We start from the raw sequence: 65,622 nt of genomic DNA on the forward strand, positions 1-65,622 counted from the left end.
TGTTAATTAATTATATATACAGTATAATTATGTAGTAAAGAAACAACAACAATAAACAAGAAGTACAGGAGAAACAGAAGACGTGAGTAAGAATGTTACCCTGTTTCCCGAGCAAGCAAAAATGCTTTAAGATGATTCTTAAAGGTAGGAAATGAGGAAATAGAGGTGATGTTAACAGGAAGTGAGTGCTAGAAATAAATAGAAGAAAGATGAAAGGAGTTTCTGTAGGTGGTTGTTCTATAAGAAGGAATATGAAATGTATGAGACGCAGAAAGAATGCGGTCAGATCTCCTCAACAACGGATCAAGCAACGTGAAATTTTCACTCAAGTAAGAAGGGGAGCACATGTGAAGTATGCGAAACATTTGACAACCAAGAAAATATAGTCTTCTATTTTCAACTAAAAGCCATCTTAATTGGCGTCTATGCGGAGTAATATGTTCATCTCTCTTAAGATCAAAGATAAAGCGAATGCAACAATTGACAAGTCTTTGTAATAAGGTATTCAACTCTCCACTTAAACCATGATAGACTAAGCAGCAGTAATCAATGTGTGGCATAATTAGAGCTAATATCAGCCTTATCCTTAACCTCGTAGAAAGAGAATTTTTGTTAAACTTAAGTTTATGCAAAGAATAATGAACTTTTTGAGAGATGTGTAAAATGTGTTTCCTCCAAGACAGATTAGACGTAAAAATTACACCCAAATTCCTGGCATCATTAACAAAGGGTAAGGGTGTGTGGTTTACAATAATAGGTGGTAAGCAATGGAAGTCAATATCATTGACATAGGAATGACTACCAAAAATTAATACCTTTGATTTCGCAGGATTAAGTTTAAGACCATTCAAATTTGCATAGTCAAAAATAGCATTCGCATCTCTAGAAATCATTTCAAGACCATGGAGAATGTCAGCACGAGAACATTGGAGATATATTTGTATATCATCAGCAAAGAGCATATGATACACAAACGACAGAAAACCACCAATATCGTTAATATTCAGTGCAAACAGAAGAGGACCAAGTACAGAGCCTTGAGGGACACCGGACGATGAGAGAGGGAGAGAGAGGGAGAGAGAGGGAGAAAGAGGGAGAGAGAGGGAGAGATGGAGAGAGAGGGAGAGAGGGAGAGAGAGGGAGAGAGAGGGAGAGAGAGGGAGAGAGAGGGAGAGAGAGAGGGAGAGAGAAAGAGAGAGAGAGAGAGAGAGAGAGAGAGACTATTTGCGTGTCTTATTACATATGTCCTCCGGGGCGAAGCCCGGGTAACCAGCTAGTATAAATATATAAAAAAACAATTTTTAAGATGTTGTTTTTCAAATATTTAAAAAAACTTTTCAAATGTAAAAAAAATATTTATTCAAATCTTAAATTAACGTTTTTCAAACGTTAAAAAAACATTTTGGAACACGTTAAAATAGATGTTTTTGTAACATAAAAAAAAACATTTTCTCAAACGTTAAAATAAACATTTTCAAACATTAAAAAAATGTCTTTTTAAACGTAAAAATAAACGTTTTTTTGACATTAAAAAACCTTTCTTAAACGTTAAAATAAACGTTTTTAAACACTAAAAAAATGTCTTCTTAAACGTTAAAATAAACATTTTTTAAACATTAAAAAAATGTTTCTTTAAATGTTAAAATAAATGTTTTTTCAATGAAAAAAAGGTCTTAACCTATTATTTTTAACATTTTTAAAAATGGTTTCAAAAATGTTTTCCAAATGTTTTTAAAAATATTGCTGATTGGGCTAGCGTCCGAGAGGGAGGATCGACGTGAGGAGTCCGGTTCAGCGAGCGGAGCCCTTAAGAGATTCTCATTGGGACGCCATATTTGTTACTTTCATTTGAGGGTTCATATTTTTAGGGTTTATACCGTCATTTTTAAGGATTAACCATTAGTTGAAGGTTAACTATCACTTGAAGGTTAACCATCATCCAAAGAAAAACCCTTAAAGTTGGGTGTGATTTCGGACCGCCAATTAACCTTCAAATGATGGTTAACCTTCAATTGGCGGTCCGAAATCACATCCAACTTTAAGGGTTTTTCTATGGTGTTTTTTTAACGGTTAACACCAAAAGTTGAGTGTATTTTTTCATAAGAGAGGGGCTGGATTCTTGAATTTATTCGCAAGAGAAAGGTATGCGCAAATTCTACTCTTACAGAAAAGTTGCAAGTTGATCGCATGGCTTTTAGTTAATCAACTTGCAACTTTTCTATAAGAGCAGAATTTCCGCATACGTTTTTCTTGCGAATAAATTCAAGGATCCAGCCCCAGGTGCGTGCGCGCTGTGCCTTAAAAGCCTCATTAAGAACATATAAAGGTCTTATTTGAATTTAATTAAATTTAAATTAGATTTAGAACTTATTAAGAACATATAAAGGTCTTATTTGAATTTAACATATTAAGAACATATAAAAATCCTATTTGAATTTAATTAAATTTGAATAAATTTCACTACTTATTAATTTCATATATGGTTTCAATAAGATTAATATTTAAATTGAATATATTAGCTAATTAAATCCTTATTAAGCCAAATTAAATACGAATATTTTGATGATGAAATGATACTATAAGAAGTACGTATATATACTTTGTATACTACGAAACATACGTACGAGTATACTGCACGTCAATTAAGAATATACGACATGTATTCATATGTTCAAGATTTTTAATCGAAATGTATATCGGCATTTCTTCTTATATTCTTAATTAAGTTTTATATATAGAACAAATATGAGCCATATTAATGCAGTTATTCAGCATTAATTTGAATCAAATAAAATTTAAATGGAGATTTTATAAAGGTCCATATATAGAAGAGGTAAAAGAATTTTGCTACTTAGGATACATATTCCAAAGAAACGGCGGACAAGAAGCGCATATAAAGGAGAGAGTAAGAAAATCCACAGTAGCGATGAGGCAAGTATGGGGTATAGGAAAAAGAATTTTTGGAGGAGACTGGAGAAGAAGAATGAAACTCTTTGACTCGCTGGTGGCAAGTGTGGCGATGTATGGAGCAGAAATATGGGGATGGAAGGAAAGAAAGAGTATAGAAAGGATACAAGAGAGATTTATAAGATGGACATTAGCATTGGACTGGTGCACGCCCGGTTATATGATAAGAGAAGAAACTAAAAGAGTTATGATGAGAACAAAAGCGGCAAAAAGGGCAATGGCATATGAAGAAAAATTAGAAAACGGAGGGGGAAACGAAATAGCAAGAGCATGCTGGAAGGAAATAAAGAAAGACGTCAGAAAAGAAAAGTCAAAATGGGAAATAGAACGTAGAAAGTTTTACGAGTGTAGAGGATATGCAGCGGAAGAGATAGAAAAGAAGAGAGAAGAAGGATGGAGCAGTATAGAAGAGATAGAGCGCAGAGATAGAGATATACAAATACAGGAGATAGATGAAAGGGTAAAAGAGTCAAAGTACAATAGATGGTACAAAGAGATAGTGGAAATCGGAAGACCTGAGTATTTGGAAAGAAGAGGAAAGGAAAAATCGATGACAAGGATAGCAAGATTCAGACTAGGTAACGAGATGCGTAGCGGAAGACACTGGGAATCAGATGAAAAAAGAAGATGCAGAGTATGTGAAGCAGAGGAAGAAACCTGGGAACATACACCGGAGAGATGCGCGAGGGAGGAAAGTGATGACATGGGGGAAGGAATAGGGGAGAGAGTAAGAAAAATTTTAAATGGCAAGGGAGAGGGAGAGAGATGGATGGTGAAGTTGGAGGAAAGAAGAGAAACACGAAATGTAGAGACAAAAGACTGTTAAAGTAATAATATTCTATTTTGTTTGTTAATTATAAAGTTTATATGTATATATGTATGATTGTAACCCATTTCAAACCGAAAGGCAGAAATAAAGCATTCTAATTCTAAATTCTATTAAGATTCATATAAAGTTCATATTTAACTCTTTTCCGCGGGTTGTTACCGTTTTTCCGTGTATCTGATTAGCTGTCGAGTTTGCGCGGCGAGTTTCGCGATGCTGATGATGCAGTGAGCTGTGACGGATGATGACAGGATAACGGCTTGCATCTTGTGGGGTTAGTACGCGAGGTTAGTGGGATTATATATATATATATATATATATGTTTATGCACTTTATTTAAAAAAAAATTAATTACTACATTCTTCATTATATATATTTTTAAAAAACACAAAGTTAAAGAAGATATAGAGAAGAAAGTAAGGGAAAGTGGAAAGTTTTGTTAAAGAAAAAGTAAGGAGACAACAGAAAGATAAGGGTAGAAAGATAGAAAAAATTAGGTATAGAAGAGAGAACGAAAGAGAAGAGAAGAAGGAACGGTAAAGAGAAAGGTATATATTATAAAAATAGATATTTATTATATTACAAAAATATATCTATCATAATTATATATTTTAAAATTATAACCTTGGTTAAATAGAGTAGTAGAAATACAGTCTTATGGATATAATTAGATCATGTTAAATACTTATTTAATATAGTTATCAACTAAAATTTAAAAACTTACCTCGTGATTTAAATAAAAAAGTCTATCTAGCAGACAGCAGTTTGATGTAGGGGAGACCGGGGCTAAAACGTCTACGGGGTAAATACGTCTAATCAAATATCTCGGAACCTGTATATTGTGCGAACTCGCTTTTAACATTGTAAACGCTGCTTATAGTACCCATGTGACCAACGGAGTTTCGGCAGGTTACCTGCCGTGTTATGATTTTTACGAGGGCAAACGTGTTTTCGGAAGGTGAAAGTTACATTTTCTGCGCGTGGAAATTTTGTATATCTGCAATAATATTTGCTCTCCAAATCTCGAGGTACGTGATTATAAAGAGTAATGCATGCTGAACACGAATCCAGTGTAGTTTTTTCATTATCGTTGATGTCTAATATTTCGTGGGCGATCAAACCTGAAACTTGTGTTTGGGGCTAATCGGTCAGTAAGCAGTCCGGGTGCATTTCCAAGACATTTTCGGGCTCACTGCATATGAAATATGGATGAGACGGGAATTACAACCGTTCAGACACCGAATAGAGTCATCGGACGTCGAGGAGTAAAACAAGTCGGGCGAGTGACTTCTGCGGAAAGAGGAACCCTCGTAACTATTTTTTAATAATGTTTCGCATAAAAATTTTAAATAAATTTTTATATTTTTCTCTTAAAAAACAATTATTAAAATGTATCCTATTATTTTTTAGGATTAGATGTACGTATATGTATCGAAAATGCAGTGCAGACTGTTATACCCCGGCATTTTTGAGATTTCAATTTTTCCACCGTTGTCGTTTTTGCTCTATACTGGTTAAACAAAGCGACATAGACAAAAATTTCCTATATAAATTTTGTAGCTAACTCTTTACAGTGGTATACCACATTTAACTACAATTATTTATTTTGTTGTTAAAAATCGGCACCGAAAAAAAACGGACTGTTTAGCCCCGGTCTTCCCTACTTTTAGTTAAAATAAATACTCTGTATTTCTACTATTCTCTGCTTTAACCGAGATTATAATTCTAAAATATATAATTATGTGGAAGTAATAGGAGGATATAATTTACTAATTATTTTAAAAAATTCAGGAATACGTTTAATATGATCAAATTATATCCGTAAATGATCATTTTCTTACTTTATACCAACATCATAACATTTTAAATATTAATTATAAACAAACGGAACATGAGCGACAATTTTTTCTTCTCAAAACCTTTTTTACAACTCAAAATACACCAAATTTTAAATTTTTAGAAGGGTGGGGGCGTTATATTCAAGATTTACCCAAAAATATTTAAATTTATAAATTAGTTAATTTATGTCACATTTTTATATACTTTTAAAAATTTATGTGTTTTGTATCTCGTGCTTGGTACGAAAGTTAAAGAAAATAAAGAAGAGAGAAAGGAGAAGAGGAGAATTTTGTTGAATAGAAAGTGAAAAGACCACAGAAAAGTTATAGAAATAGAAAGAGAGAAAGATATAGAGATAGAAAAAGAAGAAAAAAAGAGACGAGAAGGAACAATAAAAAGAAAGGTATATATTATAAAAATATTTATTATATTACAAATATATTTAAATTTATATATTAGTTAACTTCTTTATATGTATATACTACCGCTCATTAATTTCCATATACACTCACAGATTCGTTGATTTCTCTGTAAAGGATGAACATCATGATACGTGTTTTGTACAGAAATAAATGCACTTGCTGTTATAAACATTTCACTTGTATGCATCGCATTTTTATATATTATTTATATAAAAATCCTTGAAAACTGTAGTTTTCGAAAAAACAGGGCTAACAGCCGGATAATGTCTGATCCCTGAAAATAAAGAAAATACACGCGCAAGGTCAGGTTAGATTACTTTGCGCGCGTATTTTCTTTATTCCAGGAATCAGACACTATCTGGCTGTTAGCCCAGTTTTTTCGAAAATTACAGTTTTCAAGGATTTTTATATAAATAATATATAAAAATACAATGCATGCAAGTGTTGAAAATGTTTATAACAGCAAATGCATTCATTTCTGTACAAAACACACGTATCATGTTCATCCTTTACAGAAAAATTAACAAATCTAGGGGTATATTGAAATTAATGAGCGGTAGTGTATACGTTTAAAAATTCATGTGTTTTATATCTCGTGCTTAAGGTACGAAAGTTATAGAAAATGAAGAGAAAAAGAAGAAGAGAAAAATTTGGTTGAATAGAAAGTGAGAAAATGACAGAAAGATAGAGATAGAAAAAGAGAAAGGTAGAGATAGAGAAGGAAGAAAGAAAAAAAAAGAAGAGAAGAAACAATGAAGGTATAGGGGAGACCGGGGCAAACTTGACACTAGGCTTTTTGCCGATTTAAATCTATCGTAGAAACTTGCCTTTTCTACTGTAAATGCGTCTTTATGTGCCAGTATTATCAACGGAATTTGGTAACATTCTGAGTTATGGTGTAATTTTTAGCGCGACATAAGCGTTTTTGATAGTAAAAGGTAATTTTTCTGATCTCTCAAAAATTTCTACTCTTTCATCGAGCTTTACTCTTGCGAATCTACCGGTAAGTGATTTTGATAGAAAATTCGATGCTTTATACGAATCCGATAATAGTTTTTGCATATTTTCAAAATTTTTATATTTTTGGAGTAACAAAAGTGAAAACGACATTCGGGGCGAAGTCGACACCACGCCGTTTTATCGGCTCCCAATAACAAACGATGCTTGTCATGCAGCTATATGGCCCATGACAAATGTGTGCGCACGTCTAATCGCGAATTTACTTGCATAAATTGTTTTTCAGACATGAGTTTAGATGAAAATAATTGAATGTTCAACAATTTTTGTTCTCATTATTTCCAATGATTGTTTTACTTAATTCCAAATTTTTGTACTTTCTAAATACACGATAAACAATGTATTAGTTTCAGACAATAAAAAATAAGTTCCAGATCAAACTGTGTCAATCAGGCAAAGTGTCGAGTTTGCCACGGCATTTTTCAATTTGAAAATTTGTCTTCACGTCACTTTTCCTTTCCTGGGGCAAAACTAAGCGACGTACAGCAAAATTTCCTTAAGCAATTTTATACCTGAAGGAACACTCTTTAAATGTGTACCATTAAATTTGCTTGAAAATTTTAATTAATTGTTGAAAATTGCCTATGAAAAAATCGTGTCGAGTTTGCCCCGGTTTCCCCTACAATATTATTAAAATATTTTTTAGTACATCTGCAGTATAACGCTAATCTCTCCGTTTTTTTTTTTTTAATTTTTGCTTCCTCATAGAAGAAGCTTTGTTTTCATAAACTTCGTATATGGACCTTTGATCGCATATAAAGCTAGGTCTAATCAACCGACTTTTAAAGTATTATATATGAAATAGGGATAGAAAAGACCGAAGAAAAAATTGTTTTTTTAGTTTTCGATGCCAATGTGTTCCTTATGTTCGAAAACGTTGGAAAATCGTAATTTTAAAAAATGTCCGTATGTTTGTATGTATGTGTGTGCCAAATTTATCGAAATTTCTATAACTCAAGAACTGATTAACCAAATTTTAAATAATTATATATGAAATAGGGATAGAAAAAACTGAAGAATATAATAGAATTAATAAAAATTGCTAATAATAAAGGGGTTACCGATTTCTGTTTTAAAAAACAGCCAAATTTACCAAAATTTCTATAACTCAAGAACTGATTAACCAAATTTTAAAGAATTATATGTGAAATAGGGGTAGAAAAACTGAAGAATGTAATAAAATTAATAAAAAATTGCTAATAATAAAGGGGTTACCGATTTCTGTTTAAAAAAATCTACGTGATTACTCTAATTTCCGCAAATTTTGAGATATCGAGCTTAATTTTTTTTTATAGATAGAGTATCATTAAAGGTAGGTTGGTGTTGAATTTAGCAAGGATCGGTGAAGGGATTACCGATTTCTGCTTAAAAAGTGTATAAGATGTATATGTAATTTTATAGAGTATCATTAAAATAAGGTTATTTTGAATTTGGCGAAGATCGATGCCTTCATCGATCTTCGCCAAAAGGAGTTACCGATTTCTATTCAAAAAGTTATATGTATAAGTTGTATATGTAATTTTATATAGAATATCATTAAAAGAAGGTTGGTATTTTGAATTTGGCGATAATCGGTAAAAGGGTTCTTTCTTTATAAAATTTTGAATTTTTTGAGGATCGGTGAAGAGGTTACCGATTTTTGTCTAAAAAGTGGACAAATTATACATGTAATCTTATATATAGAGTATCATTAAAGAAAGGTTGTTCTGAGTTTGGCGATGATCGGTGAAGAGATTACCGATTTCTGCTTAAAAAGTGTATAAGATGTACATGTAATTTTATATAGAGTATCATTAAAATAAAGTTGTTTTGAATTTTGCGAGGATCGGTGAAAGGGTTACCGATTTTTGTTTAAAAAATGTGTAAGTTATTTGATGGATAGAATATCATTTAAGGAAGGTATTGAATTTGGCGAGGAAAAGGGTTGTTTCTTTATAAAATTTTGAATTTTTTGAGAAATGTCCGTGGTTGCTCTAACTTCCGCCAATTTTGAGATATCAGGCTATTTATAATTCTATTACATTCTTCAGTCCTTTCTATCCCTATTTCATATATAATTCTTTAAGATTTGGTTGATTAGATCCAGCTTTATACGCGATTAAAGGTCCATATGCGAAGTCCATATTGGACCATGTAGCCTGAACTCCCAAAGTCAACATCGATTTGACATTGCGTCGATTGTAAAACCCCACTTGTGCTACTAAGCTCTATCAATTCATAAAAAGATTAAATTTAAAATTAAAAAGTGTGCAAATTAGAAACTTGCACATTGCTTCCTCATCATTACAGATCGCTACCATTGCTCCTATTTTATTTCGCTCATAAAGCTTCCTCTATGAGGAAGCCAAAACAAATAAATACTAATAATTATGCATCGAATAAAATACAAGCTTCCTCATAGAGCTTTGTGAGCGAAATAAAATAGGAGCAATGGTAGTGATCTGTAATAATGAGGAAGCAATGTGCAAGTTTCTAATTTACACACTTTTTATATTTTGTGTATTTTGCGTCATAAAAAAATTTTTGAGAATATCGTTGTTCATGTTCCGTTTGTTTAAAGTTTATAATATTTAAAATATCACGATGTCGATAAGTAAAAAAATAATTTATAAATATATTATCTCTCTCAGTTTTGTATTAATATCTACCGATTATCTCGCAAAATTTGTATTTAATTTTAAAAATGTTCAAAATAAAAAATATTTCTTATTACTTCTATTTTTGCGTAAAAAGTTAAAAAATGGGGTTTCCATTTAAAAAATGAAATTGACTTTTATTTGACCTGTAGTTGCACCATCTATAATGAAACTGAAAGTTTCCTCTTTGATATCAAACAAATCTTGTTGTATATTTTACATTGAATATAGTTAATGAGGTGCCACATGGGCGATTAGAGTAAGATTAGGTTAGGTTAGGTTAGGTTAGGTGTAATTTCATGTGGATATTTACTATATAAATTATATATACTATATATATTATATTTTATATATGTTGCATATATCATATAGAATCAATTTTATTAGTTGATAAGTGCTGTAAAAATTGCTCATAAGATTTTTTTTAATTTCCGAAAGTTGGGACCACACGAACTTTATTCCTCACATCGAAAACAACTTATGTGTAAAACTCTAGGTCGATCGGAAGCAGGGGTCATTCGGAACTATATCCATATATAATAAAGTTCTTATTCCGATAAAAGCTGCAAATATTTGAATTAAGTTTAAACAAGATAATTTTTAAACTAACATACATTATCATTAATGCCATCACTAACAATCTTTCTCCTGTAATTTTATAATTATTGAAATATTTAATATTAATATAGAATCACTTAGCAAAGGCTTTTGATACCGTGAATCACCAAATACTACTAGACAAACTGTACGACTACGGAATAAGGGGAAATTGTTACTCATTGTTGAAAAATTATTTAAATAATAGAAAACAAGCTGTAAAAATAAATGGAGTTTGCAGTGAAGATAGGTTAATAACCATTGGAGTTCCGCAAGGAACAATACTGGGGCCACTACTCTTTATTATTTACATAAACGATTTGCTATCTTTATTACCAGGTAAATCAATTACTTCGTACGCGGACGATACGGTCGTTGTAACAACGGGTGAGTCCTGGGAAGTGGCTAGGGGACGGATGTGTGAATATCTGGATATTGTCTTCCAATGGCTTTGCGTGAATCAGCTCTCTCTGAACATCAGCAAGACAGTGTTTATCACTTTTGGAATATATGCAGATAGTGTCCCGAATGAGATCTCCGTTAAAATTAATAACCAAAGAGTTAAAAGAGTTGTTTCTGCCAGATATCTTGGAGTCATAATAGATCAGGCTATAAAGTAGGAATTGCACTTAAATTATATCACAAAGAAGACCAGATATTTATTGTTTGTCTTTGCAAAGTTATCCAGGCTGCTGTCCCGGGAGTCGCTGTTAATTGTTTATTATGCACTCTTTAATAGTATTGCAACGTATGGCATAATAGCGTGGGGAGGGGCGTATAATAACGTAATTAATAAATTAATGTCCCTGCAGAACCGAATTATAAAAATTGTAATGAAATCCAATACGAATAAAATGCCGCGAAACGTTAAATGTACATTTGCTGTCGAGGCCCTATGCCATTATTATAGTTATCATCAGCAAAACTTCGAATCCTCCGCGAGGAAAACTAGGAAAAAAGAATTGATGCTGCCTATGATCTATAAAACTACAAACTTTAAAAGCAGTTTCATAACTTCGCTGAAGTTATTTAACTTATTGCCGATTGAACTAAAAATCCTTAAGACCACGAAAGGCAATATAAAACATAAATTATCCAACTGGATCAATGGTGACATCAATGCAGTCGCAAAAACGCGAGCGAAGAGCACACAATAGTGTGAAGTTAATGTTATATTTCATTTTCTTCCATTTTGTTTCCTTTTGTTATTTTGTTTTCTTTTCCTTCGTTATGTTTCTTTTAATTTTAATTATTGGTTTATTGGTTTATAAGCACCAGTCCTATGTACAGGCAATTTATTTGCCTCTTTAGATGTTATTTGCGATTGTAAATAATATTTGCTGGTCAATAAATGAATGAAATGAATCATAGAAATTGGAATATATATGTATTAATAATACATATATATACGGAAAATTAATATTGAACTGCCTAAGATCTAAGCTTAGACCGAAAACGGGTCGTATATTTAATAGAATCATATTTTTGTTTGTTTAAAAATTTATCTTAGATTTTATTTAACCAACAAAAAAATAAGTCTGAAAAAAATTAATCAATATTCGAATATTGTTCAATGCTTGTTGAAATGCACAATTTATAATACTCATATATCATACTTTAAATACTCTAATATTTCCCCCCCCCCCCCGGTGTTACTATACATATATATATATATAGTTTAAATACATATTTTTTACATTACTCACTTTTCCAATCCCGAAATACGTCACAAGTGCAAGACATGGTGCCGCGAGAGAAAAAATTAATAAATGTCTGCTTATCCTCTTTTTATCTACACCTTCATGAAGAAGAAATGACACAAGTCCAAATGCAGCTGGTGCCTAAAAAAGGCACCATAATTAAATTTTTTGATAACACAACGAACATAGAAATGATGCAATTGCATTAATATTACATTTGCTATTAAGGCTCCTAGATACTCGCTGTGGTTATATTGGAATCCCAACGTCAAAAGCAAGAAATGACACATACAGGCTTATATTCAGGCGCATGACTAGGCTTTGTATTACATTCATTTTACGACTGTTTATTAACTGTCAAAGAAAAGGGACAGATCTCGGAATATTTTTAAAGTGTGTTGAAGTAATCTAAAGTGTTATTTTACGCAAATATCTTTTTATTTGGAAATTGCATGCAAGAATTTTCAGCACGTCATTTCTCGCTTCTGATATCACGACCTTACATGACTGCAACAAGAGCCCAGGAGCCTTAAGCTCTTGTTAATCAATTGTTAAAACTGATGATGATCAGAAACTTTACTTTGTGCAACATTATTGCCAAAAAAACTATCACTTCAACATCAGCTTGAGATGTAGTAGCAGCAGCTCCTAATGCAACTCCATCAACTGCTGCATGTACTACAAGACCTAAAGTTGCTGTAACACTTTTTTGTCTTCCATCACTTTTTCTTGCTGAACATTGATCAATCAGAAGCATAAATACAAAACCAAGTACTAAACTAATTCCAATTAAAGAATGTAAATCACCTGTAACATAACAGTATCAATTAAAGATATTGATTTTATAAAATACATAAATTATAACAAATATAAAATTATATACCATGTAACTCTTTTCCATTAGTAATTTCACCAGTAAATAAAGCTCTTATACCTTCAGGTATAATGACTGCTAATGCAGTTCCAACAAGAAGACCTGCTCCTAATACCGACACTAATTGTAATTTTTCCTAGAAAAAACAAATACTGTATACAGTCATATAGCGTGCTTTGATACATTCAGAATATTTCATATAAAAAATATTTTTCATCTTATTATAAAAAATTATCTTACTTCCGACAAACTCATGACTAATGGTAAAGATCCAGCCAGGCAAGATCCAACCAGCATAACAAGAGTAAGCATCCATAACATTGCTACCTCTTCCATTATTTTCTCTTAATAATGAAAGGAACTATTAATTTCCAATATTACATTATCAATTAGTAAAATACACATGTAAAAACAAGATTGGTTAACTGCATGTTAATCGTAAATTATAAACTTTCTCTTTACACTGATCTATCTCACTTATATATCATATATATATATATATATATATATATATATATCACAATTTTACAAACAGATAAAAGTATATGTACATAAAACAACATCAATGACTGATACACGTGAACATTATTACAGATTGCTAAATTCATTACCTAGAATACCTAGATAGTAAACATCATGGAAGTTCGGCCCAGTATATTGGGTGCTTTCTAGAGTCCCTATATATAGGGACTCTAGGTGCTTTCCAGTTAACGACGCAAGTCGACAAGCGTAAAGCCTTGTGTACACGATACTAGAAATCGGTCCGAGTTTCGGTTTAAGCCAATCAACTTGCAGCTCTTACAGAAAAGCAGCAGTTTTATTGGCTTAAACTGAAACTCGGACCGATTTCTAGTATCGTGTACACAAGGCTTAAGCCAATGAAACTGCTGCTTTTCTGTAAGAGCTGCAAGTTGATTGGCTTAAACCGAAACTCGGACCGATTTCTAGTATCGTGTACACAAGGCTTTAAAGGTCTATCCAGACAAACTTGCATAGCGCATAAACATAAGCATAAGGAAATTGATTGGTCCATATATATGTGCATAAGGAAATAGACCAATCCATTTCTTTATGCATATGCTTATGCACCTATGCAAGTTTGTCTGGATTGACCTTAAAGCGGGGAGCACACACTTCTGCATCGCATAATGCGTAAGCATAATAAAATTGATTGGTCCATATACATGTGCATAAGGAAATAGACCAATCAATTTTCTTATACTTATGCATTATGCGTTATGCAAAAGTCTGTGTTTCCCGCTTAAAGGTCTATCCAGACAAACTTGCATAGCGCATAAACATAAGCATCTGTAAAGCTCTACAAATACCATAGCGCATGCGCATATGGCTTCTGCATTCGGCCCATGGCTCCTGCAATTTTATGTGCTTCCACCTTAAAGGCCATCGCACACAAAATTGCATAGGCTGCATAAGCATAGCATAAGACCGCTGGACCAATGAGCATCTTATGTAAATTAATATGGCGACTTTATGCTAGATGCTCATTGGTTTAGCGGTCTTATGCTACGCATAGGCTGCATAAGCATAGCATAAGACCGCTGGACCAATGAGCATCTTATGTAAATCAATATGGCGACTTTATGCTAGATGCTCATTGGTTTAGCGGCTTATGCTATGCATATGCAGCCTATGCAATTTTGTGTGCGAGGCCCTTTAAGCGGGGAACACAGACTTTTGCATAACGCATAATGCATAAGCATAATGCCCGTTCTAGACTGGAGGATGATCCTACTCTCGGCTCATCCGAATGAGTAGTGTAGACGGATAAAAATCATACTGAAGCAAGGATGCCAGGCTACGGTCAACGTGACGCTACAAATGCTTTGGAGCGTTCTTCTTCTCCTTCTTTCTTCATTGAAAGAAAAGAGAAGAGGAATGCTTCGAAGCATTATTTGTAGCGTCACGTTGACCGTAGCCCCAGACTCGCGGTTTTCGACAGCCACTGCCAGCCAGTGGTGGGGATGGGCAGAGATGCCAACTTTACGTTTCAGCAGCCAGCTTCGAGCGTCGAGCGGTAGAAGAAGATAGACAGATCTGCTGTCTTCTTCTTCTCTCTCGAGCTATGCCCTGCTGAAAATGACCGATTGAATCCGATTGGTTCCGCATTAAATTTGGTGAAATTGAATCGGAATGAATGCGTTTTCAATCCGGTTAATCGGATGCCCGATTGGAAGTGAATCGGTTTTAATAACAAATCAATCGGAATCGTTTTTAATTCGGCATTTCCGGATTGATCTGAATCCGCCGTTATCGGTTTCAATCGTATTAATGCCAATTCATTTTAATCGGGTGAATAAAGTGACCACACGAATCGTATTGAATCCGCATCAATCGTAAAATTTTAATACAACACCGGAATCGAATTTAATGCGATATTTCCGGATTCATCTGAATCCGACTGAATCGGTTTTAATCGTATTAATGCTAATCCATTTTAAGCGGGTAAATAAAATGACCACATGAATCCTGTTGAATCCGCATCAATCGTGAAATTTTAATACAACACCGGAATCGGATTTAATGCGATATTTCCGGATTCATCTGAATCCGACTCAATCGGTTTCAATCGTATCTGCGCTTAATCCATTTAAATCGGGTAATTAAAGTAGCTATGTGAATCGGATTAAATCCGCCTTAATCATTAAAATTGTATACAACACATAATTTTTACGTAATAGAGTTCTTACTACAGGATTTCCTTTTGGTAAAGTCATGAGTTCTATATTTGCAAAACTGTAAAATGTTTTCATTTAAATAAATACTGCACATTGTAATAAATTTGTAGTACAAAGAATGGAATTATAATAAAGTAATAAATAATCCTGTTTATATATCCGGAATTCACGGATTCTATCAGTTTGAATCGGTCAGTCAATCCGTATAAATCATTATAATTTCGTGATTTCAGGGTTCATGAAATCCTAACGATTTAAACGATTGACTAACAATAAGACCGATTCAAACCGATAGAAAACGAGTGAAATTACATCCTTGAGTACGAATCCGTTTCAATCGTTTCCAATCGGTATAATCGTTATGAAATCATGACGATTCAAACCGATAGGAACCGATTGAAATTACATCGTTAATTGATTACGAATCCGTTTCAATCGGTTTCGATCGGTGTAATCGTTACGAAATCATAATGATTCAAACCGATAGGAACCGATTGAAATTACATCGTTGAATACCAATCCGTTTCAATCGTTTTCAATCAGTGTAATCGTTTATAAAATCATAACGATTCAAATCGATAGAATCCGATTGAAATTACATCCTTGAATACCAATCCGTTTCAATCGTTTTCAGTCGGTGTAATCGTTATAAATCCGTGATTTCCGGATCAAGAATCCAGATTCATGCAGATTCAAAATTTTTAATCGGATTCAATCGGTCATTTTTAGCAGGGTGGCCACGGTCGTGAATACAGGTCCGGAAACTCGTCCGTTTTTTTGGTGGTGGGGGTGACGATATTTTCATAGGTTTGCCATGTGACCGCGCGCGTCGCTGCGTTGCAAAAATTGTTTATCACACATATCAAAAAATTTCCATTTTTCATTTTTTAATTATTCACGAAATGAGTAATAACACCAAATTAAATTTTTATAGAATCAGTAAATTAGTAATTAGTCACAAAAAATTATAAGTAATTTTTCTTTACAAATTGGTAATTAGTATGACATAAATTTTTTATTATTAAAATGATTGCTAATTTTCTCAATAATGAATAATTAGTGTCAGGTAAATTATTAATTATTAAAAAATTATTTAATTTATAAATTATTATCTGGTTCAACATAAATAACTTAATTACTACATTTATATATACAGGGTGTCCCATTTTAACTTGGACAGCAAAATATCTCAAAAACTAAGCTCCACATACAAAAATGTTTCAGACAAAAGTTGTATGGTTTCAAGGGGGACATAAGATGGTACCATTGGTTTGACCTTGGATGGTCGTTTAAAGCTCACATAAACGACACCTTTAATTTCTTAAATGGAAACCCCTATTTTTCAATGCATATTCTTGTAGCTAATCTCGAGAGCTTTTCAAAACACTATAATAAAGTATTTTTTCGTTAAGAACTTTTGGAATTATGAGGCTTGAAAGTTCTAGTATTTTGACATAAATTACAAAATATCTTGTAAAACATTAAGTTTTCGGTAATGTTACCTTAATACTTTTATGCACAGAATAATGAGACGAATCAATTGGTATGAAAAAAAGACATAGTTGCTTTTAAGAAAAAGTATGCAGATGCGTGTTGCAAATTACATATTTTTTCTTAAAGGAACTGTGCCTTTTTTCATACCAATTGATTCGTCTCATTATTAACAAGTTAAAATGGGACACCCTGTATATATATGTATATATATATAAGATAGCTTTTTCGCCCGCGCTTCGCGCGGGCTCAAAAGCTCTTCCTTCTTTTCCCCGAATAATAATATTTACCCAAAAAAAATTTTTTTTAAGAGACCTTTTTTAGACAACTTGTATGAGGGCCCTTTGTCTCCGGGCTCAGAGCCCTTCCCAAAACCTTCTACGATCTAAGTTAGAGTATCATGAGATAGTATACCAAATTTGGTTGTTCTAATTTGAAAACTGTGAGAGTAGAATAATAATATCACAAATTAAATTGATCATCAAATTTTAAACGCATCAATAACTGATGCTAATATACATTCTTTCCCAGCAGACCTTTTCCTTTCGCTTCGACCCTTTCCCAAAACCCTCTATGGGCTAATTTATTAGACAGTAGACGATGGGTTTTCCCCGAATAATAATATTTACCCCTAAAAAAATTTTTTTGGAAAAAAGAGATTTTTTTTAAACAATTTTGTATGAAAGCCCTTTTTTATTTTTTTATATTTGTTTTTATTTTTTATATTAATTTATTCTTCATCGACATCATCCCCGAAAAATTAGACAAATTTTGATACCGGTTTCCAGAAAATCGGTCCATTAATAAATTAGTAGTTCGCGGTCAGACAGACAGACATTAGAAAAATTTTGGAACCGGTTTCCCAAAACCGATTTCCCAAAATAACATTTTTTTGAAAAATGAAACTTTTTTTTTGAAAAAAGGAACCATAAAAATTACGTATATTTCCCGAAAAATTTCGGAACCGATTTCCAAAAAATTGCTAACAAAAAAAATCATACACATTATTGCTATCCCCAGAAAATTCTACCCTCTCTATTATTTTCATGAATGCGGGATATCTTTTTAAACATATATATTTACCCTGTTTCATATATAACCCGCGGAAAACAGTTAAATATGAACTTTATATGGACCTTAATAAAATCTCCATTTAAATTTTATTTGATTTAAATTAATGCTGAATAACTGCATTAATATGGCTCATATTTGTTCTATATATAAAACTTAATTAAGAATATAAGAAGAAATGCCGATATACATTTCGATTAAAAATCTCGAACATATGAATACATGTCGTATATTCTTAATCGACGTGTATACTCGTACGTATGTTTCGTAGTATACAAAGTATATATACGTACTTCTTACAGTATGCCCACACAACACGCATGTCATAATGACGTTGTAAGAGACGTCATAAAAGAGACGTCTTTATGACTTGTCAGAAATACGTCTGTATGACGTCATAAGAAAAACGTCTTTCAGACTTTGTTAGAAATACGTCTGTATGACGTCATAAAAAAAACGTCTTTCAGACTTTGTTAGAAATACGTCTGTACGACGTCTTAGAAAAAACGTCTTTCAGACTTTGATAGAAATACGTCTGTATGACGTCTTACAATATGGCGCATAAGGCGTGCTATTTGATTGGCTTAGAATGAGGTCACGTGACTAGCGCCTGCATGCGCCGGCACGCGCGCGGGCTTTTGCGACGTTATAATATACGTATCGCAACGTGGAGTGTCGTGGAGACGATGGTCTCACATTTATTTCGACCCGCAGGGAGGATTGATTCGCCGCGCAATCCTTTGGGCTTAACGAACCCACGGACCCGAGTTTAATAGTGGCGGACCGCAATAACAGTGATATGTGCTGTACGATCTTTCGGAATTCTGCTATGGCGTAACGGTGAAAACGCGCGAGGATGAGCAGAATCGTGAGGCCCGCGGGCCCCTGTAGGAGTGGCCTGTACGTCGTCGAGGGCGAGGTGTGCCTCCTGGTGACGGCGATGCGGCGAGGTGCCCGATGGTCGTCACACTCTCACCAGGTTAGTGGATCTTTTTTCATAACCTGTACGAACTGTTCTCGCAATAAGACGATTATCGTCAGTGTTTTGGGCACGTACATCTGTTATTGTTCCTAATCAAACAGGTTGTAGAAATTGTTTGGTAGGCGCTCCAAATTTGACAATGAAGCAGAGACAATTCGCAAAAGATCTTAGGCTACAACTCTACATCTATCGTAAAGTTCACCGTAAGCGGTCGTAACGCTCGTCGTACTCGCTATCGTAAGCTCATCGTATGAGTTGATTCAGCTTGAACTCTTTACAATAATTACAATTACGACGCTTGTCTGGCGTTACAACATAATCTAACCTGTCAGCTTTCTCGACGTGCGAAGAAAAATGTGTTTATAGATATATTGGCATAGATATCAAGAGACACGGTAGTGTCTCGTGCCAAGTACACGCGGAGCGAGACCGACCGTGACTCTTTTACGCGACGCGACGGGTTGCGAGTACCCGAGATGTTGAGATCTCGATAACGAGTGAACGGATCAAGTTCTAAGTAGGCTTGATCGATAGTTTGGGGTCGAAAAGGGGGGGGTTTCTCTCATAATATTCCGCTACGTGCCCTACGAGCGGAGATATTGCGACGCAAAGTCCAAATGTGAAAATTTATTTTTAAGATACGTCGTTCAGATACGTCGACCGTTTCTCATCATGCCATGCTATCATTTCATTGGCTGGAGTCGCGTCACTTTCACTTTTTCGACGCTGGCGGCGCAGGTATCGCCAGTTTCGATATCGCGCGCGTATTTCGATCGATCTAGTAGGTAAATTAAATTAGGTCGATAGACTTATCGGTCAGGAGGAAGATTTCTATTTAGGTAAATTAGGTATATATATAATACATATTTAGTCAATTGCTTCATGTTTATCTGGAGAGATTTCGTATCCTTACATCGTATTACCACCGCTGCCGGAAAAGAAGGAACCCTACGCTTGGCAGAAAGTGCCGCTAGGGAATTTTTAAGTCGATTCTTATGAATCAAGCTTGAATTCGATGTCTAGGTATCCTAGGTTGCCGATGACGAGGTCCAGATAGTGCGCTTCATAGTTTTCGGTGTCCAGGTGTAATAATACGTTGAATTCGATGTCTACGTGTCCCAGGTTGCCGATGACGAGGTCCACATAGTGCGCTCCGTAGTATTCGGTGTTTACGTGTATTAATACTTTGAATTTGATGCCCACGTGTCCCAGGTTGCCGATTGCGGGATCCAGATAGTGCGTTTCATAGTTTTCGGTGTCCAGGTGTAATCGTACGTTGAATTCGATGTCTAGGTGTTCCAGGTTGCCGATGACGAGGTCCACATAGTGCGCTCCGTAGTTTTCGGTGTCTACGTGTATTAATACCTTGAATTCGATATCCACGTGTCCCAGGTTGCCGATGACGGGATCCAGATAGTGCGCTTCATAGTTTTCGGTGTCCAGGTGTAATCGTACGTTGAATTCGATGTCTAGGTGTCCCAGGTTGCTGATAACGAGGTCCAGATAGCGCGCTCCGTAGGTTTCGGTGTCTAGGTGTAATAATACCTCGAATTCGATGTCTACGTGTCTCAGGTTGCCGATGACGAGGTTCACATAGTGCGCTTTGTAGTTTTTGGTGTCTAGGTGTATTAATAACTTTAAATCTGAATGTAGGACACGTAGATATCGAATTCAAGGTATTAATACACGTAGACACCGAAAACTACGGAGCGCACTATGTGGACCTCGTCATCGGCAACGTGGGGCACCTAGACATCGAATTCAACGTATTATTACACCTGGACACCGAAAACTATGGAGCGCACTATCTGGAACCCGTCATCGGCAACCTGAAACACGTGGACATCGAATTCAAGGTATTAATACACCTGGACACCGAAAACTATGGAGCGCACTATGTGGACCTCGTTATCGGCAACCTGGGACACCTAGACATCAAATTCAAGCTTGATTCATAAGAATCGACTTAAAAATTCCCTAGCGGCAGAATTAAAATTATGTCATGACATAATAAAAATCCGCTGAATTAAAATTATGTCTAGACATAATAAAAATTGGACGAATAATAGTAACCTTTCGAAAGTAGAGGTTTTAAGCTTGAAATTTAAATTTTATTCATTTTTAACAAAGTTACCGCTGCTCGAGTTTTGCCTATTTTTTAAGATAAATTTAGTGTTCCTTCAATTTTTGTGAGAAATGTATAATTTACTTTTACTTAAATATTATTAATTTTTATGTATTTGTTGTTATTGCTAATTTTGTGAATAATTAAAAAATAAAAAATAAAAATGTTTTGCAGATCCTTGCTTAACACTACAAAATAGGTGATATCAGTACAAAATTACCTTTTTCAAAAAAGGTAAAAAAAAGTGCCAAGTACACGCAATGTATTTTGTAAATTCAATCGAAAAATTATCTCACAAAATTGTCTCACAAAAATTGTCTCACAAAATTGTCTCACAAAAATTGTCTCACAAAATTATTAAATTACAAAATTGTTATTTTATTCAATCCAAGTGATATCTACCTCGAAAAAACCTAAATAACAAGTGGTATCTATTAAAAAAAAAATACGTGAAATCATTTAATACTGCGCCAATTACAAAGAGAGAATATATATATATATATATATATACCTTAACAAAATTATTATTATATCACGAAATTGCGTTACCAAACTCAATCCAAGTGATATATACCTTAACAAAATTATATCACAAAATTGTTTTACCTAACTCAACCTAAGTGATATGTTATTTCAAAAAAATATATGAAATCTTTAAATTACGCCAACTACAAAGAGAATATATATATTGCTTTGAAAAATAATTGTAGTGCAACTACTCTTAAAAAATAAAACAAAATTGTGTTACCTAACTCAACCCAAGTGGTATGTATCTTTGTATTCCTGAGGATCTTTCTATCAACCCAAGTGGTAGTAGTTTTAATTCTCCTTGATAAAATTATAATATTACAAAGAATCATTTAATCATTTTAATCACAAAGAATTAAAGAGGTAACATTATAAAATAAAAATATTTAATTAAAATAAAATAAATAAATTTTTCTTGTAAAAAACTTGGCGCTGCTTTTTTAAAGTCTATCCAGACAAATTTGCATCGCGCATAAACATAAGCGTAAGAAATTGATTGGTTCATATATATGTGCAAAAGGAAATAGACCAATCCATCTCTTTATGCATATGCTTATGCACCTATGCAAGTTTGTCTAGATTAATCTTAAAAAAGCAGCGCCAAGTTTTTTACAAGAAAAATTTATTTATTTTATTTTAATTAAATATTTTTATTTTATAATGTTACCTCTTTAATTCTTTGTGATTAAAATGATTAAATGATTCTTTGTAATATTATAATTTTATCAAGGAGAATTAAAACTACTACCACTTGGGTTGATAGAAAGATCCTCAGGAATACAAAGATACATACCACTTGGGTTGAGTTAGGTAACACAATTTTGTTTTATTTTTTAAGAGTAGTTGCACTACAATTATTTTTCAAAGCAATATATATATTCTCTTTGTAGTTGGCGTAATTTAAAGATTTCATATATTTTTTTGAAATAACATATCACTTAGGTTGAGTTAGGTAAAACAATTTTGTGATATAATTTTGTTAAGGTATATATCACTTGGATTGAGTTTGGTAACGCAATTTCGTGATATAATAATAATTTTGTTAAGGTATATATATATATATATATATATTCTCTCTTTGTAATTGGCGCAGTATTAAATGATTTCACGTATTTTTTTTTTAATAGATACCACTTGTTATTTAGGTTTTTTCGAGGTAGATATCACTTGGATTGAATAAAATAACAATTTTGTAATTTAATAATTTTGTGAGACAATTTTTGTGAGACAATTTTGTGAGACAATTTTTGTGAGACAATTTTGTGAGATAATTTTTCGATTGAATTTACAAAATACATTGCGTGTACTTGGCACTTTTTTTTACCTTTTTTGAAAAAGGTAATTTTGTACTGATACGGTTTACGACGACTTTATTGTTTACGACCACGATCAAAGCGTTACGATAGATGTAGTTGTAGCCTTAAAGATTATTTGTTCTCCAATTGTGTAATTTAATTTTCAGGACGACAACCAGGATACTCTCATGAAGGGCTTGAGTACCTTGAAGGAGGTGTTAAATGAGCACCGAGATCTATCCCAATTGGAACTCGCAGTCTTTCTCACTCCCTTTCTGGAAATCATTAGATCTGAAGAAACTACAGGACCTGTGACTAGTCCAGCGCTATCTGCCGTTAATAAGATAATTTCTTATGGTCTCGTTGGTTAGCCTCGTTTATTGTGTCAACAAACATTCTTATTTTTTTTGTCCTGTAACGCAACGTATTTTGCTTTTCAGATTCTAACCATCCTGCTGTAGCTATATGCGTAGAAGCCATAGCGGATGCTGTTACACACGCAAGGTTTATGGGCGCTGATGCGTCTGGTGACGGGGTGGTCCTCATGAGAGTCTTGCAAGTTCTGAGAGCCCTCATGCTGTCGCCTGCTGGCGATCATCTCTCCAACGAAAGTGTATGCGAAATTATGCTGAGTTGCTTTAGGATATGTTTTGAAACACGTCTTAGGTGGTGAGTTATGGCGATCTCATGTTTCTGCTGACAAGTTGCGAGTGTGTCGTAATAAAATATCTTTACAGAAATACTTAGAAAAACGGCGGAGCATTGCCTGAGGGATATGGTTCAACATTTGTTCACTAAGCTACCTCAATTTGTCGATGATATCAGAGTCTTGCCGAATATGAAAGTAAGTTTTGTAATATGCGATTTAAATAAGTATCTACAAACAATAACGTTCTGCACATGAAGCAACATGATTTTTTTTACAGAAAATGAGGACAAACAGCATTGAAAATACTCGTAGCAAGAGTAGAAAACACAAAAGTTATACGAAGCAAAAATCCAAATCTACTACGGAAGACATTTCATCACGATGTTATGCAAACGCACGACGCGTAGATCTGTTTGTTTTAGCTGCACTTCTAGTTTCTGCGTTCAAAATGAAATAACTATATATTTATACATACATTCATATATATAAATTCTGCAAAGGGATATCTTCTATAAAAAAGCTACGGAGTTTAAAAAGAAAAATTTGGTGCTGTTGCTTTTTCACGAAATAATGAAATAATAAAATATAATTTGTTAAGACAAACATAATATAAAAAAATTACAATTACTACATATCTATTATTAAACATAATATAACTTCTATATATATATATATATAATGGCGCCGCTGTACACATGTATGTATCTAAAAATAAAAATAAAAATAAAATAAAATTGAAAACGTCTCAAAATTATTAAATAAGACGATTTTAATACGTCTTAAAATAACGTATAAACGACGTCTTAATCCATTGTATTAAAGACGTCATAATCCATTGTATTAAAGACGTCATAAATCGGGACATAAGACGTCCTAAAGACGTAAAAACTACGTCTTTCTGAAACCTTTTTAAGACGTCTAAGGGATTTTATGACGTCTTTCAAACGTCTTTATGACGTCATAATGTTATCTGGGTAATATGTTGAATTCAAATAAGACCTTTATACGTTCTTAATGAGGCTTTTAAGGCACAGCGCGCGCGCACCTGGGGCTGGATCCTTGAATTTATTCGCAAGAAAAACGTATGCGGAAATTCTGCTCTTATAAAAAAATTGCAAGTTAATTAACTAAAAGCCATGCGATCAACTTGCAACTTTTCTGTAAGAGTAGAATTTGCGCATACCTTTCTCTTGCGAATAAATTCAAAAATCCAGCCCCTGTTGTAGCTTGCCGAAATTTTGCGGTTTCAATCAACAGGCAATGTTTTTCAAACGTTTTGTAATATGTGTTTAAAACTGATTTTCAAATATTTTTCAAACGTTTAAAAAACATTGTCTGCTAATTAGGATAATAATGGGATTAGAGAATATGGTATCAACAGAGAATGAGTTATAAGATAAAAAAAAACGTTTATAAATTACAATTATTGTGTTTATATTGGTTTGCTTTAAATCCAGTGGTACAAAAAGAAGATAAGTAAACTTCTGATAAAATTAACGAAATGCGCAACACTTGCGCAGTAATCGAATACATAAAAACAAATATTAATCGCTAGCAACAAAAAGATTGATGCAGTTGCACAAAATATTAATCACCATAAAAACCAAGAATACAATTTGCTAGCTCAAAAGAATAAAAATAGAGACATTTTTTATATACTTAATCAAACTGAACCCTTATGGAAAAATACACTCAACTTTTGGTGTTAACCGTTAAAAAAACACCATAGAAAAACTCTTAAAGTTGGGTGTGATTTCGGACCAATTGAAGGTTAACCATCATTTGAAGGTTAATCTTCAATTGGCGGTCCGAAATCACACCCAACTTTAAGAGTTTTTCTTCGGATGATGGTTAACCTTCAAGTGATAGTTAACCTTCAATTAATGATTAATCCTTAAAAAATGACGGTATAAACCCTAAAAATATGAACCCTCAAATGAAAGTAACAAATATGGCGTTCCAATGAGAATCTCTTAAGGAGGGTGGTTAGTCAAATCAATTTGATAAGAATTAGTTCAATGGAGAATATTCGTCTATGGGAATCTGTCGTCCATATATGCCAAAGTTGAAGATAATCGTCTGCATGGTTGTCGAGTAATTAATTATTGAAGTTATACTCTTGTCTCTCTCTTATACACGGGCGACACAGCAAAAATGTTACCTAACCTGTAATGTAACTCTCGAAAGCATATTAAAAATGATAATAATTTAGTGAAAATAGGTGCAAATAACTCTTTACATATTTAGGAAAAACTTTCTCGAAGACTGAAATGATTCGTCTTTATAGTTATCAAGAAATTGTAAAAATAAAAAAAACAGGACCACATTTATTATTTCCACATTTCAATGTGGATAATAACGTATTTGGGTTTCAATTGTACAAACAACTCTTTTTAAACCTTAAGAAACAGCAATTAAATGCATTCCACATATTTATTTGCTAAAATTCGTTTATTTCACGCGACGAAAATCTAACCTATATGCTTTCCCCCTGCCGCGCCGCCTGCCTCGCACCGAGAACTAATCAACCTCCTTAAGGACTCCGCTCGCTGAACCGGATTCCTCGCCTCGATCCTCCCTCTCGGACGCTAGCTGCCGCAGCTCTCCCTTTCCTGGCGGTGAGCTCTCTCTGGTGATCCGACTCTCGCTCGGTTAGTCTCCAGAACACGCGCCGCAACGATCAATCCGTCAAGAAAGAAATACCGGACTGAGTCGACACGTTCGAAGAAACGCAAGCAAGTGCGGCCATGATACCTAACGAGTGAGGAAGGAGGCGGGGGCTCTTTGAGAGTGGCGACTCGCGCGTCGCGCCATCTAATGTGAAACGATCGGGCGTTGTAAAACGCGAAAAGAATTCGAGCGAAATATCTGAACAAATTATTTAATTTTTAATAAGTCCAATTATTAATATTTATTTTCATAATTGAACTTATTTTTTATTTTGATAAATGTAAATACAAATATCTTATTGTATTAATATTTAATATTAATAATTTAATTAGTTGCTTAATTTAACTTCTTGTTTAATAAATGAGCGGATGTAGTACTGAAAATGTACCTATTATATAATATTTTAATTTTCAAAATTGTCAAATTACAAACAGGAATTTTGTTGTGACTTTTACAGTTATAAAGTAACTATTTAATGGAAATGGAAGCCTTAAAAAATTAATATTGTAACGCAATTATTATAATGCTCAAATTATAAAATATTTACATTATCCATGTCTGCCAATACAATATAATTTTTTATTCATATTGCATTCTATATAATGGCAATGTTATTATATATTTGACAGGCAAATCAAAATAGCTTTGAATCGATATCGAAATGATGAAATATCCATGTCTTAACAGAAAATACATAATTTGCCTGTTTTTCGATACATATATATTTAAAATGATTAAAAACCCACATAGCATGCATATCAAAAAGACGTCCCGAAGATATCCCGAGAAGATATCCTATCTCCTAAATATATCTTCGGGATATCTTCTGGACGTCTTTTTGATATGCATGCTATGTGGGAAGCCAATGACCTACATAACTAAAACTGAAATTATAAAATATATGTACGATGTGACAGTATAAAATAATTAACATCCCACACAACACGCATGTCATAATGACGTTGTAAGAGACGTCATAAAAGAGACGTTTTTATGATTTGTCAGAAATACGTCTGTATGACGTCATAAGAAAAACGTCTTTCAGACTTTGTTAGAAATACGTCTGTATGACGTCATAAAAAAAACGTCTTTCAGACTTTGTTAGAAATACGTCTGTACGACGTCTTAGAAAAAACGTCTTTCAGACTTTGTTAGAAATACGTCTGTATGACGTCTTACAATAAGGCGTGCTATTTGATTGGCTTAGAATGAGGTCACGTGACTAGCGCCTGCATGCGCCGGCACGCGCGCGGGCTTTTGCGACGTTATAATATACGTATCGCAACGTGGAGTGTCGTGGAGACGATGGTCTCACATTTATTTCGACCCTCAGGGAGGATTGATTCGCCGCGCAATCCTTTGGGCTTAACGAACCCACGGACCCGAGTTTAATAGTGGCGGACCGCAATAACAGTGATATGTGCTGTACGATCTTTCGGAATTCTGCTATGGCGTAACGGTGAAAACGCGCGAGGATGAGCAGAATCGTGAGGCCCGCGGGCCCCTGTAGGGGTGGCCTGTACGTCGTCGAGGGCGAGGTGTGCCTCCTGGTGACGGCGATGCGGCGAGGTGCCCGATGGTCGTCACACTCTCACCAGGTTAGTGGATCTTTTTTCATAACCTGTACGAACTGTTCTCGCAATAAGACGATTATCGTCAGTGTTTTGGGCACGTACATCTGTTATTGTTCCTAATCAAACAGGTTGTAGAAATTGTTTGGTAGGCGCTCCAAATTTGACAATGAAGCAGAGACAATTCGCAAAAGATCTTAGGCTACAACTCTACATCTATCGTAATGTTCACCGTAAGCGGTCGTAACACTCGTCGTACTCGCTATCGTAAGCTCATCGTATGAGTTGATTCAGCTTGAACTCTTTACAATAATTACAATTACGACGCTTGTCTGGCGTTACAACATAATCTAACCTGTCAGTTTTCTCGACGTGCGAAGAAAAATGTGTTTATAGATATATTGGCATAGATATACGGTTTACGACGACTTTATTGTTTACGACCACGATCAAAGCGTTACGATAGATGTAGTTGTAGCCTTAAAGATTATTTGTTCTCCAATTGTGTAATTTAATTTTCAGGACGACGACCAGGATACTCTCATGAAGGGCTTGAGTACCTTGAAGGAGGTGTTAAATGAGCACCGAGATCTATCCCAATTGGAACTCGCAGTCTTTCTCACTCCCTTTCTGGAAATCATTAGATCTGAAGAAACTACAGGACCTGTGACTAGTCTAGCGCTATCTGCCGTTAATAAGATAATTTCTTATGGTCTCGTTGGTTAGCCTCGTTTATTGTGTCAACAAACATTCTTATTTTTTTTGTCCTGTAACGCAACATATGTTGCTTTTCAGATTCTAACCATCCTGCTGTAGCTATATGCGTAGAAGCCATAGCGGATGCTGTTACACACGCAAGGTTTATGGGCGCTGATGCGTCTGGTGACGGGGTGGTCCTCATGAGAGTCTTGCAAGTTCTGAGAGCCCTCATGCTGTCGCCTGCTGGCGATCATCTCTCCAACGAAAGTGTATGCGAAATTATGCTGAGTTGCTTTAGGATATGTTTTGAAACACGTCTTAGGTGGTGAGTTATGGCGATCTCATGTTTCTGCTGACAAGTTGCGAGTGTGTCGTAATAAAATATCTTTACAGAAATACTTAGAAAAACGGCGGAGCATTGCCTGAGGGATATGGTTCAACATTTGTTCACTAAGCTACCTCAATTTGTCGATGATATCAGAGTCTTGCCGAATATGAAAGTAAGTTTTGTAATATGCGATTTAAATAAGTATCTACAAACAATAACGTTCTGTACATGAAGCAACATGATTTTTTTTACAGAAAATGAGGACAAACAGCATTGAAAATACTCGTAGCAAGAGTAGAAAACACAAAAGTTATACGAAGCAAAAATCCAAATCTACTACGGAAGACATTTCATCACGATGTTATGCAAACGCACGACGCGTAGATCTGTTTTAGCTGCACTTCTAGTTTCTGCGTTCAAAATGAAATAACTATATATTTATACATACATTCATATATATAAATTCTGCAAAGGGATATCTTCTATAAAAAAGCTACGGAGTTTAAAAAGAAAAATTTGGTGCTGTTGCTTTTTCACGAAATAATGAAATAATAAAATATAATTTGTTAAGACAAACATAATATAAAAAAATTACAATTACTACATATCTATTATTAAACATAATATAACTTCTATATATATATATATATAATGGCGCCGCTGTACACATGTATGTATCTAAAAATAAAAATAAAAATAAAATAAAATTGAAAACGTCTCAAAATTATTAAATAAGACGATTTTAATACGTCTTAAAATAACGTATAAACGACGTCTTAATCCATTGTATTAAAGACGTCCTAATCCATTGTATTAAAGACGTCATAATCCATTGTATTAAAGACGTCATAAATCGGGACATAAGACGTCCTAAAGACCTAAAAACTACGTCTTTCTGAAACCTTTTTAAGACGTCTAAGGGATTTTATGACGTCTTTCAAACGTCTTTATGACGTCATAATGTTATCTGGGATAATTAAACATGCAGATTTGTGGTTGATAATGACAAAATTCAATAATAAACCTATAACCTAACAGGACTACAACGCAAGACTAACATAACTCGCAGGTTTATTAAAATCTTATGAATCACAATTTTTGATTAAATATGAATATATGATGGGTCATGGGAACACTTTCAATTAAATAAAAATTTAATTTGGGTGTTAATTAAAATTTTATTTGTTTCAAATACAAATAAAATTTGAACTCAGGATGGTTAGATGCTTATTAAATATTAATATGATCCATTATATGCGCCTGGACAAGTTGAATCCAATAGCAAGATCTTATTTAAATTTAATTTCGATCCAAATTTGGAACATATTTAAATTTAATTACTTTTATATTCAATATTTGGTTTTGATTTGAGTTTAATTTCTAAAATGTCTATTTTAACGTTTAAAAAGACATTTTTTTTATGTTTGAAAATGTTTATTTTAACGTTTGAGAAAATGTTTTTTTTATGTTACAAAAACATCTATTTTAACGTGTTCTAAAATGTTTTTTAATCCAATATGGCGTCCCAAATGAGAATATCGGAAGGGCCCTGCTCGCTGGACCGGACTCCTCGCCTCAATCTTCCCTCTCGGACGCGAGCTGTCGCAGCTCTCCTTTTTCTGGCGGTGAGCTCTCCCTGGGAAGTCAAATCTCGCTCGGTTAGTCTCCAGAATACGTGCCGCTTAGCTCAATCACTTACGAAAAAAAGGAAAACGTACTCGTCTCGTCCGAAGAAACGCAGCAAGCGCGGCCATGACACCGAACGAAAGCGAGGAAAGAAGTGGGGGCGCTTTGAGAGTGGCGACTTACGCGTTGCGCCATCTGAATGAAACGACCCAGATAGCTAAATCTGTTCGAACAAATAATGCCAAATACTTGCTACAAATTTTGGTTTCAGAAATGGTACAAATTTGCATCAAAATTTGTTTTATCAAATGTTGTCGACAAACTGCTAGCAAATACGTATCAAAACATGCGTACACAATTGACGCCAAATTGATACCAAATATCGAGCAAAGCTTAGTAGTACCTGATAACAAATTGGCATCAAATTGCCGCTAAAATTAGTTGACAAAACCTAACACCAAATTAATGCCAAATATTGAGCAAATTCTGGTGACAAAGCTTGAGAACAAATTGACGCCAAATACCGAGCAAAGCTTAGCAACTACCTGATAACAAATTGGCACCAAATTGCTGTTAAAGTTTGTTGACTAAACCTAACGCCAAATTGATGCCAAATATTGAGCAAATTTTGGTAACAAAACTTAAGAACAAATTGACGCCAAATACCAAGCGATGTTTAGGGCGTTTCATTCAGATGGCGCGACACGTGAGTCGCCACTTTCAACGCGCCCCCACCTCCTTTCTCGCTCTTGTTCAGTGTCATGGCCGCTCTTGCTGCGTTTCTTCGGACGAGACGAGTACGTTTTCCTTCTTTCGTAACTGATTGAGCTAAGCGGCACGTATTCTGGAGACCAACCGAGCGAGATTCGACTTCCCAAGGAGAGCTCACCGCCAGGAAAAGGAGAGCTTGAGGGAGGATTGAGGCAAGGAGTCCGGTCCAGCGAGCAGGGCCCTTCCGATATTCTCATTTGGGACGCCATATTGGAAGATCGACATTGATCGTGGTAGTACAAGGGGCTCTGCAAGGTTAATTCTCGTCTTAAGATCTGGAATTGCCCTCATTCTTGTGGCTCTGGTTTATATTCTAGCCCTAGAATTGATCTCGTAGCCAAAAGCAGAGGCCCCCCTCTCTCTTTTTTTCTTTTTTTCTTTTCTTTTCTTACTTTGATTTCAATCAGTAATCCAGACTCCTTAATTCCGCCCTGTAAGATCTGGTTAATTCTCGTCTTGAGATCTTGGAATTGCTCTCATTCTTGTGGGTCTGGTTTATATTCTAGCCCTAATGTAATTTTAATATATGCATTACAATTTTACACTGTCAAATAATAAATAATATCGTTTGAGATAATAATAACAACAGTATAGATAATAGTAACAATTTTATTACTTGACTTATTTCATTCTATTTTTGACAACTCGTATATACATTAATTGTGGCTAAGGTCTATACTATGTCATAGTGTAGATCTTAGCTACATTTCTGGCAAGTCAGTCCAAAGTATGCGGCTTTGTTCTCTATCCTTTTTATCTGTAGCAATTTTTTATTTCTTTTTATTTTTTAATTATTTTTTATGTATTATCTCTTATGTATCAGGTTTCTGAAGAAGACTAAGTATATAAAGTCGAAACGTAAAACGTTAATTGTATTTAAAATTTGTTTAATTAAACGAGATTTTGTTTTTAAATTTAAATTGATGACCTTTTTATAACTCGAGAAAATCAGCCAGCCTTCCATCCTATAAGTTTATTTTGTACTGTTAGTTTAATTAATTTAGTTATATTTTTTTCCATTAACATTCCATTTGTTATAGTGATTGTGCAGTAGAAAATCTGAAAAAATAAATGTTTTTAAAGAGTAAAGATAGTATATATTTTGAAATCTATGTATTTTATGTAAACATAACATTTAAATTTATTTGCAGTTTATTTTAGAACATGCCAAAAAACACCGTTTCATAAGCTTTCTAAGAAAGTTAAAAGGCAGAAAGTGAATGTTGAAGTTGTAGAAGAACTCAATTCAACAGATTCTTTAATTGAATTCGATCAGTCGCATATTCAGCAAGCACATGCTTCCGTTAAAAGCCAAAGTTCCGTAATACCAGATTTTCTTCATAATCAAAAAGAATCTGAACTTTCTCATTATTCTTAACTTTTTCATCATTCTGAACTTTCTCACCATTCTGAATTTTCTAATAATTCTGATCATTTTGAGTACTCTGAACACTTTGATTTCGAAAATAACGATAATTATAGAGATATATTTAACATTAACAGACACACCGGCAACAATAACGAGGCTCATTCAGATGACAACGATGATAATTCTGAAAACTGCGAGAATAGTGATGAGAATAAAAAATATTCGAAATGTTTCGTGAAAATAAGATTTATAAAGAAGAGTTATAAGAGTATAAAGAGTTATACTCTTATAGTCTTAAAAAAGAGTTATAAGAGTATAAAGAATATGTAATATTATGTAATAAAATGTTTCATTCTACTTGCCGTTTGAATCTGATTAAGGCAAAATTGTAATATTAGTTTGAAATAGAAACAATTTAAAATAATTTAAAATACAAGGGAAATGCTTTAGTTTTATAACTATCATATTCTTGCAATATTAAACATTTTACATATTCTTTTTTTGATTAAAATATTTCTCAAAATAATCTTGGAACTGTTGATGAAATATCGTGTATTTTTTTATCTGTAAAAGTTAAAAGTTTTGTTTGAATAGTTTAAAAGTTTTGTTTGAACGGTTTAAAAGTTTTGTTTGAACAGTTTTTTTCTGCTGTATATTAATTTCTATTACATCAAACACTACAAAATTCACTTCGGTTGCTTGCACCTAAATGATGTATATTATTCTTTTGTTATTTCTTTCTGACAACAGTACTGCATTATTCCATCGTAATCGACGAACTATGCACATTGTGAACATTTGTTTATTTCAATTTTGCATTCTTGCAAATAATAAATCGTGTTTCAAGTTTGAACTAGTTGTTTAAATATGCACGGTAGTTATTATTGTATGATTAAAGAAAGGAAAGTTAGTAGTATTAGGCTTATAAGAATATTGTTTTAGATGCATTTTCATAGAAATTATACTCGTGTTTTCAGTAAGATTCTATAAATCCTTCTTATACCGGCCAATGCATTATCTGCGCACGGAGTATGTGTTCCAGGCATTATATGAGATTCTCGAGTGTTTACAAATATTGTATGTGCTGTTGACAAAGTTAAATGTTTGCATATGTCAGTAAATTCACATTGTATAACATTTACTGTAATTAATATATAATTAATTATTTTATTGCCACCGTTAGATTTTATAAATGTCTTATAATGTTTTATAAATATAAAGATTTCTTTTAACATATGTATAAAATAATTTATTGTAAATCAATTAAAAATTATATGCTTTTTATAATTTAATGCTTTTAATTTTTCCAAAAAAAATATATATTTTAGTATTTATTAGTGGCTACGTAACAAGGCTTGCTGCAATTTGGCGTCAAGCTGTGTCATCAAGATTTGCTCTGTATTTGGTGCCAATTTGCTGTTAAGTATTGTTCTCAAATCTTGTTTGATATTTGATATCAATTTGGCGTCGGGTTTTGTCAACAAACTTTGATAGCAATTTGTCAACAATTTGCTGTTAGATTGCTGGCAAGCTTTGCTCGGTATTTGGTGTCAATTTGGCGTCAAGTTTTTTCGTCAAGGTTTGCTCGCAATTTGGCACAAATTTGCTGTCGAGCTTTTGTTGGCAAGCCTTGTTTACAATATGGCGCAAATTTGCCGTTGAACTTTTGCTGCCCTGTTCTGCTCGATATTTGGCGTCAATTTGGTGTCAAGTCATGTACACAAGCTTTGCTAGCAAAACACAAGCGTATTGCAGACACAGATCGCACCGGATTTGTCGACAAGTTTTGCGCGTATTTGGTGTCAAATTGGTTACAATTTGCTGACAAATTGTTTACTGGGGATATAGCAAATAAATAATTAATGTAAAATAAATATTAAAATAATGTTAAATAAATGTTAAATAAATGTTTTTTCAAATCATTAGTGCAAATAAACAAGTAATGTAAAATGAATATTAAATTAATGTCGAATAAATGTTTAATAAACGTTTTTTTAATTCATTATTGCAAATAAATAATTAATGTAAAATAAATATTACATTACTGTCGAATAAATGTTAAATAAACGATGTTTCAAATCATTATTGCAAATGAATAATTAATGTAAAATGAATATTAAATTAATGTCGAATAATCGTTACATAAATGCTTTTTTCAAATTATTACAGTAAATAAATAATTAATGTAAAATAAATATTAAAATAATGTCGAATAAATGTTAAATAAATGTTTTTTTAAATCATTATGCCAAATAAACAGTTAATGTAAAATAAATATTAAAATAATGTCGAATAGATGTTAAATAAATGTTTTTTTCAATTCATTATTGCAAATAAATGAGTAATGTAAAATAAATATTAAATTAATGTCGAATAAATATTAAGTAAATGTTTTTTTCAAATCATTATTGCAAGTGAATAAGTAATGTAAAATAAATATTAAATTAATGTCGAATAAATATTAAATAAATTTTTTTTCAAATTATTATTGCAAATAAATGAGTAATGTAAAATAATTATTAAATTAATGTCGAATAAATATTAAATAAATGTTTTTTAAAATTATTATTGCAAATGAATAAGTAATGTAAAATAAATATTAAATTAATATCAAATAAATGTTAAATAAATGTTTTTTTAAATCATTATTGCAAATAAATTATTAATGTAAAAGAAATATTAAATAAACGTTAAATAAACGTTTAATAAATATTTTTTCTAAATCATTACTCCAAATAAATAATCAATGTGAAATAAATATTTAATAAACATTAAATAAATATTATTTTTACAATGGATTGTATAAATGTATAATTAATAAAAAATAAATATTAAAAACACATTTAAAAAACATTGTCTGTTGATTGGGAAAGTAGTAAATAATCCTGTTTATACATATATCCGGAATTCACGGATTCTGTCAGTTTGAATCGGTCAGTCAATCCGTATAAATCATTATAATTTCGTGATTTCGGGGTTCACGAAATCATAACGATTTAAACGATTGACTAAGACCGATTCAAACCGATAGAAAACGAGTGAAATTACATCCTTGAGTACGAATCCGTTTCAATCGTTTCCAATCGGTATAATCGTTATGAAATCATGACAATTCAAACTGATAGGAACCGATTGAAATTACATCGTTAATTGATTACGAATCCGTTTTAATTGGTTTCGATCGGTGTAATCGTTACGAAATCATAACGATTCAAACCGATAGGAACCGATTAAAATTACATCGTTGAATACCAATCCGTTTCAATCGTTTTCAGTCGGTGTAATCGTTATAAATCCGTGATTTCCGGATCAAGAATCCAGATTCATGCGGATTCAAAATTTTTAATCGGATTCAATCGGTCATTTTTAGCAGGGTGCAGGATTAAAATTGGCGTATCGAACGGGATGAAGCTTGCGATTGTAAGACGATTTTATGTTCGCCGTGATAGGGAATTTTTACGGGGTTTAATAATTAACGGGCAGATTCTCTTTGCTAAGAAAAAAATAATAATAAATAATAAAGGAAAGGAAAAAGGAAAGAAATGTAGCAACTGGCTGTGGCGCGAGTTTCTCTTACAATTGCAGAGCGAACGACGCATTGTGTAAATCGCTCGTTTCGATTATGCAACGGTCGCCCCGCTCGCTGTTTATAATCGATGGTTTAAATTATTAAGAATTTTGTGTATAAGGAGAGGAGGATTCTGTATAAGGACGGGAGAGATTCGCTAATTTTATATGGTGAAGATTGGCAACAATCATGTAAATAAATATACACATGTTGCAAAAGCTGTCGCTTTCCTTTCATTTTACGTAACCGATCCCTTCCTGCGAACGCGGAAAGAGACATAAAAGAGATAAAATCCGAATTCCATCGCCAATATCAATTATTTTGTTCAATAAATTCCTCTCTTTTGTATTTGTTACGTGGTTATTTCCTTTCGATATTTACTGTATCGATACGCTACGGTCGATATTTTTGGTGTATCAATACTTTGTTCTACGATACGTATCGATACGATATATCGATACTTTCCTTTCGATACGACATCCCTATTGTGCGGTGGCTCTTACGCGGAATTAAATGTCCTTAGGCTGAGTTTCCACTGAGCGCGTCACGCGTCGCGTCATCCGAGTTAAACCAATCAAAACATCCCATTTTGTTCCCGTCACAAGTAATGTAATAAAATGGGATGTTTTGATTGGTAGCGTCGTCTGTCGTTAACCAATCTAAACATCCCGTCACAAATAATGTAATAAAATAAGATGTTTTGATTGGTTGCGACGAATGACGCGACGCGTGACGCGCTCAGTGGAAACTCAGCCTTATGCTGCGTTCCCACTATACGCGTCGCGCGTCGCGTCACGACGCCGCGTCATGAGTTATCCAATCAAAACGTTTCATTTTATGACGTCATTTCCGACGCGAGATCTTGCCATAAAAATGAAACGTTTTGATTGGATAACTCATGACGCGGCGTTGTGACGCGACGCGCGACGCGTATAGTGGGAACGCAGCATTAGTTCACATAAGCCATTTTTTCCGCGTAACTCGTATCGCGTAACCAATCATATCGTTGATTCTTTTAAAATGTTCCAACAGAAATGTCAAACGTCCATGTGAACTAAGGACATTCAATTCCGCGTAACAGAAAACGCGGAATGTCTCTGATTGGTTACGCGATACGAGTTACGCGGAAAATATCAGTCCATGTGACCGCAGCCTAAGGCTGGTTTCACATGGAGCGTAAGATGCATATGCGTAACTTGCGTCAGCCAATCAAATCGTCTCAGCTACTATACGCGTATGATACGATTAAATACTGAGACGATTTGATTGGCTGACGCAAGTTACGCATACGCATCTTACGCCCCATGTGAAACCAGCCTAATGCTAAGACTCCATAGACGCGGCAACGCCGTGCGGCAGAGTGCGTTGACCAATCAACAAATTTTGATTTTGCCGGAGGCGACTTGCGGCAGCCTTCTGATTGGTCAACGCACTCTGCCGCACGGCGTTTCCGCGTCTATGGAGTCTTCTAGCATAAAGGTGCGATTTCACGATGACGCTCGACGCTGGATTCGAGCGTCAAAAAGCTAAACTGTGTTTAGCTTTGACACTCGACGCTCATTTCAGCCAATCCAGTGGTTAGGTTATATTTCGCGTCCCTCTGAATCTATCACGTGACCAGATTTGACGCTCGAATATAGCGTCGAGCGTCATCGTGAAATCGCACCTTAAAGGTGCCTTTTCACGTTGACGCTCGATCGGCTCGACGCTCATTTTCAGTGAGCAAAAATCTTTAGAAATAATATTTTTTATTTATATATATATTCGTAAAATATTATTACTTGAAGATATTACTTGAAAATAATTAATATTTTACGTATTTCGAAGCCTATTTTTGATTGTACTGAGACGATCAACGACGATTCAGCGTCAACGCTGGATGTTGAATAAATTCAGCTTTATTTCTTGACGCTAGCGTCAAAGCGAAACCACGTGACCCTAGAAATAATATTTTTTACTTATTTATATTATATAAGTAAATTTATATATGTATATAAATAAAATATATTATATTTAAAGGTTTTTGCTCGCTGAAAATGAGCGTCGAGCGTCAACGTGAAATGGCACCTTTAGGGTGAAATCACACGATATGGGAATCAGCATGCGGGACCAGCTACCGCTTCGCTTTCTGCTGCGCGGCAAGCGTTTCTGTGTTCTGTGAGCAAGATCCGTTACTATGTTTATGTCTAAATTCACAGTTTATAAAATCTCTTTGGTCTTTTGGTGACGGATTGACGATATCGACGATACTATTGTGATTTTTGTTAAAGAAATTTATTTTCTGTGTTATTAAGTGGTTAAAGAATTTGTAATGAGGAAATTAGATTGTCAAGAGTTATGGGGAGCCGACAGATTAGAAGCTCAGTTAGAAGTCGCCCGCGATGGGCTTCGTGGTCTTGATCGCAGCATTCGTAAAATCTTGGGCCGGGATATTCCTGATGGTGAAAGCGGTCCATTGCAATCTAGGTTATATTTAATTCGAAAATCTTTAATTTATTTTCTAAATTTATTCATAAAATTATTATGAATTTTTAAAGTACTTTATAAAAACAGTCATGAGATATTTTAGCAATTTATATATTGCAATATTTATATATATATAACTTTCATTATCACGGATATTCTCATACATTTTCGTGTAACCTTTATTTTTGTACTACTTGTACTATATTTTTCTCGTTTATTTCATATTTATGTTACTTAAAGCGATATTTATAGTTGGATCTTACATATAAGATGACTTTCTATTGCTACGTTTACGCGAGCGTTACTTCTCTAGTAACTTACGATAATTCACTCGTTTACGCGGAGTAAATTATCGTAAGTTACTACAAAATCTCGGTTACGCGAAGGAAAATCCCGTTTACGCGAAGGAATTATCGTAAGTTACTACAGAAGTAAAGCTTGCGTAAACGTAGTAATACCAGCCTTATATTACATATATATATATATATATATATATATATATATATAAAACATCTATTATATTATATTTTTATTATATATTAAATAACTATATATTTATATATTCTTGTTAGTGTGATTGTGTTAGGTGTAATTTTGTTTTATTTAATTCATTATTTTCTAGAATACCTCAAAAACGACTATTGCAAGAAGATCGTCGAAGAACTATAACAGAGTTTGTGAATAATGAACTGCCTGGAGGCAAACGGCGCTGGCAAGGGAGTTCAAATGTAGAACCAAAAACAGTTTTTAGTCGATTAAGTGCACGTGTTCCATCTACTGCAGATGACAGTGCTGATGAAGATGATAGCATTGCTAAGGTATTTATTTACGTATATATATGATCTTGAAAATAACATATATTTTGTTTGTGATTGATACTTCTTAATATAGAAACGTCTGTCTAATATAAAAATATTTAATAGTTCTGCAAAATTCACATTCTTTAAATTTTTCCAATTTTGGTTGTACACTGACCAGCAGGAATGCCTGGACATTTCAATATGTATTTGATGTGTGTATACACACACACGCACACACACTACACATTCAATTTGAGATACTTCGTGAATATATAATGTATTCAAATATTTTTAAGGGTAAATATTTCCCTTTATACAGTCAGCCCCGATGATCTTGACCTTGACATATGTTGTCAAGGACATGACTCTGAGCAACTTTTCGTTATAACTTAATCGTCGCTCATTGCTTATTTAAAAGTTATGAACAAAAAAAGTTTGAAAAATATACGAATTTGTGTCAATACTAAGGGAAATAATTTGCTGATATGTATGCTGATGTGTGTGTAGACAGTACACATGTAAGCGAGGGAGGGGGATAGCCCCTCCCCCACAGGCAGGGGAGGATAGGGGTGGACCTCGGTTCATGTGGAAAGTTGAAAACCCGAACCGTACAATAATAGACCTGACACAAACTTGTAAATTTCTCAAATTTTTTTTATTTATAACTTTTAAATAAGCAATGAGCGACGATTAAGTTACAAGGAGAAGTTATTCAGGGTCATGTCCTTGACAACATATGTCAAGGTCAAGGTCATCGGGGCTGACTGTGTAAAGACATATTTACTATCATATTTAATATAGAATTTGATAATAAAAATAAAAAATATTTTTATTTAATTTTTAAAGTTATATCAAGATTATTTTGTTTTTTCAATTGAAAATTATATTTTTATTTCAGCATTATGAAAATGCAGGAAAAAAACAAATTTTATGGATTTGTTTGAAACAGCCTTAAAGAAATTCAGAATAAGAAAAGAAAATAAACTTTTGAGACAGACTCCATTTAATTTACTTTATTTTATACGTGTTTATTCTTTATTTATAAATTATTTTGATATTTGATATTGATATAAATTCAATAATTTGATGACACAAACTGTATTAGAGATCATACAAGCTTAAAAAACCATACATATATTATAAATTTCCTCGTATATATTTTTTTAAATAAATTCAACAAAAAAAAAATTTATTTTATTGTTTTGATTTACTCAAATTATACTTTTTTATTATACTTTTTTAACCATGTATTTTGACTCGTCAAGTATAATTTTGTATAATCTTTGATGTATTCTACTCTAATATTTGTACATAAGATAAACTATTATGTATCTTAATGTTTATTAAGCCTGCTGTATCATCCAGAGTAATAGCCACTCCTCGAGAAATTCCTTCGCGTCAAGAGGTTATTAGACGAGAAAGAACAGATGAGCGTAGTCGACAAAGAAATAAACGTATGTTTGGTGCACTTTTGGGTACTTTACAAAAATTTAGACAAGAGGAAACTAAACTTAAGGCGAAGGTAAGATATATTTAGGTAAGATATATTCAGCAATTAGATATATTTATCATTAAAATATATAATGTCTCATTTACAGGAAGATAAAAAGGCAGAAGTAGAAGCTAGAGTAGAAGAGGCTAGACGACGAGAGAAAGAAGAACTACGAAGAGAGAGACAACAACTATTTTTATCACGAAAACGACAATTGGCTGAAGTACGAGCATTGGAAGCAAAGCTCACACGTAGTCGGCAGTTTCAAGATTGGCGCAATGCACAGTTGCCCCTTGTTTCTTTTATAAAAACGCATGCACAACCTTCTATTTATTATGTACCAAAGCGTAAACATCCACAAACGGACATGTTACTAGCGCAGTCCACAAAAGAACTTCATGGTTAGTATTCTCAAATATTGTATGTAATTTTATTTATTTATATACTTACGCGAATGTATATAAAATAGTATATTTTTCTTGTATTATTTCAGAGGAAATTGAAAGAAGAGAAAAAGCTTTGGTTGAAGAATTAAATCTAATAGAGGTTCAGATAGGATTAGGCAAACATTCACAAAACTTTGAAGCATCTTCATCTTTACATACTGTAGAAGCTGCACCTTTAATACAAGAGGGTGAAGAAAATCGAGATCCTAATCCAGAACATAATATTGAGACTGCAATCAATGATAATGCTGATATTTCAATGCAGTCTATAATAAATGAAAACTTCGATAATGATCATACTGTTGAGAAAAAAGAAGTACAATTGGAAATGGTTCAACCAGAAGTAAACAATGGCTAGAATAAAATTCGCTATGATAAAAAGAGTTATACATATTAATATTATATACAGCCGATGGTCCAACATAAAATGAGGATTTTCATAGTAGGTTCTTTTAACATTGTTTTATGATTGTATAATTAAAGATATTCCTAAAAGATAAAAAAACTTGTAATTTTATTACCATATAAATCTGTAGTTTACTTTTATGGCTTTTAGTCTCCTTACAGAAAAATAAGGTGAATTTTTCCTTGAAATAAATTAGCTTATTTGTATATATTGTAGATCAGTAAAGGCCCTTGCACAATGCCAAGCAACAAGCAATGGGAAGAGGAAATAACCAAAAATTCGTTAATTAGGTACAACCTAAAAAATTCGAATGCTACGATTGGTTGGCAACAGGTAATAGGCACAGAATTTTCAACGTGACGGAAACTCTGTCTATTGCCTATGCCACTGTTTATTCTGCATTTGTACATGATTTCTGATTTCTATTCCCTGTTCCTATTGCCTGTTGTCTGGCATTGTGCAAGGGCCTTAAAGGACCGTTTACAATAATAAATAATAAGAGAAGCGCATCCGGCGGCTCGCTTGCTGATTGGCTGACCGCGGCCACCAATCACAACCGAGAGTGATGGTCCCGCAGCTGGGAGTCGATTGTGTATCTTGAAACGAGGTGAAAATTACAAAAGTGAACAGATTTTACTAAATTTCGACAAATGAAATCGTAGATACGCTAGTGAATTTCCTCACTTTTGTAATTTTCACCTCATTTCAAGATACACAATCGATCCCCTGGAGGTCGATTCTGTATTTTGAGATGAGGTGAAAATTACAAAAGTGAACAGGATTTACTAGATTTTGACAAATGAAATTGTAGATTCTCTAGTGAATTTCCTCACTTTTGTAATTTTCACCTCGTCCCAAGATACAGAATCGACTCCCTGATTCATGTGACCTCGATATACTTAGCAGACAAATTTGATATTTCTTATTATTGATTATTTTAATAGTTTGGGAATCGTTTGGGCAAGTTTAGGAATATAGTTTCATAGTTTAGGAAATAATAGTTTATTTATAATTAATAAAAATTAATTGAGCGTATATATATATATATATATATATATATATATATATATATAAAGGAAGATGTCCTGACTGACTGACTCACTCACTCACTCACTCACTCACTCATCAACGCCCAGCCTAAACCCCTGAACCGAATTTTTACCAAAAGTATATGAAATAGGGGTAGAATTTTCCGGGGAGTGCCACTATGTGTATAGTTTTTTGTTACCGATTTCCTGGAAACCGGTTTTCTTAATTTTTCTAATTTTTCGGGAAATAATTGGCCGAATCTCAAAGAATTATAGATCAAATTTCTACCAAAAGTATATGAAATAGGGGTAGAATTTTCCGGGGAGTGCCACAATGTGTATAGTTTTTTGTTATTGATTTTTTGGAAACCGGTTTTTTTAATTTTTCGGGAAATAATTGATCGAATTTTAAAGAATTGCATATAAAACAGGGGTAGAATTTCCCGGGGAGTGCTATAAACTGTATAGTTTTTCGTTACCGATCTTTTTGGGAACCGGTATTTTTTGGAAATCGGTTACGAAATTTTTCCAATTTTTTTAGGAAATAATTGAGTGAATCTCAAAGAATTGTATACGACGGAATTAAATTTCAGTCGATAAAAAAGTAATATTTTTCAATTTATAGCATTTTAGAGAGAGAGAGAGAGAGAGAGGGAGAGAGAGGGAGAGAGAGGAAGAAAGAGGGGGAGAGGGAGAAAGAGGGGGAGAGAGAGGGGGAAAAAGAGAGGGGGAAAGAGAGAGAGAGGGGGAGAGAGAAATAGGGAGAGAGAGAGGGGGAGAGAGAGAGGGGAGAGAGAGGGGGAGAGAGAGAGGGGGAGAGAGAGAGGGGGGAGAGAGAGGGAGAGAGAGAGAGAGAGAGAGAGAGAGGAGAGGAGAGAGAGAGAGAGAGAGAGAGAGAGAGAGAGAGAGAGAGAGAGAGAGAGAGAGAGAGAGAGAGAGAGAGAGAGAGAGAGAGAGAGAGAGAGAGAGAGAGAGAGAGAGAGAGAGAGAGAGAGAGAGAGAGAGAGAGAGAGAGAGAGAGAGAGAGAGAGAGAGAGAGAGAGAGAGAGAGAGAGAGAGAGAGAGACTATTTGCGTGTCTTATTACGTATGTCCTCCGGGGCGAAGCCCGGGTAACCAGCTAGTATATATATATATAGTTAGCAGACATAATTTTAAAACCAATTGTTTTTTCTTTTTAAATTAACGTGAAATTATTTGAGAAACACGTCTGTAATGTTTTAAACGTTTGGCAAATAATGATTTCATCTGAAAATGAAGTTACACGTGCGATAGCTGGACAGTTTCACCATGGTTTGTGAGTCATCCAATCACAGCTGAGAACGTGGAAAGTGCTGCTAAAGCATATAAAAGGGTGCATTCGTTTACGCAGGGCTGCGTGCAGAAACAAATGCACCCAAAGAAACGTTCACTTTCCCAAAATGGATTCATTATTATAGCGCTAATTGTTGCATCTTTCTCGCGGATTTTAATATATATATTTATAGATTGGAACCCGGAGTAATTCCCAATCCTGCGATAATTTTCATAATAGGGAAGCTTGCGGCGGCCAATCCATATGGAATGCTGTCCTTTGTTAAAATGACGTTGACTAAATAAAGGAACATACAACCCAGTGAGAAATACCTCATCAAAACGATATCAAATTGACGTCAAATAGATGAAAATTTCATCTATTTGACGTCAATTTGACATCGTTTTGATGAGGTATTTCTCACTGGGAAGGAGTATAAGATGAAAATTCCATTTTATTTTCTAACAATGGCACATTTCTAAATGTGTTTTAAAGCGCTTCGCTATTACAATTGCCACTGGAAATAAAGTAAACTCTGTTCTATGAATATATATGGATTTAAACAAAAAGCGAACTATTTTATTTTTAATAAATGCATCATAAATGCATAAGTACCGGATTAATGGATTCTATGGCAAAATGTATAACAAGTTCCTTTGCATGTTAATCGAATTAACGTCGAAATAATCGTAAAATATATATTTATTTTGATTAAGCTTGATCGTATGTATATACATATACATATACATACATATATATATATATATATATATATATATATATATATATATATATACCTATATGTATGTATGCATATGCATATATATATTTCGTTATACTGCTTTTTGTACTTAAACGTTTTGTAAAAAATCTTTAAAAAATATTTTTATCTAGTAGTAAGTAGGTCACAATTATATACACATCACAATTTAACATAAATAACTAAGAATAATAATATCTTAATTAAAGATGTGAATAATAAAATGAAAGAACTGAGCAAATTGTTATTTTATAATAAAATAAACATTTACGGACTATAATATAGACATAATTGCACTCTTCTAAGATAATCGGTTAGATTCAACTGCACATCAGATTCACAGCGCGATATAAATGGCCCCAATCGGTGTAATTACTGTTGTCTCGTCACATCCTTCGACATTTAATTGCATATCATCACATTTCAGCCATCGTCCTGAAGGTTTTCGACAGTAGCCAATAAAGTGACCAGGAATGTGTTCGATGACACCTATCAAGCTAAAAATAATAAACAGTTTTTCATGTTTAATAAGCAAATAAAACAATACATAATAAGCGACAGCTATTGCATATTAGTAAACATACCGGTACTGTTTTACAAAATTCAGTGTAATTGAAACATCCCGAGCTGCTTCAAAGGGACAAATACTAAGAAATTCGAACAGAGTTTGATGGATATTCTCCATAAATGGGCGGATTGCCTCTTTGTCGCATTTCCAGTCTCGACAGAACTTAAAATCACAGCTAGTAAGCCGATATCCAATTTCGCCCTAAAGAAATCGAGATTTGTTGTTGATTAGACTTCGGAGTTAAATAGTATAATACTTATTAAGTGTCATAAAAGTTTTATTATCTCGGATATTTTTCATTTTTACTCCAGGAGGATTTGCCATTGCCCCGTTAGCCATTTAAGATGTTGCCCGCTCAGCACGTGGCTCACGTTATTTTGCACGGACGTGGGGTTGGACTTTGCTGAGCATATATGCTGCTTTCAGCATTACATGTGTTGTGTGAGCGTTCACATGTGCGCGCGCCTCCATAGATAGCGCGCATTGCCTAGCTGCGCAGTCCGATGCGCAGACGTCTTGATGCGGGCGACACGCGAGTCGCCAGAGAGCATTGTGCAAGCAACCGTGCCACGTATTACACGTACAATATATAGTGTTCTAAAGGAAGACGCAGTGTACATTCATTATCCGCCTTTCCTTACCATTTACTGGATCCACACCATTACATGTGCGGCTTGCCTCAAAAAGGCGACACAAACACAACAACATGTAGCATAATAACCTAAACAGAAAATGATACAAAAATTATACATTTCAAATTACAAATATGTTATGCGTAATGATCGATACATTTCGCATTACAGATTTCTTTTGTGGAGTTCTAAAATAATATAACTTTACCTATACATACCAAGAAAATGCAACAATTAACGCTAATAATGAATCCATTTTAGGAAAGTGAACGTTTCTTTTATGCTTTAGCAGCACTTTCCACGTTCTCAGCTGTACCCAACTCATAAACCATGGTGAAACTGTCCAGCTATCGCACATGTAACTTGATTTTCAGATACAATCATTATTTCCCAAATGTTTAAAACATTACAGACGTGTTTCCCAAATGATTTCACGTTGATTTAAAAAAAAAATTGGTTTTAAAATTATGGCTGGCTAACTATACGCTCAATTAATTTTTATTAATTATAAATAAACTATTATTTCCTAAACTATGAAACTATATTCCTAAACTTGCCCAAACGATTCCCAAACTATTAAAATAATCAATAATAAGAAATATCAAATTTGTCTGCTAAGTATATCGAGGTTTCCATGTGCGAATAAGCAGAGAGAAACCTGAGAAAGGCCATCCCGGACCGGAAATAAGTTGGCCCTGGAAGTTCATATTTTTTAATAAACTATAGCTGAAACGATTGCTCTCTAATTGCTCCCTCAGAATCAACAATTGCTCCCCTTTTAAAATTATTATTTTTTAAAATATTTAAAAAAAACGTAAAATTTATAATTTTCACTCAAAAACATATTTCTAATAACTCTATGCAACTAAATCCGGCATAGAACGATTGCTCCTTAATTGCTCCTTATTGCTCCATCATTATTTTAATGAAGTAGTATTGAAAGTAATAATTTATTGCATATCCCCGTAGGGTTCACAATCTAGTACCTCCTTCTTTCTCCTCTCACTTAACCCTTTGGACCAACTGCTTAACGTCTCTTTCCGAAAGACGGAGCCCAGTTTGCTCCGCACAAGAGCCCGAATCTTGCACGGAGGGGCGCAGCTTTCGGAAAAACATTCCATGGCTCTATAGTCCAGTCAAATTAGATCAAAATATAGCGAATAGAAAAAATAACCGGAAAAAAGCTATAAATTGGTGGAGACCTTTATCTTGGCATACTATTGAACATACTGAAAGTCCGGACTTCTATCTGCAGGGCTCGATCCGCCATCTTGAAAAAAGGTGCTCCAATTCAGTTTTTTCCTCATATCTCGGTAATCGTTGATTCTATCGCAATGAAGGTTATTATAAAAAGTAAAGCTAATTAAATTCTCTATAAAAAAGGTTCAATACATTTTTTTCGTAACTTTAATAGTTTTTCTGTAATACACAGTTGAATATATGGATATTTGTATTTTGTCTCACGCTGTCATAAAAATCAGACTCTCGGTGTAGAATTTGTAAGAAAAAATATAAATAGACAAAAAATATCAAATGTGTGCGTGATATTTCTCGTACATATGAAAATTTGGCAACTCTTACCATTTAAAATTGTTGTACACGACTAGTACTGGGGGTAGCGTCGTCTACAAGATTCTTCTGAGCCGTTTTCTGAGGTTGTGAATCTGCAGGACTATGATCATCATCTCGATCTTCAACATCGATTACGAAGAAATCGTTCTCGTCAAGCTTCCAATGCTTGACAGCTGAAGCTTCCAATAATTGTACCTCATTATATGATGCGCTGAAGCCCAAGCTAGATAGTAACGTTACTAGATTTTTAGAGCCAAATTTCCGGTATAAAAAAGCAGCAACGCTGATTAAAAGTGGTGACAAGAAAGATCTTGTCCTGGTCGCCAACATAATAGCGTGCACTATTGAAATGCATTTTTATTCGAGCTGCTGCAATGGGCATTTTCTTCCTTTAGCTATAACGTTTTCCAGAAAAATATTGAGGGATTTCGGTATGTAGTCTTTTACATCTGTCAAAAAATCATCGCTTGAAGGATATGCAGACGTGTCGTTGATTTGTGAGCGAATATCTTTCCGAATTATGGCTGTACCTGCAGTGACTACTCGAAGGCGTTCTTCCCGTCCATCGACTTTCTTTCGTTCATACCAATAACTCGACAAAATTGTATATCCTTTGTTTTGGAAACATATAGTAGTAATCTTCTTATTTGTCGCTATAACAATTTCGTCATCGTATTTTTCTTTTAGTTTTCTTAAGAACGGAAGAGAAAGTCGATGAACGCCTTCGAGTAGTCACTACAGCTGCAGCCATAATTCGGGAAGATATTCGCTCACAAATCAACGACACGTCTGCATATCCTTCAAGCAATGATTTTTTGACAGATGTATAAAAGACTACATACCAAAATCCCTCAATATTTTTCTGGAAAACGTTATAACTAAAGGAAGAAAATGCCCATCGCAGCAGCTCGAACAAAAATGAATTTCAATAGCACACGCTATTTGTGACAGGAAAATTAGAATCCGTCCCCTCGACATCGATACTCGACGTAATAGTCGACCCAACGGGGCTACCGACTGTATATACATTTACCGACCGCACGTTTGCTACCCGCGCCGCGCGAGCGCCGGCCCTGTAAACCGCCGAGACGGAGAGCCAATAGCGTGGCTGCATGTGACGGAACATATCGAACCGCAACGATTAGGATCGAAAGGGCGCGTGGTAGCGGAACGACCGAGAGATCTCGAGGACTCATCCGTCGGTCTTCGGCTTGATTAGTCCAAACTCGCGATCAGCTGTCTGCCAGTTAAGCGTTATAATACGAGTACTCCGAGATTGTCTGCGCAGTATTGAACGACGTTGTATCGAACATCCTCGACGAATATTTGTCAACGTAATATCGACGGCGTTATAATCAGGGTGAAAAGACCGTGTGGCCGTTCTGCGGCAACAGAAGCATAACCTGTAATGTAAGTCTAACCAAGTTAATACACTTATATATCGCTTGCTTTCTCTCTTTTCTCTTGACTTTGCAATATTCCTTGGTATCTCCTGTTTCCTGGATCACCCAATCGAACCATTTTATTATAAAATTTAGAACTTTGTTAATTTCGTGAAAATTAACTGGCGCCCAACATATCAATTAATCATACTTTGAGCCCCGACAGCTCTGACCCAAGCCGCGTCGGGTGAAAGGGTTTGTCAAAAAAATCCTGTCTCAATTGGCGCCCAACGTGGGGCAGTTGGGAAACGAAATCGTTAATTAAAATAATTACTTCGTATAATTTTATTGTGAACGGCGGGGCGTTGAGTCCAAGCGTGCCTGCCGGCATCCGCATTCCAAGCTCAAGGCCGGCCGTAAAGTCAAGTGTAAATAAACAGGAAATACCTCATACTTTCCTCGACGATCGCTTCTAATGTTTCCTTGTAGAGCTTCTATACCTATGTATTGATTATTTATGTACCAAGTGAAAGTAAGTTGCGGTCGACGGATGAGGATCTGTAAAATTATTTATTAATCATAGTTTGAGAAATGCCGATGGGCTTAGGTCGTCTGGAACCGAGCTACCCGGTAATAATAGGAATATGTCAATACTATAATCTCGTCTGAACGATGTAAAGGTCCCGTTCACGACAGATTATAAACTGTAAAATTATTTACTGATCATATGTTAGTCTCGTCTAAATGATGTAAATGTCTCCCGTTTATGACAGATTATAAACTAGTTGCAGTCACTTAATTTAGATCTTGCTCCGATTTTCCGGCTTGTTGAGAATATCGAGTAATTTCTGAGGGACAAAGGTCTCGCCTTGGTCCGTGTCAGCTACGGTAATTATTGTAAACTGAGCTGAGTTGATCTCGTTAATTATTAAATCCTAGAAGGATTAATAAAGATCTTGTCGTCAATGAGTGAGAATCCGCTCCCATTCGTCGACAAATTATTACATCAATTGGTTCATATCTTGTTATGAAAGAATACTGCCACCTATTATGTTAATTTATTATGTTAAATTATTATGTTAATTTATTATGTTAAATTATTATGTTAATTTATTGTGAAATTATTATGTACGCGCTTTGTCAACCGGTTCATACCTCGCTGTGAATTGTTGACAGGGTCCGTTCTGATGCGTTATTGGTGAAAAGTTAATGACACTTTAATGGCTTGAGTCTTGTCTCAGTTGTTGATGAATGATAAATTAAGTTATTAAATGTTATTATCGAAAAGTCGACGACATTCTAGCTTGAGTTTTGTCTCGATTGTCGACTGCTAAACAACTGTAATTTAATCAAGCTATTAAATCTTAGTAAAATTCTGTTCAAATTAAAGAAAATTTTGATTGGGTCAAGACTGAGATTGTGGAGTAAGACATTGAATCGTCAAAGCGAGCATTGGCACAATTATCGAACAATTAAACAGAAACAAATAAGGCCCTAGCAAGACTAAACGTAGCTCAAATATGACGTTCATGTTTATTTCGCCACCTAAACGAACAACTAGAGCCGGAACAAAGTTAATAGAGATGAATAATAAAAAACCGTCAAACGACCGGAGCCAGCAATTGTCGCTCAACGAAACGTTTCCTTCGGGGGGGAACGCGTCGAGTGGAGACTTGACGACGGGGCCCATCCAGTCGCAAACCGTCGAGGGCGCGGGGTTGGGGGGCTCGCCTATCGCTCGAAGCTCGGACATGGTCGTTTTGACTAGGGCTCGCTATTATACGTTTAAACGGAAACACGTTTATACGTATAATTAGCATATCCGTTTATTGGAAACGTTTTTCCGAATACACGTGTTTTAAGTCTAGGGCCTGATAAACGTTTAAACGTTTACACGTATATTTATAGTATATCCGTTTACTAAAAACGTTTTTCCGAATATTTTCACGTTTTTCTATAAACGTTTATTATCCCTTTCTTAAGTGTTTTATTTTTGAATGTACTTTATTAATAAAATATTTATTACAAATATAGTCAGAGTTGGGAAGTAATGTATTATTTGTAATATCGTTACCGTTACTTTCTTTCCGGTGACGTCGTCACATTTTTACAGTAACGGAAACGAATTCGTTACTTTCATCGTTACTTTAGTCATTTTTATTCAATAAATCAGAAGTAATTAGATTTGTTCGCGCTGCTTGCACTTCTTGGACTTGGAACAAAACGAATACGCATTCGGATGCTGGTATAAAAGCAAGAATGAATCACAATTAGTGATTGTTTTTAGATTATTGTTATTACATATTGTTGTTAATATGACGCACTGTTAAACAAAAACGGTATAAAAAAGTATTCTTTTGTTCAGATTTGGATGCAATTTTGACTTAAAATGAAATAAAGCATATAAATAATAGTTAATTTTGTAAAACACTCTCTTCTACTCATAAATGAATGTACTTACTAAATATACGAGTAAATGAGTTTTTGTTTAAATAATAGCGAGTCCTAATTTTGACGCGGGGGAGGGGGGGAGCAAATAGGGGCAGACAAAAGCACGAGGGAACGACACAGTTCGACAAGTTTTTGTCACGCGTGCTCGCATCATCGACGACATCCGCGAGTGAGAGCGAGCGCATGCACGCACGTTCGTACGTACGCATGCACGCACGCACGAAATAACAATGTATAATTTTCTCAGTGATGATTACTAAACGTTTACTAAGCGTTTACTAAGCGTTTATTAAATGTTTACTAAACGTTTACTAAACGTTTACTAAACGTTTGCTAAACGTTTAAACGTAAACGTTTTTCTGGAAGAAAATGTAAACGGATAAACGTTTCACGTTTAAACGTTTATTCGAAAAACGGAATAAAATCAGAGCCCTAGTTTTGACACAGCGAGCCATTGGTACTATCCCTAAAATTCGGGGGGGGGGGGGGGTACACCAGTGGGTAGAGGAAGAGGTTCGCGTGGGGCGACTCCGATTTTTAACGAAAATCCTCGTTGGCAACCACTAGAAGCGACGTTCGGGACGCTGACCACGAGACTAGACCATTTTGATACAAGATTAGCACGCGTTGAGGCACTCGAGAATAAAATCGACCAGTTATTGCAAAGAATAAATATATCGAGTAATACCGAAAAAAATTACAATGTCGAAATTCCACCGCTTAACTCAGCATCAAGGGGGAAAAACGTGGCGGGTGGCGCAACAGCGGAGAACGAAACGCTCGATCACGTATACAGTAGCGATGAAGATAACGAAGGAGAGGTTAGCTTAATTAATACCGAATCGTTAAGAACGGCTGGAAGCGGGCAACGAAGTAGCCTGATCGACATAGATAAAAAAATTCAGCTGCTATATCAAAACGCACGTGGGCCACCGCGACTATCAAACTCCCCAAGAGCTTTCGTACCGTACCGCCACGGGAGCGAACAGACAAAAACGGTAAACGAGGAACCGTCGAACAGTTCCCGGACTATTGACAAAGAGATACGGCGGTCATGTCAAAATGCGCGAGGATTATCTCGGGAAATAGTACTTGGAACCGGGTCACAAAGTAGGTTATTACAGGGTGAAGTTATCCCGGTAAATGAGAAAAGTTCGGTCGAAGGAGAACCCCGTAGGGTACATTTCGGCAATGAAAATCGGTCGGTCAACCTGAACACCCGATTATTAGACGGAAATCGAATAAGGGTGCCAAATGACGTTCGACATGACCCTCGAAACTTAAACGTAGAACAATTAAATCATCAAACTAGCGGGTGGCCATACGACATGGTCAAATTAACCATGACGCAATTAACACCTGAAGGCGAACTAATAAGCGAAGACAACTACGTAACCAGGGAGGAATATCGTCAATTGACGCAAACTAGATCCGAAGTAGAACGCGGTGAGGTCCGTACCCCTAACACTAGATTTTGGCGTGAACAGCGACCGTCATCAGCTAGAAGGGGAGTTCTATCGTGGCGTAGTAGCGAATCGGACGATAGCGACGGTAATACTCGGGGAGCCAACGGCTATGAGCACGCGCGATTTCGAAGGAATGCCTTGCCAACAAATCGATATGGTGGCAAGGAAAATAACTTACCCGCGTACGTGTACGATCGCGAACTCGAATCAGCCATGAAAATCGGCCGTATCGTCAGGGATTGGAAGATCACATTCCCCAAAACAGAGAAAGACCCGGAACAATTCTTACTGATTTTGAAAGATCAGTTGAGCGTGAGCGGGATAAGAAAGGATCTATTTGTTCCTTGTTTGTCAAGCGTTTTCGAGGGACCGTATAGAGCTTGGTATTTGTTAAACAAACAACGCTGGCAAACATGGAAAGATTTCACACGCGCCTTTCGCTTTCAATGGGCAGTGCAGAAGGACGATGGAGCACTTTTCTTAGAGGTCTGTAATTTAAAGTTCGAAAAGGGGGAAACCTTAGCAGCATTTACTTGTCGAGCACGCCTTATCTTTGAAAGGATGCAGAATCCACCGTCATTTCGCGAACAATTCAAACAAATTCTCGTCAAGTTCAATCCTAGATTGACTTTTGAAGTCCTGAATCTAGCCATCCGCGATTATGACGAATTCCTGCACTATTTAAATGAGCGAAATTATCTATATAACCGTTCAGTTGAAGCTCAGAAGGGAGCGCGCGGAAGGTCCCCTAAGCCGGACTTGAGGTGTTTACAGGATGACACCGACGAGTCTGATATCCAGTCTATTGAGGGCGGGAGTAGCGACGAGAATACAACCGAACTAAGGGCTATACAGACAAAACCGCCACGTAACGCTAAACAAGACAATAATACGACAAACAATACAAAAACATTAGTTAAGCAAAGGCTCGAAAAGAATATAGCGAACTTCAAGAAAGCCACAAAATCGTCGACAAACACCCCGAACGAACAACCATCGGCTCCTCAAACAAGGCCTGCCCGAGACTCTACTAAAATATTTTGTTACAACTGTGGCGAGATGGGACACACGTCGCGTTTTTGTACCGCGGAGCGACAGATCGTGTGCCACGTATGCCAAAATAAAGGCCACGTGAATAAGGATTGTCCAACGCGGTCGGGAAACGAGCAGGGCCGGCAGTAATTCCCCTTCAGGCTACCGCCACAGAAGGCCCGACTGAGGAAAAGAAAACAAAGTTTAATATAGAACAGATAAAATCCCTGGACAAATTAGAAAAACACGCCGATACGCCTACGTCAAATTCAATCACCACGGCTAACATTAATCGCGAGACGGTATCATTGGATTTATTAGAAACGCTCTCAGGTGATTCGGAATGGTCCGAGGAGGAATCCGACCTGGAATCGGTCAATTCAAACGGACAACCCGGGGAAATTATTCAATTGTCAACGTTGACGACTGACGAGACATCAGACGTTAGAAACGCGAAACAAAGTAGGTCAGACTTAGAGAATTTAAAAGAATGGCGACCGATCAGGCTACCGCCGCACCTTGTCCATCGCTTGACTCAGCGTCGAATTTTTTGCGCAGACAACGGTCTTACGGAGCCGACTAAAGTCGTAAAAATACCGGTGGAGATATCGATTTTTGGTGAAAAAAATCCGTGGAATAATAGATAGTGGTAGTGAAAGGTCGTACCTAAATCAAACAACCTACGAGCGAGTAAAAAACTTGCAAGTCAAGGAACTTTCTTCGGATTCGACATCGGAAAACGGAGTACGACTCGGTGATAAAACAATTGTCAAAACTAAAGGGGGTACGTCTTTCATAATTGACGTGGGCGACGTTTACGGCCCTCAATGGTTTAGTGTCCTCCCAAATTTGTCGAGCGATTTGATTTTCGGTATGGACTTTTGGATGTCCTTTAAGGTCAAAATTGACCCAACGACGAAGAAATGGACTTTGGAGGGGAGCAAATACTCCTACCCTGTGTCACACCGATCCGTCACACCGACAAAGTTAACGGCTTTGACAGATGAGCACGCCAATAGATTGAAAATTTTCCTCGACGCTGAGTTCGCGAAGTTTGATCAGGAATCCACCGGCGTTACAAATCTAACGAAACACGTAATTGAATTGACAGATCCTACCCCACATAGGCAGAAACCGTACCGACGTAGCGAAGCAATCCGCGAATTCATTAATAAAGAAGTCGACAGATTGTTAGAAAAGGGGTTCATAACTTGGAGCAATAGTGACTAGGCGTGCTCACCGGTCGTGGCTCCCAAGGCAAACGGAGGTTTGAGGTTTTGTATAGACTACCGTCCCGTGAATCGTCAATCGGCAAAACCTGCGTACCCACTCCAACATATGAAGTCAATCTTGTCCCAGCTGCATCAAGCAAAATTGATCTCGACTTTAGATATGAGTGAAGCTTTTCACCAGATTCCGATGGACGAGGAAAGTAGGAAATATACCGCGTTCGTCGTCGAGGGCAAAGGATTGTTGGAATGGTTGAGAATGCCACACGGGTTAACGGGCGCGCCATCTACTTTCCAGTGTCTGATGGACAAATTGAAACGTAAAATTAAAGAAAAAATCGCCGAAAGACGCCTCCCGAATAGGTGGGCAGACCAGGTATTCGCGTACTTGGATGACTGGATTGTGGTTAGTCAAAATCTCGAGGAACATCTTGCAATATTGTCAATTCTGTTCGAGGTTCTACGCGAAGCAAAACTCGTGATCAATCGTGAGAAAAGTAGTTTTGCCTGTAAAGAAGTGAAATTCCTGAGTTATATAGTCGACGAGATTGGTATGAGGCCAAACCCGGAAAAAATCCAACCAATCCTCGACTTCCCAGTCCCAAAAGACCGAACGCAATTGCGACAGTTTAACGGCCTTGTAAATTGGTACCACCGTCATCTAAAAAGTATCGCTCGAGTTCAGGGACCGTTGAATAAACTAACCAGCCCCAAAGTTCCGTGGAAATGGACGGAAGTCGAACAAAGATCATTTGACGAAATTAAATCAGCACTAGCCAACGCGCCGCGACTGTACACGCCGATACCGGGGCAACCTTTTATCTTGTACACAGATGCCAGTGATTTCGGGCTAGGCGCGATACTAGTACAGAAAGACCCTGACGACGATAAGGAAAACCTAATCGAGGTATTGAGTCGACCATTGAGGAGCGCGGAATTACACTATACTACCACCGAGAAGGAGTGTCTGGCGGTGGTCTGGGCGGTCAATAAGTTGCGTTGTTACCTGGAGGCCATGCCATTTAAAGTCGTCACGGATCATCAGGCTTTACAGTGGCTCTACGGATTAAAAAATCCCGTAGGCCGCCTCGCGAGGTGGGCTATCTATCTTTTACAGCATAAAATGACAGTCGAGTATAGGCGCGGAACGACAAATTGAAGCGCCGGACGCCCTTTCGCGTATGCACGACGTTGACGTCGATCCTCTCGGGTGGGAGAAAACGGTCGAGGAAACAATTAAAAGTCAAACTAGGTTAGCAACTATCGGTGACAAAGATTGGTATGATGTAAAACGCGAACGCGTAAGCAAACAACCCGATAGGTTCGCGGATTGGAAGGTTGAGAATGACGAGCTATATTACCATAGACCAGACTACGCGAAAATGCTGATCGATGACGAACATCCGTGGAAAAGAGTGGTCAAACCAGCTGAAGTTCTCGAGATTTTGCGAGAAAACCACGAAACTCCACAGGCAGGGCACCTAGGTAGAGATAGCACATACGATCGAATACGACAGAACTATTACTGGCCAGGCATGTCGCAGGACGTAAAATCCTTTGTCGAGGACTGCGACGTGTGCATGAAAGTCAAGTTTAATCAGAGGCCACTGAAGGGACCTTTGATGACAAGACCTCTACTCACACCGTGGGCGCAATTGTCGATCGATACGGTAGGGCCGTTTACTCGTTCAAAGAAGGGAAACGTATATATAAATGTCGTGCAGGATCTCTATACGAAATTTGTTGAACTGTTCCCAGTACGTAGGCAAACCGGTAAGAACGTCGTTAGAATCTTGGAAACAATATTTGACAAATGGGGAATTGTCCCCGAATCAATTATTACAGATAACGGTACGGAATACGCAAACAAAGACGTCAAAGCATTCCTAACAGCTAAGAAAATAAACCATATTACTACCCCACTGGCGCACCCCCAAGCAAATCCGGTAGAACGCGTCAATAGAACGATAAAACCAATGATCGCCGCGTTCATAAAAGATAGTCAAAACGAATGGGATAAAGATTTGTCAAAACTCCAACTCGCATACAATACGGTACCTCATGCCGGCAGTAGAGTCACGCCATTCTATCTGAACTACGCGCGAGAGGCAAACATAAATCAACGGAAACGTTTCGCTGATGGTCATGAGGAGGTAACAGACGATCTGGTCGAACATTGGGTTAAAAAATTAAGTAAATTCGACGAATTACGACATTAGGTTGAAAATCACTTGAAATCGTATTCCGACAAATGTCTTGCTACGGCTAACCGTGACCGAACGAAACGGTTTGACTTAAATGTCGGTGCGGAAGTTTATTATCCAAACAAAAAATTGAGTAGTAAAGCTGGAGGGTACTCGGCTAAATTGGGTCACCGGTATCTTGGCCCAGCAATTGTAAAGCGAATAATCGGGCCAATGATCGTCGAACTGGCAGACAAAGCTGATAAAACCATTGGCAAGTACTATGTAACGGATTTGAAGGTTCCTCGTCGGAGTTTACGCAACTCTTAAAATTTACAGACAATTCGACAAGACCCAACCGCAAACGACAAAGGCATCATGGGCGAAACTCCTGAAGCGGCGTCAGATGAGGCATCTGAAAAATAGGCTTCCTGCCGCAATGTCTTATCCCGCTGAGATTCGCGTTCGCGTCTGGTTGGAGATCGAGGAGCAGGTCAAGGCCTTCCTAACCAGACGCGAACGCGAATCTCAGCGGGATAAGACATTGCGGCAGGAAGCCTATTTTTCAGATGCCTCATCTGACGCCGCTTCAGGAGTTGCGCGACGATCCACGCACTCACGCAACGTGTCGCCGAGGGCTTCCCCGACGGGTAGTTATGATAAGCCACTTTCTGAGAAGAAAGTCGGAGAAGTTACACCGACAGCGAGCCCCGAAGCCTTACGACTTCTCAAAGAAATCCGGGCTCTTCCTCCCCCTCGCCTAAAACTGACCAAACCCACCAGGGCTTCCGCTGCCGAGGTCTATGCGGAAAATGTAAAACGCAACCGCATCCCCAGTAGAGATCATCCCTTGCAGATGTCGCCAAAATGGAAGAGGGAATTGAAAACAACCGACGACCCCAAGGCATTGGTCGCCCCTTCGGTGGCTGTAATGCCATTACCACTAACAAAAATGCCATTTTTTGACGAGGTGCTGAGGGAACTCGGTGTCCCGGAATCTCCCAATACCGCGAGCGGAAAGACGCCACTGTACTTCACTGACTGCAGAATCATCAGTGAGGGTATGCTCAAAGATATCATTATCAAACGGGCCAAGCTCCTTGTTGAGCGCATGCAAGCGACTAAAGTTGATCGTGGCACCCAAACCTTCGTCACCGCAGTGGGAAAAAAGTACGTCGCCGGATGTGTCAACTGCCGTTCGAAAGAACACCATTATAAGGACTGTAAACTGCCTTATCGCCCCGGATTTTGCCAAGTCTGTGGGGCCGATGGGATTGACACCAACGACTGTATTTACCCGCACGGGATAGAACATGAGCTTGCCCTCAACCGATGCCCAGGGTGCGCCACAGATTTGTCTCTTTATTGTCCGGAATGCCCGGACTGCAACGTACGATACGGGGACATCGTCGATTGGCTGAGGCTGAACTACGCCACTTGGCCTACAGCACTAGTACCTAAGGATCACCAATACCTGATCAACGAAGGTACAGAAACCCTAAAAAGGAGGGTCAAGGCGAAATTCGACGACCCTACGGATTACCCAAACCGCGTACGCGCATTTCTGATTCGGGAGAATGCACTCTCCTCCGCACCGGTTGTTGCCAACCCCACTGCACCGTCGGCAAGGGAACTGTCGGTGGAAAAGAACCTCCTCGCGATTCAAGCGGTATGCTCACCGCGCAATATGAAAACCCTCGACGAAATCATGCGGGAGAGGCCGGAGATGCGAGACGGGGAAGAAATCCACGTTATAATACCCACAAAATATAAGAAGGGGACGTAAGCTGTCCTCCCCACGAAGGCTCCGACGACCAACGCCAAACACTTTATTTTAAAATATTTTGTCTTCACTAATTTGCGTTTGTTTCGACGAGTTTGATTACTATAATTCACAGTAACTATTGTCAAATTTAATGTAAGTAAGGGTCGCCGGAATAGAGTTAAGTTCCCGTTTATGTTTTGTCTATCTTAGTAAATAAGCATTGCTATAAAGTTATAAAGCATTATTAAGTTACCTTGACTTTAAAATACAATTGTCGCCAAAGTAATAGGTGTATCATTTCCAGCTCCACCTATTAACACTCCTTCCTCAAATTGCCAAAGTCAATGAGAAATACCATACCCACAAAATCATGGGTGGAGGGGAGATTTCAGGCGACTATAAGTTGAGCAGCAGGGCGGGGACACGGCCCGCGCGGAATTTTCCAAACATCTCGCTTACGATGTCAAGGTTCGAGGGAGGGGAGTGTGACAGGAAAATTAGAATCCGTCCCCTCGACATCGATACTCGACGTAATAGTCGACCCAACGGGGCTACCGACTGTATATACATTTACCGACCGCACGTTTGCTACCCGCGCCGCGCGAGCGCCGGCCCTGTAAACCGCCGAGACGGAGAGCCAATAGTGTGGCTGCATGTGACGGAACATATCGAACCGCAACGATTAGGATCGAAAGGGCGCGTGGTAGCGGAACGACCGAGAGATCTCGAGGACTCGTCCGTCGGCCTTCGGCGTGATTAGTCCAAACTCGCGATCAGCTGTCTGCCAGTTAAGCGTTATAACACGAGTACTCCGAGATTGTCTGCGCAGTATTGAACGACGTTGTATCGAACATCCTCGACGAATATTTGTCAACGTAATATCGACGGCGTTATAATCAGGGTGAAAAGACCGTGTGGCCGTTCTGCGGCAACAGAAGCATAACCTGTAATGTAAGTCTAACCAAGTTAATACACTTATATATCGCTTGCTTTCTCTCTTTTCTCTTGACTTTGCAATATTCCTTGGTATCTCCTGTTTCCTGGGTCACCCAATCGAACCATTTTATTATAAAATTTAGAACATTGTTAATTTCGTGAAAATTAACTGGCGCCCAACATATCAATTAATCATACTTTGAGCCCCGACAGCTCTGACCCAAGCCGCGTCGGGTGAAAGGGTTTGTCAAAAAAATCCTGTCTCACTATTAAGTTGGCGACCAGGCCAAGATCTTTCTTGTCAACACTTTTAATCAGCGTTGCTGCTTTTTTTATACCGGAAATTTGGCTTTAAAAATCTAGTGATGTTACTATCTAGCTTGGGCTTCAGCGCATCATATAATGAGGTACAATTATTGAAAGCTTCAGCTGTCAAGTATTGGAAGCTTGACGAGAACGATTTCTTCGTAATCGATGTTGAAGATCGAGATGATGATCATAGCCCTGCAGATTCACAACCTCAGGAAACGGCTCAGAAGAATCTTGTAGACGACGCTACCCCCAGTACTAGTCGTGTACAACAATTTTAAATGGTAAGAGTTGCCAAATTTTTATATGTACGAGAAATATCACGCATACATTTGATATTTTTTGTCTATTTATATTTTTTCTTACAAATTCTACACTGAGAGTGTGATTTTACGACAGCCTGAGACATAAAATACAAATATCCATTATTCAACTATGTATTACAGAGAAACTATTAAAGTTGCGAAAAAAATGTATTGAACCTTTTTTATAGATAATTTAATTAGCTTTATTTTTTATAATAACTTTCATTGCGATAGGATCAACGATTACCGAGATATGAGGAAAAAACTGAATTGGAGCACCTTTTTTTCAAGATGGCGGATCGAGCCCCGCAGATAGAGGTCCGGACTTTCAGTATGATCAATAGTATGCCAAGATAAAGGTCTCCACCAATTTATAGCTTTTTTCCGGTTATTTTTTCTATTTTTGCTAATTTGACTGGACTACTAGTGGACTCGAACCTGGTTCCTCAGATTACGAGTCTGGCGCTCTACCACTAGACCACACTGCCACCCACATTATTTTAATGATTTATTGCATTTTTATTGAAAAATTAACAAATTAATCATTTCACAAGTGACGCCGCGCGCCGCCGCCACTTATCGGCCGCCTATTGTAACTACCCATACAGCACAAAATGATTTTAAAAAATATTTCTAAATATTTCTATAAAAATATTGCGAGAAACATTATAAAATAGTTTTAGGAATATTTTAAAATGGTTTAAAAACCTTTTGTGGTAACATTTTTAAGAATATTTTAAGAATCTTTTAAAAATATTTTTAAAAACGTTCTTTTTTATCACCCAGATAAAATTTTCTTAAATATTTGAAATGTATTTTTAAAATATTAATTCGAATTTACATATTCATTGTATCATAATCTTGTTTCAAAATATTTAAAAAATATTTTTATTTTTTATTGGTTTTATAATCTTTTTTCAAATATTTTCAAAAATATTTTTGAAATATTATGAAATATTCTTAATTAAATATGTATGTCGCTTATGTCAAAATAAAAGGATAAAGCTGAAATTTACAGAGATTGCCCAGTAAGCAAAAAATCATTATTACAATGTTTTTGCAACGATATTCTAGAACTTGTAATGTTCTTAAATATGTAGTTCTTAATGTTGTATAGAACATCATTATGAACATACTTTGACCACGATTCCGAAATTTCAGTAATGTTGAAATAAGAGTGCCATAACGTTGCAAATAATATTGCGCTAAGGTTTTTCTATCATTCCTGTAATGTTTTTGAGATAAAAATTTAAACGTACTATCAACTTTATTACAATATTATATTAAGATTATCGTAATATTAATTCTAACATTTATTTAAAGTTGTTATTGATATTTTGTTTTCATTTCAGGCAATATGTATTTATTTTCAATAAATGTGCACTATACTAATTATCATAAAAAAAAGTAGTTTTATTTATATGAACAAATACATATACATATACATATATAAGTTTTATTATGAGTCTTATTTCATGTGCCAATTATCTAATCTCTAATCCAATTATCTCAGAAAGTATTGATCCTAGGAAGGGAAGTTTTTGAAGTCAGCCTTCGGATAAGGGAAATTAAGGTGCCTTTTAACTCTTCTTTAGGCAATGCGATACAGGTGCTCTAGTTCAATATAACTCTTTTTTTTTAACTCTTATTCTTTCTCTGGCGAAGTAAAAATTACTTATTCTTATTTTTTCCTTTTAAACAGATTATTAATCTTTCCGGATCTTTACCAAACAGTTGCTGGAAAATAAGAATTTGTCGTTCAATTTTAGAAATATTAGTAACATCTTCAGTGATTCATTCTGTGTATCAAAATACATTATGTTACTTTTTTACCTTTTAAGATTTTTTTATTTGTTTACAGGTGTTTGCAAATCTAAGCCATTCCATTATAGTGTTCCAAGTCTTTCTTTGTATTACAAGGGATTGTTGTTTAAAAGTCTCTAAAACAAGAAGAATTCAATATAGTTTAGATAAGAGAAAGGTTATAATTTAATAATAATAAGCAGTTTTACTTATGACTTGTAGACGGAGAGCTGGCTACAGAGAAAGCGACATGCCTCGGTCCACGAAATATCTTACCTGGAAAAGGTTCGATTGCTGCCGGCAAAGCGAAAGCCCGATCGTCAGAAGGCGCGCTGGAAGCTAATAGGCCAGTCATATTAGACATCGAACCTTCCAATTAATCTTCACAGGTTGCAACCACCATGAATCGCTTTGATTTAAGGTGCTGTAAGTGAGATTTATTTTGCTTCGCAATGCGCATGCGCATTACAAAGTTATTAACAATATTATCAACAAAAAACGCGATTTTTTTTATTTTTTCTCAAATATCTCGAAAACTAAGCAAGATAGGGTAACTAACTATACATACCTTTTTTGTAGAGCGTAAAATTATCTACAATAATGATCTGAACAACATTTATCGTCAAGTCAGTCGTTTAGCTTGCACGCGCCGTCAAAGTCCGAGACTCGGATCCCAAAAACCCTCGATTTTATCGTTTTTTTTATGTTGCGCCGGTGATTTTTTTCCGTCATTTAAAATGGAATTAAAAATCCCCAAAAAATCACACATCATCTGAGAACTACAAAGAATACTTTTCATGGTGTAAATGATTTTTTAGACCCTTTTTCTTTAGTTTGTAGCTGTATAAGCAAAAAATTTTGATTTTTTGGAATAGTCTTAGTTTTTCGCTGTTTTCAGGCCTTAGAATTTATTTGAGACGATTTTTATCATATGCATCTTGTTGTGGACGAAATTTGCAACAAAAAAGGACCCTTGTATTTTTTTCGTACGACGAACGCTGATTTTTTTATTGACGCGCAAAGTTATCTAATATTGCGCACAGGTCGGATAACGCTTGTTTTACACTAAAATAATTATTTTTTATTAAAATTTACGTAATATTTCGCATTATTATTGAACCATATTTCAAAGCCGTTTTCAACACATTCTCTCATTTTTACTTATTTATTAACAAATTGTTTATTTAAAAATTATTATAAACAATTAGAAAAACATGTTATATTTGTTGTACTCATCGTCTCATTTCAACTCGAAAAATGTTTTTAAAAAATTTATTCATATTATTTAAAACATTTATTCAAACATACAGTGCATCTTTTGACTATTTATAAATGTTGTAAATAATATAAATAAATTTTTTAAAAACATTTTTCGAGTTGATATGAGACGACGAGTACAACGAATATAACATGTTTTTTTAATTATTTATAATAATTTTTAAATAAACATATTTGTTAATAAATAAGTAAAAATGAGAGAATGTGTTGAAAACGGCTTTGAAATATGATTCAATAATAATGCGAAAAATTACGTAAATTTTAATAAAAAATAATTATTTTAGTGTACAACAAGCGTTATCCGACCTGTGCGCAATATTAGATAACTTTGCGCGTCAATAAAAAAATCAGCGTTCGTCGTACGAAAAAAATACAAGGGTCCTTTTTTGTTGCAAATTTCGTCCACAACAAGATGCATATGATAAAAATCATCTCAAATAAATTCTAAGGCCTGAAAACAGCGAAAAACTAAGACTATTCCAAAAAATCAAAATTTTTGCTTACATAGCTACAAACTAAAAAAAAAGGGTCTAAAAAATCATTTATACCATGAAAAGTATTCTTTGTAGTTCTCAGATAATGTGTGATTTTTTTGGGATTTTTAATTCCATTTTAAATGACGGAAAAAAATCACCGGCGCAACATAAAAAAAACGATAAAATCGAGGGTTTTTGGGATCCGAGTCTCGGACTTTGACGGCGCGTGCAAGCTAAACGACTGACTTGACGATAAATGTTGTTCAGATCATTATTGTAGATAATTTTACGCTCTACAAAAAAGGTATGTATAGTTAGTTACCCTATCTTGCTTAGTTTTCGAGATATTTGAGAAAAAATAAAAAAATCGCGTTTTTTGTTGATAATATTGTTAATAACTTTGTAATGCGCATGCGCATTGCGAACAAAATAAATCTCACTTACAGCACCTTAAATCAAAGCGATTCATGGTGGTTACAACTTGTGAAGATTAATTGGAAGGTAACCCCCCTAAATTAGTCTAATATGACTGGCCTATAAGTGGGTGGGCCGCCCGCCCAAACGTGTAAATTTTTCGACCAAAAAAACTGTCGATCGGCACGGCTGAAAATTTACATAGGTATCGAGGAGTATGAGAAAAAGCAGGGAAAAAATTGTCAGAAGAGTAAGTAGAAGCTAAAGGGTTGTCAGAAGCTGCCAAAGTTGCGAAAAATCTCGGCAAATTTACATATTAAGAAGAACTTCTGACAATTTGCATTTGTATTGTTTACGTATAGAATAAACTAAGTGCAAAGTGTCAGAAGGCAAAGTGGAAGCGATCGTGAGAAAATCGGGTGCAAAGTGCGAGAGCGTCTTTCGGCGCGCGACGCAGCGCCCAGTGGACCGATCGCTTTTCTCTTGATTTTCACACCGTACATATTTCATAGCACTTCTGACAATTTATCTGAATATTCATAAAGGACTAAAGGAACTATTATTAAAATGTCAAAAGTCAATTGAGAAGAATTAATAAATTTAATTAATTTTTTATCGTAACCTTAGCAACATTTTGCGTGATTTTTATTATCTTTAATAAAAGTATATTGATGTTTTTTTTTTTTAATCGATAGAGTATCATGTATGGAAGGTTGGTATTGAATTTGGCGATAATCAGTAAAAGGGTTCTTTTTTAAAAAAATTTTGAATTTTTTTAGAAATGTCCGTGGTTGCTTTAACTTCCGCAAATTT

At 35.5% G+C, this 65,622-nt stretch overlaps 5 protein-coding genes and 2 long non-coding RNA genes across 11 annotated transcripts; 5 read left to right on the plus strand and 2 right to left on the minus strand.

Moving 5' to 3' along the window:
• Positions 1 to 4,341: 4,341 nt before the first annotated feature.
• On the minus strand, positions 4,342 to 13,469 carry Zip102b (Zinc/iron regulated transporter-related protein 102B). 4 transcript variants are annotated; one of them, XM_071724465.1, is made up of 5 exons: positions 13,119 to 13,467; positions 12,888 to 13,014; positions 12,585 to 12,811; positions 12,011 to 12,145; positions 4,342 to 5,083 (listed from the first exon to the last, which is right to left on the minus strand). In XM_071724465.1, exons 1-5 carry the CDS (start codon positions 13,212 to 13,214, stop codon positions 5,042 to 5,044), a joined length of 627 nt encoding a protein of 208 aa, XP_071580566.1. In that variant the 5' UTR covers positions 13,215 to 13,467; the 3' UTR covers positions 4,342 to 5,041. The 4 variants fall into 4 exon arrangements, with proteins under 4 accessions (XP_071580566.1, XP_071580565.1, XP_071580567.1 ...); XM_071724464.1 differs by lacking the exon at positions 4,342 to 5,083 and adding an exon at positions 10,589 to 10,774 and having other exon boundaries at positions 13,119 to 13,469; XM_071724466.1 differs by lacking the exon at positions 4,342 to 5,083 and adding an exon at positions 10,803 to 11,011 and having other exon boundaries at positions 13,119 to 13,466.
• Positions 13,470 to 18,775: 5,306 nt separating this feature from the next.
• Positions 18,776 to 23,910, plus strand: LOC139785289 (Golgi-specific brefeldin A-resistance guanine nucleotide exchange factor 1-like). The gene is made up of 4 exons (XM_071724468.1): positions 18,776 to 19,115; positions 23,234 to 23,432; positions 23,507 to 23,735; positions 23,804 to 23,910. Coding segments are annotated over exons 1-4 (552 nt in total). The 5' UTR covers positions 18,776 to 18,992; the 3' UTR covers positions 23,805 to 23,910.
• Positions 23,911 to 27,647: 3,737 nt separating this feature from the next.
• Positions 27,648 to 29,155, plus strand: LOC139785291 (Golgi-specific brefeldin A-resistance guanine nucleotide exchange factor 1-like). The gene is made up of 4 exons (XM_071724469.1): positions 27,648 to 27,983; positions 28,479 to 28,677; positions 28,752 to 28,980; positions 29,049 to 29,155. Coding segments are annotated over exons 1-4 (552 nt in total). The 5' UTR covers positions 27,648 to 27,860; the 3' UTR covers positions 29,050 to 29,155.
• Positions 29,156 to 30,395: 1,240 nt separating this feature from the next.
• Positions 30,396 to 31,635, minus strand: LOC139785285 (uncharacterized). Its single transcript, XR_011721874.1, has 2 exons — positions 30,702 to 31,635; positions 30,396 to 30,619 (listed from the first exon to the last, which is right to left on the minus strand). It is a non-coding gene; the product is annotated as an uncharacterized lncRNA (long non-coding RNA).
• A 924-nt stretch (positions 31,636 to 32,559) lies between these two features.
• Positions 32,560 to 34,041, plus strand: LOC139785286 (uncharacterized). Its single transcript, XR_011721875.1, has 2 exons — positions 32,560 to 32,696; positions 32,884 to 34,041. It is a non-coding gene; the product is annotated as an uncharacterized lncRNA (long non-coding RNA).
• Positions 34,042 to 38,391: 4,350 nt separating this feature from the next.
• Positions 38,392 to 42,026, plus strand: Pnn (desmosome associated protein-like protein pinnin). Of its 2 annotated transcripts, none has more exons than XM_071724461.1 (5): positions 38,392 to 38,474; positions 39,406 to 39,601; positions 40,932 to 41,105; positions 41,182 to 41,476; positions 41,569 to 42,026. In XM_071724461.1, the coding sequence occupies exons 1-5, from the start codon at positions 38,407 to 38,409 to the stop codon at positions 41,877 to 41,879; spliced, it is 1,044 nt and encodes a 347-aa protein (XP_071580562.1). In that variant the 5' UTR covers positions 38,392 to 38,406; the 3' UTR covers positions 41,880 to 42,026. The 2 variants fall into 2 exon arrangements, with proteins under 2 accessions (XP_071580562.1, XP_071580561.1); XM_071724460.1 differs by lacking the exon at positions 38,392 to 38,474 and adding an exon at positions 38,519 to 38,783.
• Positions 42,027 to 48,984: 6,958 nt separating this feature from the next.
• On the plus strand, positions 48,985 to 59,574 carry LOC139785287 (uncharacterized). The gene is made up of 2 exons (XM_071724463.1): positions 48,985 to 49,190; positions 57,863 to 59,574. Exon 2 carries the CDS (start codon positions 57,930 to 57,932, stop codon positions 59,307 to 59,309), a length of 1,380 nt encoding a protein of 459 aa, XP_071580564.1. The 5' UTR covers positions 48,985 to 49,190; positions 57,863 to 57,929; the 3' UTR covers positions 59,310 to 59,574.
• The last annotated feature ends 6,048 nt before the right edge of the window (positions 59,575 to 65,622 follow it).

Source organism: Temnothorax nylanderi, unplaced genomic scaffold (genome assembly GCF_030848795.1).
Source record: "Temnothorax nylanderi isolate EJ_2023f unplaced genomic scaffold, tnyl_v1.0 TNYL_tig0770_pilon, whole genome shotgun sequence".
NCBI classification, from domain to species: Eukaryota; Metazoa; Arthropoda; class Insecta; order Hymenoptera; family Formicidae; genus Temnothorax; species Temnothorax nylanderi.

Coding starts and splice junctions, on each gene's coding strand:
- Zip102b (XM_071724464.1), bottom strand. CDS start 13,214: ATGGAAGAGGTAGCAATGTTATGGATGCTTACTCTTGTTATGCTGGTT. Junction 13,015..13,118: donor TAGTCATGAGTTTGTCGGAA/GTAAGATAATTT, acceptor TGTTTTTTCTAG/GAAAAATTACAATTAGTGTC. Junction 10,775..12,010: donor CGTATTTCGGGATTGGAAAA/GTGAGTAATGTA, acceptor GCTGATGTTCAG/AGAGAGCTGATTCACGCAAA.
- LOC139785289 (XM_071724468.1), top strand. CDS start 18,993: ATGAGCAGAATCGTGAGGCCCGCGGGCCCCTGTAGGAGTGGCCTGTAC. Junction 19,116..23,233: donor GGTCGTCACACTCTCACCAG/GTTAGTGGATCT, acceptor TTTAATTTTCAG/GACGACAACCAGGATACTCT. Junction 23,433..23,506: donor AATTTCTTATGGTCTCGTTG/GTTAGCCTCGTT, acceptor TTTGCTTTTCAG/ATTCTAACCATCCTGCTGTA.
- LOC139785291 (XM_071724469.1), top strand. CDS start 27,861: ATGAGCAGAATCGTGAGGCCCGCGGGCCCCTGTAGGGGTGGCCTGTAC. Junction 27,984..28,478: donor GGTCGTCACACTCTCACCAG/GTTAGTGGATCT, acceptor TTTAATTTTCAG/GACGACGACCAGGATACTCT. Junction 28,678..28,751: donor AATTTCTTATGGTCTCGTTG/GTTAGCCTCGTT, acceptor GTTGCTTTTCAG/ATTCTAACCATCCTGCTGTA.
- Pnn (XM_071724460.1), top strand. CDS start 38,629: ATGAGGAAATTAGATTGTCAAGAGTTATGGGGAGCCGACAGATTAGAA. Junction 38,784..39,405: donor AGCGGTCCATTGCAATCTAG/GTTATATTTAAT, acceptor ATTATTTTCTAG/AATACCTCAAAAACGACTAT. Junction 41,477..41,568: donor GTCCACAAAAGAACTTCATG/GTTAGTATTCTC, acceptor GTATTATTTCAG/AGGAAATTGAAAGAAGAGAA.
- LOC139785287 (XM_071724463.1), top strand. CDS start 57,930: ATGAGGCATCTGAAAAATAGGCTTCCTGCCGCAATGTCTTATCCCGCT.